We start from the raw sequence: 72,089 nt of genomic DNA, 5'->3' as shown, positions 1-72,089 counted from the left end.
TTGTTTAAAGATATAGTCATACACGTGAGTGTGTATTAAAAAAAGTAGAGGTATAAATTAATTTGTAGAATATATAGATACTCTTATAGAAGTAATCTAAAATGTAATTACCTTGAATTCGTCAAAATAAAAAGTAGAATAAATTATAATAAATAAAATTGCACTAATTAAAAAGACTAAAAAATGAAGATTTTCTTTTTAGTTATACCATAATTATTATTGATTCTACAAGCATGAATAATGGGTCAATGAAAAATTGTGAAGTATGAAAAAATAAATAAATAATTGAGATCTTAGTTGTTAAAATCACATGGTTTTCCATCAACTATAATGGAAATTTATATCTTCTTTTAAAGGAAATTCATTCAATTATAATATTGTAATAGCAGTTGAAAGTCTACCATATACTAGAACACATGAGTAGACCCCCAAATTGGGATATATCTAGAGCATTTTTTGCAATTAGCTTTTGGCCAGGTGTTGCGCTCTTAGGCAGCCATGTGTCACTCTCGGATTGGCTGTTGAAGATTCAGATGGGCTTTTGAGGAACCAATAGAAGCTTGAAAGAGGGAAAAGAAAAAGGGATGAAATGAGTCGTTCCTCAGGCAGCCAAAGGAGGCTGGCAGCCAAAGAGGATGATGGGTGAGCTGTTCTTAAGCAGCCCAAAGAGCTTGAGGTGACGGTCTAAAGGAACAGAGGAGCTGGGGCTGCAGGGGTGACAGAGGAGATATTTCAGTGACCTGCTGAGGTGGAAAGGAAGGTGGGCTCGTGGAGGAAAAGAAAAAGAAAGGCTTGAGGAAGAATAGAGGAGCTCGCTTGAGTGGCCGGGGTTGCAAACAAGCCGTGGGATGTTTGGCTTGCTGGTTCTGGTGAGTTTTTTTTTGAAAGAAAAAGCTTGCTGGTAAAGAAGGAGAAGCTAAAGGAGGTTGCTTTGTGAATTCCCAGACAGCCCTCGGGTTAGGTACGTCCTTGTTTCTCAATATACTGTCCCATTGTCTACTGATTCATGAACATGGTTTTGGTTATTTGTCGTGGATGTCAAGGGCCACGGGATTGTTTTGATTGAACATGTTTATTCATATATGATGCTCTGCTTTGTCTCTCTCATACTCTTGATCTTTTCTTCTGTAAATGGTTGGATTTCCCTTGAGCTTGGTTTGGTTTTGATTTGTTGTATTGAGGGTCTCCCGATCATCCCCTCTTGTATTAGTTTTTAGCTATCATATGGAACGTGAGGCTATGGTTATTTTGTTATAATGGTTCCGTTATGCTTCCTGTATCTATACCCTGTTTATTTGTTGTATTTTCTTCCTTTTTCCCTGCTTTGATGCCCATCCATGGAGAGTTAAATATGATGAATACAGAGCATCGGGAGGTCTTGGTTGTTTGAGGGACTGTCGAGTCAACTAGCACCAAGCAGTAGCCGCATGTCTTCCATGCCCACCTCTAATCCGTTTCTCTCTCTACAAATATCTCCATACCCTGCACTTGTACCCTGTACACCCATTAAACCCACATATATGTCACCACCTTTCTCTCTCTAAGCCACACCGGGTGCCCATTTTCTTTAATGCCAATGCATGTCACCACCCCCCTTATGCCCACTTACCCATTTTCGTTTCTTTGCTTGATTCCTACGTGCCTAAGGTTCCATGTATGTACCCACTTTCAAGCCCTCATCCTCTCACCTTTCATACTCATGCCCACCATATTTCCTTCATGCTTCATGCATACCCACTCTTCACTCATACCCCCTAAACCCATTCCTCTCTCTAAGCCTTCATATTTTTTTTCTCATCACCTTTTCTCTCTCTACACCATATGCTCTTCATGCATACCCACTCTTCACTCATACCCCTTAAACCCATTCCTCTCTCTAAGCCTTAATATTTTTCTCATCACCTTTTCTCTCTTTACACCACATGCTCTTCATGCATACCCACTCTTCACTCATACCCCCTAAACCCATTCCTCTCTCTAAGCCTTCATATTTTTCTCATCACCTTTTCTCTCTCCACACCACATGCTCTTCATGCATACCAGCCCCTCACTAACCTCCACTATCTACCCACTTTCCTCTCTCTAAGTTCCCCCCTACTCATCATCCACACGTTCATCACCCAAACATGGCCTTATATTGAAGAGAAGCAAAGGCTATGCCTTCAAGGTTGTGGGCTTCAAGGGCTGCTCTATGCTTCAAACCGGCGGCGATGAGATGGATGACAGGACGGCATTGTCGTTGGGCACCGTGGCTTGAAGCCTCTCATGGCAATCTTTGGGGGGAGAGGCCACGGGTGGTAACGCCTACACAGGAGGTGTCTCTTGCTGCCAATGGGATTGAGGACTTTGGGTTGCTATGCTAGTGGACGTGGGCTTAAGTTGGAGCCCAGCCCGTATGTGAAGATAAAAAGCTCCAAGTTGTTTTGCTCACCCTTCTTAAGTTGGCCTAGTTGGAGATGTGGGCTTAAGTTGGAGCCCAGGCCCGTATGCGTTGATGAAAGGCCCTTTGCTTGGTTCTCTCATTTTAAGTTGGCCCATGTCCATTCCAAGCCCATGCTCACTTCAAGTTACTTTGCTCTCTCATTTTAAGTTGGCCCATGTCCATTCCAAGCCCATGCTCACTTCAAGTTGATTTGTTCACCCACTTTAAGTTAGTTCATGCCCATGCCAAGCCCATACCCACCTCAAATTAGCCCTTTTGTTTTCAATTTGCATGATTTATCTCCCTAAAAACATTAATTCCTCAATAAATTTTAATTCCAATTTTTGAAATTTTAATTCTCACATCAATTTATTTAATCATCATTATTTTATTTATTTACTTATTTGTTTATTTCCAAAATTCAACCTTTAAATAATCTCTCAAAATTCCGATTTCTAAATTTAAATTCCAATTTCCGAAATTTTAATTCTCACATCAATTTATTTAAATCATCATTATTTTATTTATTTATTTAAAATTCCATCATTAAGTAATTCTTCAAAATCCCGATTTCTAAATTCAATTTCTAATTTCCGGAATTCCAATTTCCACATTTATTTATTTAATCCTTATTATTTTCATTATTATTATTATTTCATTCGTTTATTCTAAAATTCAATTTTAAACAATTCATCTAAATTTCCGACTTCCGGTTTTAATTTCTAATTCCAAAATTTCCCATACTCACATTAATTTATTTAATCACTAATATTTCATTCATTTATTTCAAAATTCCATTTTAAATCAATTCTTTAAAAATTCTGATTTCCGAATTAAATTCTTAATCCCGAAAATTCTCGTACTCCCATTAATTTATTTAATCATTAGAATTTTATTCATTTATTTTAAAACTCCATTTAAAATCAATTCTTTAAAACTTCTTATTTCCAAATTAAATTCCTAATCTCGAAAAATTCTCATATTCACATTAATTTATCACTAATAGTTTATTTATTCATTATAAAATTCTATTTTAAACATTTCTTTAAAATTCCAATTTCCGAACTTAATTTCCAATTTCCAAAATTCTAATTTCTTTCTAATTTAATCCCCAAAATTCCAACTCTTAAATTTAATTCCCAAGACCCCCGATTTTCAAACAAATTCTAAGAATCCAGTTTTCACTCAAATAGTTTTAATTTCATTTCAGCTCCTAAATAATCTTATGATTTTCTTGATTTTACATAAGCAATGATGAATCCTTCATGATCCCGAAACACGGAATTTGTGAGACTAGTCCATGAACAATAAATTGGGCTTTGGCGAGGGCCCTATATTTTGATCCCTATTGATTGTCAACTGTTGTGCTTAATATATTTTGCTTGATCTTCATTTTGCACTCCGATATGCATGAACTATAATTTGTATTCGTTAATTGTGTACTAATCCCGTTTCTTGATTGCGCATTGTGGCTCGTGGCCGAGGTACGCATCCACTCCCTTTCTAGTCAATCTCTATTGCGTGTTTTGATTCTCATATTGTGCATGATTTAGGTGAATATCCATTGACTTTCTCGTTGATTGTCACGTCAGTTTCATTGTATTAGTAGAGACCCGACTTTAGGGGCTTAGAGGGGTGCTACGGTCTTTACCGTACCTTCCCGATGAGTAACCTGACCCCCGAACCCGATCCGGTTTTTCATAGACCACCTTTTCCAAAACAAGGAGTCACACTTAGGGTTTTTCTTTCTTATTTTATTTACCCTTTAAAAATAAAACAAAAATAAGTGGCGACTCCAAGTCATTTTCAAATAATCGATAAAAAATCAATTTTTCAAATAAAAATCGAGCTCACCATCGAGTAGGAAACGCATGAGCCGAAATGCGGGGTCCACAACATGATCTATATATATATATATATATATTAAATGCATTTTCATAATTAAGACTTTAAACTTTAACAATCTAATATAAAATTGAATAAATTTGGAATTTGTATGGAAGTATATGGAGGGGGAGAGGTGGTGGCATTGGATTGGGGGGGGGGGGGTTGTAATTTTAATTTAAGGTAGAACTCATGTCTTTTGAATAGATGAGTTTAGCATAAAAGTGAACTTGTTTTAACAAAAAACGATTTCTATATAAAAAAATGTGAACTCATCTTTTGAAAAGGCGAGTTCAGTATAAAAAATTTTAAAGTAAAAAATGAAACTCATCTTTTCAAAAGACAAATTCAATATAAAAAGTAAACTCTCTTTTCAAAAGATGAGTTCAATGGAAAAATTGAATTCGTCTTTTCGAAAAACGAGTTTAGTGCAAAAATAAAAGAAATTATGAAAAATGTCGTATTTTTGTATTTATTTTTTAAACAATGTTATTTTAATAATATTATTTTTTAAAAAAAAATATGTGGATAGGGAGTAGGAATAGCAATGGGGCAACTTTGGGATGGGGCACCTCTATCCCATTCCTATCTCAAAATATATAATTATTTCTCATCCCCGTCCCAAACCCGAGGTGGGTCAGGGTAATGCACTCTCATTACCATTTTGAAACACCAATTAAAATCTCATCCCCACCTCGTCCTGACCTAGGTATATGTTTTTGGAGCGGGGTGGGGTAGGGCGAGGTGATGCAAGGCGGGGTGGAGTGAAGTGGGCGAGGTTGCTTTACTCTATAAGAAAAGGATATCCAGAGACAAGCACCACTCCAATTCTAATAATTCTATTAAATTTATCTCTCACATAGTGATTATAATATATATTCTAGTTAGCTCCAAATTTATAATACACCAAAAAAAACACCAAATAGCATGAACAATTGCAAAAATAATTTTAAAAAATAAGGAATAAAAAATTGCCATCTTTTGAAAGCTTCAAAGGTCTTTAATGGGGATGAATGGGTCGTTGTTTGCATCATCCATCCCTGCAAAAACCATTCAAAGGAGTAAGATTTAGCTTGTGGGTTCTCTTGAATAAAAAAAAAAAAAAACTTAAGAAATGGAATCTCTCAATTCTTTCCAACACTAACCATTTTCAATGATAATGGCAAGAGGGAAGTAACCAAATTGATCTATAAGTTTGTTTTTCTATGCTTCTCTTGACCAGTGATAAAACAAAGTTGAAGTAACCATTGTAGCCACTATGTCATATAACAAAAGTAGGATTAAATTGTTCTAGAGCTTACAAAAGCTTCAAGTTTCTTGGGAGCTAAACAAAGCCCACTAAAATATAAAAAATGAAAAAAAAAAGTGATTAATTACTTCATGGTTAAGGCTTTGTTTGGTTTAGTGAAAAAAGAACAACAATGTTGATGATAGCCTACAAAATATATTTCTAAAAAAAACAAAGCCTAAAAACAAAAATGAAGGTGATTACCACTTTCTCTCCCATTTGAAGGAAGACGAAAAATATTAAGCACAAAGAATTTGAATAGAATCTAACAAAGAAATAAAAATAAAAAGAAGAAAAAGGACATTGAATCGAAATGAAAAAAAAAAACCCTGTAGAAAGAAGAATGGCTCAAAAAACTTAGAGAGAGAAAGAGGAGCTTATAGTGAGAGATGAGTGGCACACTGTGAAACATAGAAACAAAGAGATAAATTCTAAAACAAAACCTAGAAATTTAAGGTCTCTTTAAAATCTTTACTTGAAGCTAGAAAGGTCATCTTCTCTACAAGCTATGAACTCTAAAGATGATAAAATTTGTCCAAGAAGAGGAAATTTCTGCCGCGGAGTGGTAGAAACAAGAACCTTAAAATGAGACAGGAAACAAATATTTATAGGTGGGAGGTAAACTTGTAATTTTATATTCAAGGCAGGGCAGAGCAGATTATTACAAAACTCAACCCGCTTGGAACCCAATTCGGGTTTTAAATAGTAAACCCAAACTTGTCCCATTCCCTATTACTATGCTCCCATAGTTGTTCTAATAGGGATGAGGCGGAGCGGGTGACTTGAAAAACCTGTGAAATTATCATCCCTAATAGGGAGGGGAGAGTTAGGTGGGTCAAAACACGTCCTACTAACTAATGTGCACTTGCAACACATAAAGCACATGGGGGCTTTTGAGCTTTGATAATTGCATGCATTACCCCAAAGGTAGACAGTGATGATAAAGCCTCCATTCAACTTTCAAAAACAAAATATGTAGAAAAAAATAATAAGATAAATATAAATGAAATACAAAGTAATAATTTCAAGTGCTTGACCCAATAGGATGCTTTCTAGAACCGAAAATATGTAAAAAAGAATAAGGTAAATATACATGAAATACAAAATAATAATTTCAAGTGCTTTGCCCACTAGACATGCTTTCTAGAACCCTAAGAAATTAAATTGTGGTCCATAAATTAATAACCTTTAATACTTAGAGTACGTTTGATAGTGATTCTAAAAAGTGTTTCTAGTATTTTTTATACTTAAAAGATAAAAAATTTTAAGAGTTAAAAGGACTAAAAACACTTCCTAAAATCACTATCAAATGCACTCTTAAAAAATATTTAAGGAACCAACCTGTTTTAACAATCCAAATTAAAAAATTAATAACCTCTAATGCTTAATATTTATTTAAAGAACCAACCTATTTTAATAATGCAAATTAAAACATTCTACTACTCAAACATAATAATACTTTATAAATTCTTTTGTATAATTAATCTTCAAGCATACACACGAAATAAAATCTATTTATTACACAAAAAAAAAAAAAGACAAATGCACATATAGGAAAATGTATAAACTGAAATTTCGCATGTACTAGCTAATTAAATTCGTAAGCAGTCCTACCCATTAGTTAAATAGTCATCAAACATTCAAAACAAATAACTACTTATAGGTTACACAAGCATCACTTTTGCCTTTTTCACTAATGATCTAATGGACCTTAATCCATGATAAGGAACCGCATAGCCTAAAATAATGTGAACCTAATGACATGTGAAGTTGAAGAATAGCCTTTCAATCAACGACATTCAACTTTGCATTTAGAGTTCCTTCTCTCAAGACTTGGGTCCATGGATCCAAAACGACACCGTAATCACCCTCCACAACCACTAGTAAAAGAGAAAAAATTCAATTAATCATGAATATTATATCTACCGCTCAACTAGGAGACAACACAATCTGCAGATTATTATACCAAAAAGTTTTTTTTTTTTTTCATCAACATAAAGGGCAAGAAAAATGTTATAGGTTTTGCTATAAATATGGGCAATGATCATGAATCCCCAACACTCTACCTTTTTTTTTTTTTTTTTTTTTCCAAGTGGTTCATACGCAGAATCACAACTCTAGTAAACAAGAAATAAAAAACCTTATAAAAAAAATAAATATAGGAACTCAAGTAAAGGAAAACAATTTTACCTTTTTCAGAATCACAAGACTATTTTTAAAAGATGAGTCCTTGATTTTGAATTAGAGAGCCATGTGTGATGCCTATAAATAAACACAAGTTAAAAATCGGTCCTTCCCAATTAAATGAAATAAACAAGGAGAAATAAAAAAGGAAATTATGAGAGATGCCATTGAAATGGCTTGATAGGTGCTTAGAGCAAAGCATTGTTTCTCTCCTCTTTGTTCCAGGAACAGGGCACCTCTTCTCTTTACAAACTTCCAGTGCACAATGTGAGTCATTTTCTTATATATTCTCTTAATAATAATAATTGTTCAGAAACATACTTCTCATTTGAGAGACAATTAAAGATATGGTTTTTTTTTTTTCTCCAAAACAAATCCAAAACCTTTTCAAGTTCAACATCCGATCCATTCAAATAAAAAATAATAATGATAGTAACAAATAACCAAAAAATAAAAAATAAACTATAAATAAAACAAAAATTTATTATGTTTCTTGAAAAAATTCAAATTTGCCAAAACCTACGTACATATTTGAAATTCAAATCCTTGGGAACGAAGATAATTTTTTTTTTTTTTTTTTTTTTTAGGGATAGAGCATTGAGATATGTTTAAAATGAATGAATAAGGTAAGATCTATATGAACAAATATACATATCCAAAAAAATGAGACTTTTTTGTTAGGCATTTTCTTTAAATTAGGAAAACTAGTAAAAAAAGAAAAAAAAAAAAAAGGCAAATAAAAACTTATCTAGACTGAAGACATTTTTGCTAAGAAGGCTTAAAATCTCACAATTCAATTTTACAACTTTACTGAGACCAAGCTTGTTGAATATATGTAGTCCCGCATTTTCACATGTGTTCCCATTCGATGGCAAGACTCGCTTTTTGTTTGTAAAAAACTGATTTTATAAATATTGGAGTTGACACTTATTTTACTATTAGTTTTTTAAAAAAAAAAGAAAAACAAAATAAGAAATAAAAACCCTAAAAAAAAATTCTCCTTATTTTGAAAAAAACATGTCTTTGAAAACTCGGGTTTGAGTAGACACTTCTTTTATTATTAGTTTTGTTAAAATAAATGAAATTCAATTCGTGTATATCATTTTTAAAACATGTTTTTTAAACATGCTTACCAAATGAAATTAAGTAGCATTCATTTTCAGAAAATAGAAGTTTAATGGCCTAAGGGAACTAGATTATTTTTTTAATGGAAAACTAAATAATTATAAAATGATTCAAAACTGATTTTAAAACAATAGATTATTTAACATGTATGAAACGTCATTTTGAAGTTCATTGATTTAAGAAAACAAGGGTAAGAGAGTTTGTAAAACATTGAGGGACACTTTATGTCTTAAAAGAAAATGGGAAATCAGGTTTTTCTAAAATAAAGAGTTTTATTCCAAAGCCCAATGTCATGCAACTTATCCAAGGACTCTAAAAAAAACATCAAGATTATGATGATCGAAAGCTATACACTGATATTTTATTTCTTTCCTATGTCCATATAAAATGGTAATCTACTAGTTATCTAGATGAATCGCTTACAATCACTTGCATTAAAAATATTGATTTATAGTATTATATAATCAATTAATTAAAATTGTTCTTGTTTATTTCCTTTTCTTGCATAAACTATAAAATTTGGATACCCTAACCTTCCTCAACCTTTTCCGCATCCATCCTTACTTCCTAGAATTATTGTTCATTCATTTGTTTCTCATCTATTCAACCATTTTCGTAATAGTCCAAAAGTCTATCTCAATATCACCAAATCCATCACATAAAATTACAAGTGAATAGGATAATAACCTGCATGCAAACATTTAAAGGAATAGAATTCAATCATTATTAACATTCCAAGATACAATTAGAAAAAGGAAAGAATTACATTATAAACAAGAATTCTAAATATGAAATTCAGTCACTTTTAGAGTACATGGTTCACATTAAATCATTAATTCAATTTCACATAATTGATGAAATCTAAAATCGATCCAACCAATTCCCACAATGTCTAGGAGGATTTCAAATTTGAATAATAAAAAAATAGACAATTTACATTCTCAAGATAAATTAATCTGTATCAATCAATGGATATTTGTGGAATGTCATCAGTCAAGTTCTCAATCAAAGCATACTAGAACAAGGTCAGTGAACTTGAAGCATCATTACCCAGATTTTAAATCTCATCATGTTAACTCAAAATCAATGTAAATCAAGAAGAGATTATTTCAAGTGTTTCACTAAATCAAATTAATAATGAAGATTTGATTTCCCCTGTACAAACTCCTAAAATATGCAAATATGAACAAATCAATATATATTAACTTTGTCTATTACTTGATTGTTAATTAAATTGCCAAAATTAAAAAATACAAATTAAGATTTTTGAACAAACAAGATTAAACCAAATCATTAATAAAACCCATCATACTTTTAAGTGAGATCAAACTATTATAAATTTGTGGAAAATGGAGAATAATTCATTTAAAATCATAGAAAAGTCAACCTGATTATATTTTAGTCAACATGAAGTCATTGATGTCCTAAGCAAATGGTAAATTTAATTGCATGAAATAACCTAATTAACAATGATTTATCAATATTGTTCTAATCCATTTGTAATAGTTGAGATTTTAAAGAGAACGAATCATTAATTACACAATGATTTGATGAATTTATATTAAACAAAGATTTAAAGAAAACAATAGTTCAGGGATTTTAGAAAGATTTATAAGATTCATGATAACTTGATGAAGATTTGAAATATATATATATATATATATATATATATATATATATATATGAAAAGACTTTAGAGTGACTAATTTATTTTAATCCCCTAGAACTACAAAACTAGATTCTAAATGTTTTGAATCAGTATAGAAATTGTAAGTGAGTTACTAATTACACATATAATAATCAAATTAACATAATATTGTAAAACAGAGTAATCCAGATTCTAAATTCTCTAAAATATTTGGACCAACCTATAACAATTAAAATTAAAGAAAATATGAATTTTTACTTATGCAATAATTCACTTAGAGTGTTATTTAAACAAAGATTAAAACAATAACAATTTTAAATTCAAAAAGAAAAAAAAAATCTTTCTATATCATCATAATTAATAAAGACTTGAGGAAAGTTGTAAAATAAGGATTTAGATTAACTAAGTTCATTTAAATTCATAGAATTAAAAATCTCAGTATATTGAATTAAATTAGATTCACAGAAATGCTAAATAAATCATGAATTAAATACATAAAATGATAAAAACTAATATTAAGTTAACAGTTCTTAAATGAAAAGCCTAGATCTAAATTTTTTTAAAACAATTACATCATTCCTAAAATAATAAATCCCTAATCATGTGATAACCTACTCTGAATTTGTTAAACAAAAATCCACAAGAAACATTAATTTATGATTGCAACAAAACAAATCAAACATCTATAGAAAAAACAGAGGAAAAGTCTAGATCCAAGATTTCAAAAGCGTTTATATCAACTTTTAATAATCGACACCTAAAACAATGAATCTCTAATCATGTGATAACATATTCAGAATTTATTAAATAGAGACCTTCATGAAACATCAATTTATGATTATAATCAAAACAAACTAAACATCTACAAAGAAAAACATAGGAAAAGTATAGATCCAAAATTTTGAAAGCTATTATATAAATTTTAAATAATTGGCACCTTAAACAACAAATCTATAATATTCATGTGATAACCTATTTAGGATTTCTTAAACAGAGACCTTCATGAAACATCAATTTACAATTGTAGTAAACAAATCAAATATCTATAGAGAAAACAGATGAAGCAGGAAATCATCTCAATTTTTTAAGACAATCGAATCCATAGGAATAAAAAACAAAAACAGATGAACAAACTATAATAAAAGACCTCTAAAGAAATTTGATATAAATCAATACATAATTAAAACAGATAAACAAAATAAAAAAATTATTTTCAAACAAATTTGATATAAATCACTAAGGAATTAAGAAACAAATGAACAAACTATAATCAAAAGACCTTCAAACAAATTTGATATAAATTAATAAAAATTTGCCAGAAGTAATGACCTAGGGTTTTATATATATATATATACATAAATGATCCAAATCAAGGTATAAGATGCAAAGACCGTAGAAATTTATTCCAAAATTCCGAGATAACCAAACACAAGTCAACAACAAGAAAACGAATTATAATTATTAATTAGTTCTAAAATAATTTTATTCAAATCCAAGAAAACACAAAACCAAAGAATTAGTCTTGATTTTTACAAATACACAAAATAATTAGAGAAAAATGGAACCTAAAAGGAAGACGAAATGTATAAAATCAAATAGTCGGAAGCTTTATTGCTCTCTAATTCCTACCGAAACACTTTTCCCAAAGATCTCTCTCAACCCTAGCTTTTCCTCTTTTGAAACTCTCTCTCTCTCTCTCTCTCTCTCTCTCTCTCTCTCTCTCTCTCTCTCTCTTTCTCTTTCTCTCTCTCTCAAGCCTTTTCTCAACAGAGAATCAAAGAAAAGCCAAAAGATCTCTAATCCCTTAATTCACTACTACAAAAATAATTTATGGTGTCACTTTTAAAATAATGACACCATATGACTTAAAATCCACAAAGGTGACACATCATATAAAAAAATTTCAATTAGGATCAATGATATTAATTTTAGGTTTATAGTGTCAGTTTTGGAAAAGTGACACCATATAAAATATTTTTTTTTTTTTAAATATTATAACTTAATGAGCCCACTTTGAGAATAATGATAGTATATAAAAAGCTCATTGTTTCCACATACCCACAATCCAAAAAAATCTCATTCCATAACCCTAATCAAAATTTTCTTCTACCTCTTCTCACACCCATAGTTAACACATAACTACTCTTCTTTGCTTCGTGGACTCTTAGGTAACCCAAAATCTCTTAGATCTATCATTTTCATTTTTTTTATTAATGTCAAAATCTTTTTAGCACAATTGATTTATATTCATTGATTTGGTATATCTGTAATGTGGATTGTGTCGATAGTGTTTTTTTATTGAGTTGTAGGAAAGTAAAAACTAGGTTTAACAATGAAACAAAAGATAACATTTCACCATATCTTTTGTTTCATTGTTAAACCTATGAACCCCAAAATGAATTAAAATAAGAAAAATGAATTAATTTTTAATATCTTTCATACTCAGAACAAGAGATAAACATTTTACAACATGAAATTTTCTTTTGATCTTATAGGAAATTTCCTTTGATGGGACTTTCTATTTTTTTTCTAGGAATATTATAGTATATTGTGATGAGGATATTGATTGGTAATATTTGAAAAATAATTTTTTAGAAAATTATTCTCAATATTGTCATCTCCCACAAAAAGAAAAATGAAATAGTTTCCATATCATGTTGGAGTTGGTTTGGAATATTGGAATTAACAATGATAAATTAATTTTATTTTTTATTTATTATTGTAAATGAATTGTGTTTTTTTTTAAAAAAAATTTTAATAGGAATGAAAATTTTCATAATTATAAAAATGATCAAATCTTATATTTTGATTTTTTTTTTCCTATTCTTTTACATGATATTGTGGTTAATATCTCATTTTAATTTGTTCTATTCATATTTTTTCTATTCTTACAATATGTTTTTTATTTTTTGTTTTTACCTTCTTTTCTTATTGTTTTTATATGTGTTGACCAAAATTTAGAGTAATTTGAGATTGATGATGAAATTTCCCTTTCAAGGTTAGAAAATTTCTATAAAATCTTTTTATTACATAATTTTTCAATTCCTTCCATGAAACTCTTCCTTTTTCCTTTTTCTTTCTTTTTTTTTTTTTTTTGAAGAAGATGTTTGCTAATTTTCTTTTGATTTTCTATGAAATTTTGTTTATTTTCTCATAATATTATAGTATGTTGTGATGAGGATATTGGTTGGTGATATTTGGAAAATAATTTTTGAGAAAATTATTCTTAATATTGTCATTTCCCGCAAAAGGATTCTAAAAATATGTTTTATTTTTGTCTTCTTTTCTTATTGTTTTTATATGCATTGACCAAACTTTGGAGTAATTTGAGATTGATGATGAAATTTTCCTTTCAAGGTTAGGAAATTTCTATAAAATCCTTTTATTACAATTTTTTTTTTTTAATTCCTTCCATAAAACTCTTAATTTTCTTCCTTTTTCTTTTTATTTTTTTATTTTTGTTGAAAAAGATGTTTGATAATTTATTGATCTAAAGAATATTAAAATTAAAAAATTAAAAATATTGAACATTTTTTCCTTTGATGTTTTTATTTTTATTTGAACATATTTTTCATATCCAATTTTTTTTTATTAATTATTTTACTTAGAAAAAAAGAAATATCAATTGGAGTTATGATTGAAAATTCAATAATTTTTATGAAAGGTTCTTTAATTCTTTCTTACACTAATTTTTTCTCTTAACATTTTATAATAATGAATTAGGTTTTTTGTCTTATATATACAATTTTCATGCTTGTCATTTTTTAATAATGAATTAGGTTTTTTGTCTTATATACACAATTTTCATGCTTGTTATAATATCATGTCCTATCATATTAGTAGTTGAAAATATTTTTATATTTTATTGCTAAAATTTTATTTTCTATAATTGAGAAGAAATTTAATGGACATTGTTATTTCACAAAATGAACATTAAAAAAATATTGAAATTAAAAAAATCCTTCCAAGAAATAAAAAAAATATATAAAAAGAATTAGATGTTAAAAATGATTTTTAAAAGCATGATGAATTATAAAAAATAAATTTTAAAAATACAGATTTTAAGTAGAAGATTAGTATTTTATTTGAGTTCAAATGTAATTATTTTGTTATGAAATTCATTAAAGAGATAATTGTTGATTCTATAGTAATTGCATTAAAGGTTTTACTCATTTAATGAATTATACATAGTTTCATACTTCCAAATATTGTGATATTAATGTCATTCTCATTTGATTTTAGTTTGATGACAAAAAACATATTCTCAAGTAGAATTTGATGAAATTAGAGGAGAATATATTACTTTTGTGTTATAACTAATCATGACTCATGTTGATGTATAGTGATCATTCATGGTGAGTCCCTTAATTGTTATATGATTGAATTTTTCATTGGTATTGTATAACATTACTTATTCTTTACGAACTATTTTTATATCAAAATGGGAAAAAGAAAAAGAAAAACATTAGTACTTAGATTTGTTTATTTTTTATAACATCACATTTTTATTTTCAATAAGAACTCTAAAACTCATTAAACTATGAAATGTAGGTATACACTCTTGGGAGGATAGTATGAAGAATAAAAAGAAAGGAGAAAGAGGCAACAAGATTTGGGTTTTTAGATGTGACTCTTATGCCATACATTATAGGACATAAACGTTGCTCTATTTGGAATTGAGAATTTTGGGTTTTATTGGATGAACTCTTATGTCATTTTATGGTTAGCCGGTTTTATGCACATGAAATGCAGATATACATAAATGTTGGGATGCTTGACATTTCTAAATCATATTTTAATGTAACTTTCCTTTTTTAGTTTTGGTGGGTTTGATGTGTTTGATGTACTATCATTTTGTGAACATTTGATATACAAATATTACTAGATGATGTAATGTATTACAGGTTAATCCATAAGCATTATGAAAATATAAGTTAAATGTAATATGATTATTATATTTATAGACAAAATTTACACAAGTTGATCTTTTTTATTAATAAGCATTACAAAAATCTACAAACTAATCAACAAAAAACAATCATATATTCCATAATCATTTACAATGATGTGACACCATAACTCAAAGGTGATGCATTTAACGTGATACCATAACTCAAAGGTGATCCATTTAACGTGACACCATAACTCAAAGATGATGCATTTAATTTGATACCTTATATATCTCACACAACTCTATATCAAATTAAGCATCACTAAAAATATATGGTGTTGCTTCTGAATGCATCACCATTTATCTGCTTTGGTGTCGCTTCCAAATACGTCACCAATTGGTACCCTTTATGGTGTCAGTGGATAAGGTGACGCTATGTTGTAGCGACACCTTATGTTTATAACAGAGATGATTTATCGGCTTTTTTACCACCTCTAGAAATCTCCAAAAAATAGATCAGTGATCACTTCCCACATTACCTCACTCTTTCAACCCAATGCTCTCATCATGATCCTCAAAACTGTTTCATGTTTTTTCGGCCAAATAGGCCTTAGATGAAACCAACTTTCCCGTCCCTTAGTTGTCTAAAAAAATTAAAATGCAAGCTCCAAAATACAAAGAGAATAAACACCAAAATAATAATAATAATAATAATAATAATAATAATAATAATAATAATAATAATAACAATACAAAAGAACAAATAAATAAACAAAATAAAATAAAATAGATGCAGAAAACACAACATGCATGGCCTACAAGATCAACTAGGGGGCACTACATCAACAGGTCGAGGAAGAAACCTAGCACCAAAGTGTTCCAGCTACACTAAGAGTTGTAGAACCGAGAATAGAGCCTTTTAAGGTGGGAATGCAAGTTTTGGTCCAAATTGCCCACAAACAAGAAAGTTGATGATCAAGTTGGAACTCTTACTAATGATGTCATCGATCACTTTGCGAGAAAGGTCGAGATAATGGTGTGCTTGCTATCATCAACAGTGTAAAGAGAGGCGCTCAAGATTGGAACAACAGCTTCAAACCTGAAAGCAACTCCGACAAGGTACATGAGGGGTAAATGGAATTGAATGCAACTCCAATGGTTATTTTCTCGAGACAAACTGACAGCATGTCAAACCTTCATTGATCAACGCTCAACGTAGGTAAGAATGAAGATGATATAGTACTCGGTTTAGGGAAGAAAGAAAATAGAGTTTTAGGGCAAGTGGTTTTCAGTTTGGAGAAGAATAAGATAAAACTCTAATGGAAGTGTGGTGATTGGTTTGAGAGAAAAAAAAAAAAAAAAGATAAAGCTGTAGTAGAGGTGTCATGCTTGGTATGGGGGAAAATAAAGTGGATATGAGTGCTAGAAAAGTGAAAGGATGGGTGGACTTTGGTCATTTGCAGGCATGACAGCTTTGAAATGAAGCTTTAACGAAAAAGAGAACCATAAAAGCAGTTGGTCCAAAGCTCTATGCAGTGTAGCTTAGAGGTAGAGTTTAGATTGGAATTGATGAATCAAAGACGCAATAGGAGTAGGGAAAATATCCAAAGTACGTTCACCAGTCACCAGATAGAGGGAACTTTTCTATTCATCCAATCCAGGTTAAGTCCAAAATGATCCGTTTGTAGAAAAAAAATGGTAAGAATAGAACCTATCTCAAAATATTTTTCAAAGCAGTATTTTCTATCCACATGATCATCCATGTGACTTTTTTTTTTAGTGTAAAAAACCACCGTTGGTGATTGTGGTTTTAAAAGTTTTAGAAATAGCCTTAAAACCACAGTCAGATACCATGGTTTTACAATTTTCCTTAGAACCATGGTTTGTAACTGTGGTTTCAAAAATATTTTTAAACCACCCCTGTTTCAATAGTATTGTGATTTGAAAATTATTTTTAAAATATTCTTTATCATAATAACCATAAAACCACATTTAGTAACTATGGTTTTAAAAATATCCTGTGACTGTGGTTTTGCAATTTTCTTTAGAACTACAGTTACTAATTGTGGTTTCACAAATATCTTTAAAGGGAAATCGTGTAAAATCATACATCAACTAAAAAAAAAAAAAATAGATTTTAGGACTTTGCTTTTTTTTTTTTTTAATTTTAGTGTAAAATGGGAAAAATTATTCATTAATTCCAATAGTGCTTTCAAATTGTTTCACAATTACCCTCAAAAGTGATATGAGATTTTAGAACTTTGTCTTTTTTTTTTTTTTTTTTAAATTTTAGTGTAAAATGGGAAAAATATTGTTTATTCATGCATTCCAATAGTGTTTTCAAATTGATTGTGGATCTAACTTTTTGTTTGGTTAAAATTTTTAATTTTTAATTAAAATAAAATATATTTTTCATAAAAAAATTGTATTTAACCTTTTATATTAATTTCATAAAAAATAGGCATATCCTTAAGAAGAAAAAAAAAGGTAAATTCATGCTTAGAGGAACTAGAACCACTATCATACTTATCATGGTGTATATATTCCTTTGGGACCCTCGATAAGTAATTAGAGGTCCTCACCCACCCCAAAACGAACTTTGGAATCCTAGTTATATCCATTCTTAGAGGAATCAAGACCCCTATCTCCATTCTCATGGTTCATATATTCCTTTAAAGACCCTGAAGAAGGAATTGGAGGTTGTTCCCCATCCTGGAACGAACATTGGAACCTAAGGTACAACCTAAAGATAATTTGGTACATCTTTTACAAAATTTGGTACATTTTTCACAAAATTTGGCAGATCCATAAAACAATTTGGTACATCTGATCCATGAACTACCAAGACCTCTATACTATTACCTATGGTTCGTTTATTTCTTTAAGGATCTTTAGGAAGTAATTAAAGGTTGTTCCCTACTCCGAAACGAACTTTGGAACCCTAGGTACATTGTTAAGGAAATTTGGTACATCATTAAAAAAAATTTGATACATCCAATTCTTAAGCTAATGGGACACCTATCTTCTTTCCCATGGTTTATATTCCTTTGGAAAACCTTAGGAAGTGATTGGAGGTCGTTCCCCACTTCGAAATGGACTTTAGCCCCCTTGGTACATCATTTACAAAATTTGGTACATCATTAAAAATATTTGGTACATCCAATCCTTTAGCTACTAGGACCCCTATCTTATTACCTATGGTCCGTTTATTCCTTTAGGGATCTTTGGAAAGTGATTGGAGGTCGTTTCCTACTCCGAAACAAACTTTGGAACCCTAGGTACATCCTTGAGAAAAATTGATACATCCAATCCTTGAGCTAATGAGACACCTATCTTCCTTCCTATGGTACATTTCTTCATTTGGAGACTCTCGAGAAGTGATTGGAGGTCGTTCCCCACCTCGAAACCAATTTTGGCAACCTTGGTACATCCTTTATAAAATTCGGTACATCATTTACAAAATTTGGTACATCCTTCATAAAATTTGGTACATCCATAAAAAAAAATTGGCACATCCAATCCTTGAGCTACTAGGATCCCTATCTTATTACCCATAGTCCGTTTATTCCTTTAGGGGTCTTTGGAAGGTGATTGGAGGTTGTTCCCTACTCTAAAACGGACTTTGGAACCCTAGGTACATTCTTGAGAAAATTTGGTACATCCTTAAAAAATTTGATACATCTAATCCTTGAACTATCGAGACCCCTATCTTATTACCCATGATCCATTTATTCCTATAGGGATTTTTAGGAAGTGATTGGATGTACCAAAATTTCTTACGATGTACGAAATTTCCTTAAGGATGTACCTAGGGTTCCAAAGTTCATTTCGGAGTAGGGAAAATTTCTTACAATTTTTCATTGTCAATTTAAATTTTTTTTTTTTTACAAACTATCTTTAACAAATTTTTTCGTTACGGTTGTTTTAAAATTATTATTTTTTGCTTTATCCTTTTTTTTCCATATTTTCCTTGAAATTTTGAGAAAATAATTTCACTTACATGCATTCCCATAAAATTTTATATATTTATGGTAAATAAAATATTTATTTGTTTTATGAATTTTATCACATATGAATTAAAGAAAATTATTTTTTCATATTATTTTTAAATTTTAAAATAACTAAACAAATTGTTTATATTATTTTAAAATTTTATATTTTCATATGAAAATTAATGCCAATGATTATGATTTTAGGTTATTCCTTATTAAGTATGATTTGAACTTATGTCTTGGTTAAAATGTATAATTTTTTAATTATATGAAAGAAAAATAGGTTATGGTTGTAACAATTTGTTTAGTTAAAATTTCTTTCATTCGGGCCTTAGGATGCATTTGAGTCTTATTTGTTTGAATTATCAAGGAAACATATGAATAACATAACATCACTACTTTGAATTGACATTTTATATAAACTTAAATGTATGAACCAAACTATTATATTTCTACAAACATGAAAAAAGCTCTCAACACCACATGATGGAGTCTTTCTCTTTTGTTGTGAACATCTATGGTAGATGGCCATACTTGTTGGATCCATCTGTGCTATCTAAAAAGTCTCCATCTTTATAGATTGTGATGTGCCATCTATAGGAGCTTTCGAGTCATATGTGACTGAGGGAGGTAGAACCCGATGTACACATGGAGACTGATGTCCTTTAGGTACCTATACATGTGAGGGTTGTACCAAAGTAGATTCTAGAGGTACATGTTGCTAACCAGCTCGATGACCACTTCTCCCTCGACTTTTAATGGGTGGTACCCTAACAAGCGTAATCAATGATGGTGGTCTCATGGATGGCCCTGAAGATATGGATGGCTCTTGTGTTGAGTGTATGCGATGACCCTCTCTTATAAGGCGTAAAACATCAATAGTAATTCAGCGAGTTTCCTCTAAATCATCTGAAATAGCCATCTACGATACGACAATGATCTGTATAAGAAAATGAAACATGAGGCATTTGCACATAGTTTAAGTTTAACATTCATTAAAAAATGGTTTTTACATCAATACCATTGCATATATGGATCATAAAAATCAATGGTAGTAATAGCAAGTGGTGTTGTCATAATACACTCATAATGAGTAGCCCAAAGAGAACTATACTGGGCATGGAATGTCGCCCAATCATATTAATGTCGTCCTCTCCTATCCACTAAATGTAGCTCCATATCTATCAAACAAGGTGGAGGTATCCTTTGTTGCATACGAAACTGGCATAAATCTCGTATTGGTCTATGCCACTCGATAACATCAAAGTAAATAAAAGATGACATAGTTCACCAAATGTCTTCGTTAGCCTGACATATAACCGAAAGATGTGCAATCAAATCTGTTGTATATGGATCCCATAATACTTGTAATTAAAAAAAAATTAATTAGTCACATTGGTGCAAAATGTTGCAAATGTAATCTTATGCATCATCAACACTAACTGATGATGGTCTTGGTTCATGTAAGGATTGACACATGTGTGCAGGCCACTATATTTGTTGATTTCAAATAAAGATGTCCCTTTAACAACCATAGCATGAAGTCTCCAAGGCAATTGAGACTGTTCAGCTTTTTTGCATCTTAGGACCAACAATTTCTTTGTGGATGACAAAACGATATACTCTTGGTGCGAATTAATAAAGTACATCTTTACAGCATATTGCAAATCTCCTTTGGAATTAAATATTTGGCCAATTGTGAACTCTTTGATTGGATATCCTGTAAGAGTGTTTCCCCATGGGGTTCAATCACTTGACACAACATGACCAATGTTTTCAACATTTTCAAACTATGGTGATGGTGCCAAATGATATTGCATTGGAGATAATTCAATTGGGTCATCTAGATCATTTGGATTTAGATTGTTTGACAAGTTATATCCTCTCTCATCCACAATCACATATCTCATTTTTTTCTCTTTCAATTGCCTCACGAACAGCTAAAAAAGACGAACTACCTTCCCTATCCTGATTATCATCATTATGAACATCCTTGGCTCCTACACTGTCATCATCACATTGTCTTCCTTCTTCATTTTCCTCATCTTCTTCTGCTCTATGCTCAAAAGTAAATGGATTTTGAACATTGCTAGTACCATCATTTTCACCAAGTAACAAAGGTGTGCAATTACCAATTGGTGAATTCATTTGTAAGTCAATCGGTGTTTGTTCAACAAATAACTCAACTTCATCCATCCCAAATCTGTTATGCATTTCTAACATTCAAGCTACACCACTATCATTCTTTACCAGGCAAGGTTGGAATTTATTCCCTCTTTTCATAGGATACTTACAACTAAGAATTAATTAAAAATGTTCTCTATTGATATTAGTGACCGAGTATATTATTTCTAGCAGTTGTTCATATGTTGTCCTAAGAGGCACATCAGTAGGTTCAACCACAACTCTATCCCCAACATAATCAACATCGGTTTGTGTTCTCACCATTTTCCCATTACAAAAACAACCTATTGCCATCGATAAATTAGACATAGTTTACCTATAGAAGAAGCCAAAAAAAAAAAAATCAAATCAATTTCATTTCTAACCATAAAATTACACAATAGAAAACATTAGTAATAACATCAATTTTTAATGAAATAACAAATAACAACAATAGGGTATGCTATTCACAACCGTCAAATAACAAATAACACTTTAATATCCAAATAATTCAATGTTTTTTTATTAATAATATTTTTTTGTTATTTATTACCATTAAAATTGAATAAAATGTTGTTATTTTTCCATTAACAATTAAAATGTCGTTGTTTAAGCTATCCATATTCAGTGGAAATTTTTTTAAATTTGTTCAAAATTTGATTTTATATTAGTTTAAAAAATGGATGTAAAGTGTACATATTCAACATAATTAATAGTTACTACTAAAAATATTTTAATATTTTTCCATTTCTTTTTTCATTAAAATAATCGAAAAAGAGAAAATAAACATATTAATACACTTTTTCTTATATTTTGTTAATTTTAAAATTTTTCTAATTTAATTCAATTTTTATATTTTATAATTTAATAAGTTAAATTTTAAGTAAAAACTAATATTTTCTATATATTAAATTTATTTTTAGTATTATTTCTTATTTTTTATTTTTTATTTTGTTAATAATATAACATTTTGGTAATGGTTTTACATGTAATTAATGAAAGTTTTATAAAATGTAACATTAATAATATGTTTAAAATATAATTTTGATTTGTTTAAAAGGGAAGACTAAGTGTTTTTTTTTAGAATTTTTTGCAAATATTTTACATTTTCATACAATATCATTCCAAAGTCCATTTTTAAGACTTATTACCAATTTAATAAATTTAAAATACTTGAAAACAAAATTAAAATATACCCAGTAAGGCCATTTTTATCATTTACATCCTTGACTCTCCCAACTTTTATACATTTTAATAATTCCAAAAATAGTAATTAATTTCTTTTTTTCTATTAAATATTATAAGATTTGTGGGATCTATGTACAAATATATTATCCATTCATACGTAGTAATTTAACTAATTTAATTTTTTTAATTATCTAGTTGGCCAAAATGAGAAATCTAAAATAAATATTAATGGAATATAAATATTAAATATTAGGTGTGCTAAAAGAATATATATATGTATGTCATAGCAATAACATTTATAGATTGAAAATAAATGAAATTTATTTTTATTTTTTTTAATTTCAAATAGAAGTGGGCATAAAACATTAGTTGTTGTTTTTAATTTGATTCTTTATTTATTTTTAGTCTTTTTAATGTTTCGTTTTCCTCCGTTTGGTTAGTGAGAAAACTAAGGAAAATAAGGGCAAACAAACTCATGAACCACTTGTTCGATTTGATTCTTTGTTTATTTTCGGTGTTTTTAATGTTTCATTTTCCTCTGTTTGGTTAGTGAGAAAGATGAGAAAACCAAGAAGAAAAAACCCATTAACCACTTCTGTCCTCATACCCACTTACCCAAATATTTAGATACTATTTTACCCAAAATTAAATTGCTTCAAAAACTTACCTAGCATTGCAAGACGTTGCTAATGGGAGCTGTTGGTGGGAGCCGTAGATGGTGGGAGTCGCAGACGGTGAGAAGAGAAAATGATAGTTAGGATTTCAGATAAGAATACAGGGGCTTTGGGATAATATAAAATAAAAAAAATAAAAAAAACACCGAAAATATAAGTGTGCTACTAGGAAAGAAAAGTGTGCTAAATAGGAAAGAAAAGTCAAAGACAACTTGATGATGTGGGCTCAAAAGAGTAGTTTAGCAATTAATTTGAAAGATACACTACTTTGGTTTTTTTTTTTTTAAAAAAAAAAGATTACTTTGGTTGCAAACTCTTGGAGGTAGGAGGTGAAGTTATGGAGATGGGTCTTGGGTAGTTGCAGGGAGATGGGACGGCTGGTTGCAGCTACAAGGAACTAGGTTATGGGTTGGTATGGGTTATAAAGTTTAAGTGTATAGCTGGTAATGGATAGGTTGACATGGTGACCGGTTATAATGTGTTTGAGTTATGAAGAGAGCGCACTTTAAACCATGTAAATATTAATATATATATTATGAAAGCATATAGACTGTATAATTGTTATTAATTGAAAGACCAATTCATTTCATGTTTTAAGTTGCGTTTCAATAGTTGTAATGTCTTAAATATTCTATTTTTAATTTGTGGTTCATTAGATATTAAAAAAAAGAACATTGATTTAGCAAGTCCATTATTAAAAGAACTAACTCATTCTATTTTATATTTCAAAACATGAATTAGGTAGTTGTAATAAACTTCAAATTTTAATTTTGCTTTTGGTTCATGAGGTATTAGAAGGATAATTATTGACATATTAATAAACTCATATTTTTATTTCAATTTATGGTTCATGAAATATTAGAAAGAAAGAAAGAAAATATTTTAGCATAAAAGAAAACCTTAAAATATATATTTGGTAACCTTAACATATTAGTTTTCAATTTAAACATTTAACAATCTTAATTAATACTTCGATTTCTATAATTTATAAGATAATGCTAACAAAATGCTTGAATCATATTAAATCATTCTATATTTAAAAAAAAAATCTTATCCCAATTCATTATCAAACTCTTATTGTATTTCATATTTTTAAAGAAAATGGAATCAATTATTGTTTAATTTAAATCATGAATTTGTCTTCTGAAAACAAATTTCCTTTTTGCAATTCAAATTATATTTAAAAGAAATAATAAGTTCAAGCAACAAAGATTTCTAAACTAAAAAAAAAAAAACCAGAAGTTTATATGATCACATTAAAGTTCCATAATTGTCCTCCATGAAGCTCTTGAGAAAGAATAAAAAATTACCAGTCAATGAATTACGATAATTTACTAGGGTAGTAACCTATATGGGTTAAGGGCAAAATCAAGGGTTTATAGTATAGAACCATAGAGATCTTGTAATTTTTTTGGCAATCAAAGGGGGAACATGACCAATAGAGGATTGGAGAGAAAAGAAAGCAACACATAGGGTAGAGAGGGCAAAGACATCAAAAGGGAAGTCACTTTCTATGGTAGTGGTGATAGGTTAAGGTTGCTAGTGTGGGTACATGCTCTAGGTTTTTTATGTTTTATCGGGTTTGAAGGTTTCGGGTATGAGAATGAGAAACATGGGCTTTATATAGTAAGAGATAAAATAGTGCTTGTAAGAATCATCAAGGTAGTTAATAACATAAAATCCTACCATGACACTCTTAAAAAACGCCAAGAAATATAAGCATTTCTTATAATGACACTCTTAAAAAATGGCAAGGAATAAAAATGTTGTTGTTCCTAAAGCACAAATATAAATCTTTTTTTTTTTCCAAAATATTGACACTTTTAACAATTGTCAAGGTATGAAACATCATTATATTAGTTTTTTATAGTAGTGATTGTATATGACTTTGGTGCATTAGGAGTTGCATGGAGGATTCAAATCATGGGTTTCTTACGAGTTGATGAGTTGTTCACAGTTGGTTTATGAACTTTGGAAATTCATTTGAGGTTGTAATTCACTATCTTTTAATTTTAGGAATGACTAGTTTTGGTTATCAGGATGAGTTTTATATGGTAAACGTACTAGTGTATATGGTTACACATTGAATAAGACCAATAGTGAATCATGAAATTGGGTATCAAGTAGTCATAATTTTACTAAGCTAGTATGTTGTATGACTCTCAACCTTGAGAAAACATTAAGATAGTGTTGAGATCTTCAAAAGTTTTGACCTATAGGTGAGACCTTAAAGTGTTCATCTATTCCTTATGAATTGGATCATTATTAATTAAAGTATGTACCAATAGGTATTCTCAAGAAGGTATGGTGATATCTCATGGATTTGGGAAAATGTGTCCCATTGGGTGATTCTAAGGACTTTTAATTATGAAAGTTGTGGTCATATTATTTCATTTAGTTGAATTTGACATATTCTCTTTGTGAACTAGAGTATGTCAGTTAGTCACATAATATGAGTGTGAAATCAAGGTTTGGTTCGGTTTTGATGATAACAAAACAAGGTTTAGAACTAATGATTATATTTCAAGTGTGACTAGGCAAGATGATTTCCAAAGTGGAAATCACAAAGACAAATCAAGCCAAGGAGAAATCATGAAAAAGAAGACCACCTCAAAAAGAAGTGTTTTTCAAGACCCAAGCTTCATAAGATCTATTTGTAAGGTTGTTGGTGCACTAGGATTTTCATGCATTACATTCTTTACTTATGCACCAAAATCATCCAAGAGTTATTTTGTTTTAAAATTTTTAAAATTAGATGATTTCATGTTTTCAACTAAAACCTTGTGTTAAATGTTTTCCAAGCTTGTTGAAAAAGTTGGTTGTTGAGCCAAAAATGGCTCATCCGGTTCAACCAAATGAGGAATTGATCGACTCCCCAGCTCAACCAGTCGAGAAGTGCAAAGAACTTTCTCTCTATTTAGAACGATTGTTCAACCGGTCAAGGTATGAACAGTAACCGGTCGACCCCCACCTCAACCGGTCAAGGTGTGAACAGTAACCGGTTGAGGTCCAACAATCACCTGCCAAGCATTAAATGTTAACGGCTAGTCAACCGGTCGACCCCTAGCTCAATCGATTGAACCCCCAACGACTAGTTTGCCTTTTTTTCTCTATAAAAAGGCTCCAAATTTTCATTGTTTATAAGTTTAACCTTCTCAAACATTTCTTGAATATATTTGAGCCTTGGAAGAGTGTTTTTTAGTGTATCATTGTTCTAAAACTTGCATATCTTTAGTGCACCATTCAATCCTAGTTTTCTTGTATCATTTGAGCCTAAAGTTTTGTATTAAGATTTTGTGAAATCATTCGTAAATCTTTTAGAAGAAAAGTCTAAGTGTGAGGCATCACTTAGGGATTTTCAAGTGTGGGGTATCACTTGAGAGGTTGTTCAATAATGGGGTATCTCTTGAGGATTGTAAAGGGTGCTTGGAGCCAAAAATCCAAGAGGGTGGATTGAAACCATAATCCAATTGTATTGCTTGAAGGCTTGGTTTGGAAGCCTTGAATTAGTGGAACCTCAAGCTTGGGATTGAAGCTAGAGGAGAGTGGATGTAGGTCGGGATGCGTCAAACCACTATAAAATCTTGTGTTTGCATTCTCTCTTCCCTACTCTTTTACTTTATATGCAATTGTCTTTATATTGTTTTATTATATACTTGCATATATTTGTCTCTTACATTCACATAGTTTGAATTTGCCAAAAGAGACCATCACCCTTTTCACCCCCCCTCTAAGGTGATTACCTTATATTGGATTAGCCTAATTTTTCTAACAATGAGGATTAAGATTCAAGGATAGTATAAGTAATCTTAAAAGATTAATAGCTTTCACCTTATTAGATTATGAACATCAATTCATAGGGAGCTTGCATATAGTAGATAATAATTCATAACATCTAAAAAATTTATTCAATTATATTTAATGTCAAAGGATACAAAAGTGCAATTGACTCATGCTACTGGAATTTTAAGCCAACTTTAGAATTTGATTTTGAATGAGCAAATATTTTCATATAGGTCCTAGTAGTTCTTGTTTGAGCTAACAATCTTTTGTTGGCACAAGTTTTTAGGTTTTATAGACCAGTAATCATTTATATGTATAAGGTTGCTTTAGTAAAAATGCAAGATTGCACATGAATTTATGATTAGTTGTTTTGATTTTTTGCATTAGGCTAAGTAATTAATTGGAGTCTATTAGGTAATTAAGACCTAGTGACCTAGATAAAATGACTCAAGCCCAAGTTAGGCCAAAGTCACTAAAGCCTATTAAAGAGTCTCTATGAACCCCTTGGGTTTTAAGGTTAAGACTCAAAACTTTCAAACTAGTAGCCTTCTAGAAACCATAGCCTCTTTCTTTCTTTTCTCTCTCTCTCTCTCTCTCTCTTTCTCTCTTCTCATGGTGTGTAGTCACTCTACATAAGTACCAAGGATCAAAGACCAAGCCATCAAGTGGAAGATCACAAGGTTTTTTAGATTCCTACATTAATTGGAATAGGATTTAGGAAAATCTAAATTCAAAGGTATGATTTTTATAACATCTAAATCGAAGTTTCCTTGCTTCTATTGTTAATCAGATCTAGTAGCCTTGAGATCTAGAAAGCATGCACCCCTCTGATCCTAGTATTCCAACATACTACAACATCATCATCAACCAAAATCATAACAACATTCTTTATTCATTAATCAAATCACAATAATATGACCCTTATTTCTACAATGGTACCCATAGGTTACTATTATTTTTTAGGCACAATCTACTTTCCTAAGCCACATCTAAGGCATTATTCTAACTTGAGGATGCTTTTGGATAGAGCTTTTGAGAAGTTTCTAGCTACAAGATTATTGACAACATGGCACCTCGATCGTTCCAAACCATTTACCCTTATATTTTCAAGTAAATGAGTTTTGTAGTTATCACTAGGTATCAAGCCATGATTTTGTTCATTTTCTTTCTTTGCATAATGCCATTCAAGATCTCATTAAATTTGGGATGATTCTCCTTTCTCAATCAAATGTGATTATTGATCCATCTTAACTCACACCATGAATGCAACATCCTTTCACGAACCATTTGACGACCTCATTGAATTGATGATTGACTTAAGATGGCACACTTGTGGTGCTATGCAACTTAGATTTTGGATTCCTTAGGCAGAAATGGGTGTCATAATGGGTTGTTATTTAGAGTAATGTTTTAATCTAGTGTTAGAATTTGCAACTCGAATTTCAAGTTTTGTTTTTGTTTATCATTCAATTTGCATGATGTATGGCTCCTTTAGTGATGCTAGTTTTCTTTTTTATGAGCATGCACTTGATGAGGCTATCTTCATTAGTATATCATGATTATGAGGTCTAACCCATCATGAAGGATATTGAATTTATTGACCTTAAATTAGAGGATCGGCCTAGAGAGCTTAAGACCCTGGCTCATTTAGGGCCATTTTGGCTATGTTTTTTAAATTTTGTTTTTAAAAATTGTTTTCAAAATAGAGCAAAAAACAATTTTTAATTTTTTTTTTTTAAATAAAAGTGTTTGACAAGATGTTTTTAAAAAAGGTTTTTTAAAACAAAAAACAAAAAACTTGTTTAGATGAAGGAATTTGTATTGTTTTTAAAAGCAATGTCTTACTTTTATTTTATAAAAATTTATAAATTTAATTTATAATAATATGAAATTAAATTCAAATTAAATTTTATTAAAAAAAATAAAAATTAAATCTACAATTATGTATGAGTTATAGATAAATAATTTTTTTTAATTATGAAACAATTTTTTTATTATAGTAAAACAAAAATTACTATAAGATAAAAATAATTTTAATATTTATTTTTAATACAAGTCAAATAAGCACTTTAATTTTTATTTTTTTATTTTTTTTATTTCTTGTTTGATCATGACTTCTTGTGCTTTTTTTTTTTTTTTTTTGAGAAATTGTCTTTAAGTTAAAAAACCAGAAAAAAAAAAAAGTTTTTTAATGTTTTCTAAAATAAGGATATTTGGCAAGTTGTTTTTATAAAAAGATTTTAAAAATTAAAAACAAAAAGACTTGTTTGGATAAATTGTTTTTTTTAATTTGTTTTGATTTTGCAATAACATTTTAAATTCAATTTATATAACATTAATTAATTAAATTTAATTGAAGTGTTCTTAAAAATGAAAATAATTTTTAAATTACAAACAAATTAATATATATATATATATATATATATATATATATATATATATATATATAGTTTTTAGTAAAATATAAATAGTAATATTATAATAAAATCATCAATTATATTTTTAATAGAAAATATACTATTTTATTATATATAGAAAAAAAATGATATTTTATTATATTCATAAATTTATGGTATTAATGATTTTATTATTTAAGTTTTAAATTATTTTTAAAAATTAATGGACTTGTTAACAAATTCAATGCATTAAGTCTTGTTTAATTTGAAGTTAATTTGCCTAACGAAAAAAAATTGAAAAATAATAATTCTATATAGAAGATAAATAATAGTGTATGTTTTTCTATTATTTTTTAAAATTTGGTGAAAACAACTTTTACTTGTTTTCTAAAAATTGTTCTCTATTTCACCTTATTTTTAAAAACTGTAAATAGAGAACAATAACCAAATAATATTATGAATTTTTAAAAATTGTTTTCTGTTTTTAAAAAAACTGTGTCAAACAGGCTCTTTATCTTGTGACCAAAGCAACATCTTGTCTATTGGATATGAGCCAATTAGACTCAGGTCCGTCTAAGTTCATAGGGGTTAGACAACCTTCCTCCTTACGTTGTGCCTCTCAGAGCTCCTTCCCAACGATAGGGAGACTGGATGAGCTTCTTTCCTGCAAAAAAAATGTCTGCATAGGTGGTTCGGGCACTCCCCTCCGAAACTTAAATTAGGCAAAGATAGCTAAGGTTCCTCAAAGGAGAGAGTGAGTAGGTCAGCTTATGCGTGCGTACCTTGTTTATGCTTTAGGAGGGCTTTTATGGCGCTGAAGAGAATGTCACTATAGTGCTGACTGAGCACTTTAACCTTCTTTGTAATGATAATTGCCTTACAGGTGGCAGGACAATCATTACAGCTTTGGACGGCTAGCAGGGGGTGTAAGATGATGTGTCATGATGTTTGATCACACGACAATCTATCCTTTCAACTTACTAGTGGCGTGGGATTGCGTGTAGTAATTAATTGACATGGACTTAAGGGTTAGAAGAGATCCCATCAGCCATTCTCATGTCACATATGAATGATGACACATACTAGTGGATCTTGTAATCTTGATCGGGCAGTGCCTTTAGTTTGGGGAGCTCGGTCTCCTTATGCTGCCTAGCCCTACAGGACAAGGGCTTTTTTATGCAGGACGCTGGGCGGAATTGATAGTGGTCCGGATGGTCGCCATGCCCCCATGCCCGACCAAGGTGTACCCCAGCCTCAAAAAGAGGGACACGTGGAGGGGAGCCTCCACATTGTCTACTACACCTTGATCCTATTTTTTAACACCTGTCTAATTATGGGCCTTATAGTACCATCAACCTTGACACCCCTCCATAGCCTATTGATTTGTGTCATGTATAGTAGTATCACATACCTTCTTGTTATTTCGTAGGGTATTTTAGCCTTGTAGAATATATCAACATCTGCTCTTTCAATCCTTTTCCGATCTCACCAGCTAGAGTTTGAGAGGGTTGAACCAAAGAAAATAATTTCTAATAATTTGTCAAATGCCTGATCTTAATAAAGAGACTGTTTTCAAGCTCCTAGAGCATTTCTAAGTATACTGGAATGATCTTTGAACGAAGTCTAAAAAACATTTTTAGTGATGTCCAATGTTTTTTAAGTGAAGTTTGAAATTTTGTAAATCTTTTTTATGATGAAAGCATGTCAACTATCAGAAAATCCGTACATTAAGGACAAAGCATCTGACATACAGACATGTTTGATACTCCACACTTGTCACCAAATGTACTATGAAAATGGTAAGTGACCCATTCACAAGCACATCTGCCCTTAGGTAAGACAGGCTTGAGGAAGAAGACACAAAATATACAGCCCACCATGCAATGCCAGGGAGAAGACCTATCAACATATCAACCACAGCAGTTGGAAGAAATCACCATAAACATACGTGGCAAATACTGGAGTTCAAAATGACACATGTCCTGAAACAGTGCTGTGTGCATATGAAGATGCCAAGTGGAACTGTTCACAGGCAAATATCATTTGTATAGATGGGAGCAAGAAACAACCGCCCTTTGCAGCCCCCTAAGATTTAACATATGAATGGGTTCATGTCCTTACATCACAAATATAGAAAGATTTGTAAAGTGATAACTCCAATGCTGAAGCATATATATATATATATATATATATATATATATATATATATATATATATATATGGTTGAATAGGGTCCTTACAAATATAGAAAGATTCGTAAAGTGATAACTCCAATGCTGAAGCATATATATATGTATATATATATGGTTGAATAGGCTCAAGTTGATGAGGATGAATATTCAAGATATATATATCAAGAAAGGGAATTAGTATTAGTTGTAATTAAAGTAGAATTATTATTACTTGGAATTAAATTAGGATTGGTATTTGTTGGAGTCTAATTAGGATTAGCTAGTTGAGTTATAATATAATTAGAATTTGAGTCATGATAGGTTATTAGAGTCCTAGTAGAATAGGTTATTAGAGTCTTAGTAGACTTTGGATTTCTTAGAGAAGCCTATAAATAGGCTAATCAATGTAAATCAAAGGAATGGAATTTGATGAATAATATTATACTTTCTTTGATTGCAAGGTTGCAACCCTCAATGGTGAGACTCCATTGATTTTCTTCTAGGTGAGACTCCTAGAAGGCCTTAGTGAGACTCTAAGGTTTTCCATCTTTTCTTCATTGTTTCTTCTTTCTCTCTATTTCTTATCTTATAATTTTCTCTACCATAAAGTTTATTCCTTTTTCCTCTCCTTACACCCTAAAAATAAAACCCTAGCCCACCTACCCTTGAGTGTAGACAACCATCCTAGGGTTGTCCTACATCAATTTTGGTATCAGAGCCAAAATTCTTGGCTTGAAGGCATATGTAATTGAGGAGTAGAGCAACGTATGCAAACATGGTTGAAGGCTACAACTTTTTTATGCAGCCATTGGTGAACATACCAAGGCTAAATGAAGAGGAGGATTGGCGACGTACTAGCATCTTCCAAACTCGTGTTGCTTGTCAAGGGAGACTATGTACTTTGATTATTGATGGAGGTAGTTGTTCCAATCTAGCTTCAGAGGAGCTTGTTGAGAAGCTTAATCTAAAGACAGAAGATCATCCAAATCCCTATCAAATAGCATGGGTAAATGACACATCTATTTTGGTGAGTTCTCGTTGTCTAGTGACGTTTAATTTCAGTAATAATTTTGAGTTATCAGCATGGTGTGATGTTTTGCCGATGAAAGTTGCCCATATTATGCTTGGAAGACCATGGCTTTTTGATGAAAGGGTCCAACATGATGGCTATGAGAACACTTACACACTTGTGCGCAATGGGCGAAAGAAGATCCTTCGTCCAATGAAGGAAATTCCACCACATAAGCAACCAGAGGAAAAAGTAGCACCCTTGAAACTAGAAGAGCCATCAAATATTCTTATTAAAAAGCAAGTCAAAGTTACTAGAAAGGACGAAGAAATCATCAATGATGAATCTAGAAAGCAAGAGGTGATGAAACTAATCTTAGATCAACCAATAGAAGAGCTCAAAGAAGTTGAAGAAGTTTCAGAAGAATCGATGTTTGACTTCCCAAGGCCAAACATTATCGTGAGTGGTGGCAAACATGAAGAATCTACTGAAATTTCTTTTGAATATAGGGAATTCAAGAATCTTATTCTTCCACAAAACAATTTACAAGAAGAGTGTGGGAAACAACTTCCCACAAGTTTGTTGAAGACACATAATTATTTCAAGAATTATCAACTTGTTGTACAACATCAAAAAGTTTTTCGAAGTCCAGTATTTGTCTTGCATGAAATTGAACAAGTTCAAGAGATCTTGAGATCTTGTCTTACCATGGGAAAGAGACGACGAAGAAAGAAAGGGTGGAAGGCATTGCTCGAAATTTCAATTGATCGTGGAAAATCACTAAAACTCGAGGTCGAGTTTTTTTCAAGTCAGGGGGAATTGATGAGGATGAATATTCAAGATATATATATCAAGAAAGGGAATTAGTATTAGTTGTAATTAAAGTAGAATTATTATTACTTGGAATTAAATTAGGATTGGTATTTGTTGGAGTCTAATTAGGATTAGCTAGTTGAGTTATAATATAATTAGAATTTGAGTCATGATAGGTTATTAGAGTCCTAGTAGAATAGGTTATTAGAGTCCTAGTAGACTTTGGATTTCTTAGAGAAGCCTATAAATAGGCTAATCAATGTAAATCAAAGGAATGGAATTTGATGAATAATATTATACTTTCTTTGATTGCAAGGTTGCAACCCTCAATGGTGAGACTCCATTGATTTTCTTCTAGGTGAGACTCCTAGAAGGCCTTAGTGAGACTCTAAGGTTTTCCATCTTTTCTTCATTGTTTCTTCTTTCTCTCTATTTCTTATCTTATAATTTTCTCTACCATAAAGTTTATTCCTTTTTCCTCTCCTTACACCCTAAAAATAAAACCCTAGCCCACCTACCCTTGAGTGTAGACAACCATCCTAGGGTTGTCCTACATCACAAGTCCTTACAAATATAGAAAGATTTGTAAAGTGATAACTCCAATGCTGAAGTGCAAAGGTAGCTTTTGTCCTTTTAACATATATATATATATATATGGTTCAATCGGCTGGTTTATTTCTTGCTTCCATGTGTGTGTATGTGTTTTGTATAATAAACTCGATATCCAGGCCTAAATTCACAGAGATGGGTTGCTTTACACTAACAGTTTTTCTGCTTATGCTTTCGGTTTCATCTTCAACTTCTGCAACAGTCAATGATCACTTTCTCCAGTGCATGTCTATTCATTCTACACCCCATGCTAAGTCCGCCCAAATCATCCATCAACCAAACTCCTCTTTGTATTCATATTTCTTGCAATCTTCTCAACAAAATCCCAGATGGCTAAACGCCTCAACCTCAAAGCCTCTTCTCATCCTCACACCTTTTCACGAGTCTGAAATCCAAGCAGCCATTCTCTGCAGCAGGAAGCAGGGTTTGCAAATCAGGACTCGAAGTGGTGGCCATGACTATGAAGGGCTGTCCTACCTCAGCGAAGCCCCTTTCATCATTGTTGACCTCATCTATCTAGGGACAGTCAGTGTTGATATTGAAGATGAAACAGCATGGGTTCAGGCCGGAGCAACCCTTGGTGAGCTCTACTATAGTATTTCCATGAAAAGCCATATCCATGGATTCCCTGCCGGGATATGTCCAACTGTAGGGGTTGGTGGGCACTTCAGTGGAGGAGGGTTTGGCACCTTGTTAAGGAAGTACGGCCTGGCTGCGGATAATATTCTCGATGCTTACCTGATAGATGTTAATGGAAGAATCCTCAATAGAGAATCCATGGGAGAGTCTTTGTTTTGGGCGATAAGAGGGGGTGGAGGAGCAAGCTTTGGAATCTTAGTTTCATGGAAAATAAAGCTGGTTCGAGTTCCACCAACCGTGACTGTTTTCACCATTCATAAGACCTTGGAACAAGGCGCCACCAAGCTTGTCCACAGGTGGCAATATGTTGCAGACCAATTACATGAAGATATCTTTATCAGAATCATCATTCAAGATGTGGGTGGACAGAGCAGTGGTAAGAAGATGACAATCCAAGCTTCCTTCAACTCTCTATTTCTGGGAGGAGTTGACAAGCTAATCCCATTGATGGGCAAGAGCTTCCCTGAGCTGGGTTTGCAGGCAGGAGACTGCACCGAAATGACTTGGATTGAATCTGTCCTCTACTTTGCAGGCTTCCCAAGAGGAAATTCCTTAGACGTTTTACTAAACAGAACTCATCCTGACAGGAGCTATTTCAAGGCAAAATCAGATTATGTTAAGGAGCCCATACCAGAAGTTGGCCTAGAAGGTGTGTGGGAGAGATTTTTGAAAGAACAGATAGTATTCATGATAATGGATCCTTATGGAGGAAGAATGAATAAGATTTCAGAATCTGAGCTCCCTTTTCCCCACAGAAAAGGAAACTTGTACAACATACAGTACCTGGTGAAATGGGAAGTCAATGAGGCCAAGATATCAAACAAGCATGTACACTGGATCAGGATGCTGTTCCAATACATGAGGCCTTTTGTTTCCAAATCTCCCAGGGCTGCCTATCTCAACTACAGGGATCTTGACTTGGGGATCAACAATCAGGACAATGCAAGCTACTCACAAGCCTGGGTTTGGGGTACAAAGTACTTCAAGGGTAACTTCTTCAGACTGGCATGGGTGAAGGCCAAGGTTGATCCAGATAACTTTTTCAGGAACGAACAAAGCATTCCACCACTTCCCCACATGGAGAACAAGAAGAAGGTGGTATGATTAGACAGACCCCTATTGGAATATGTATAATCAAAGAAAGTTTTGAATCAAGCGCCTTGCATAACAAGAAGCAGGCATGTCTTCTTATAGACATGCTTATTTCACAGATTCAAACACAGATATATGAGGTTTTAGGCTTATAAAAGACTCTCTAGACCATCTTTCAAGTTCTGGCTACCCAGGTTTGAGGATGGTTCTGTACCGTTGGGATTGGCTTCTTGTAAGACCAAAGAATTGGTCCCAAACTAGGCCTTTTAGAGTAATTTTAGACCATATTTCAAGTTTCTAATTTAAAATCTTCTTAAGGGTTTTGTTTATGAGGTGTGGTAAAAAGATCCCATTTGAGTTTCTGGTGGACTCTTTCCAAACAATGCTTTAAAGCTCTCCAAATCATCCTACCAAAAAGCCAATCCCCCCTCCAAAATGAGGCCCATTTACAAACAAGGTTAATAGAGAAGATTCCTCTGGATTGAGGAGAAATTCCTTTACACGATAAACATGGAACTAACCCACCACTAACTGGTTCTTGAACAAGATTGGAGATGTGTCCTAAGCTGATTCACTCAGGACATGAAACTAGACAAGAAAGATTGTCATTGGGTCGTTACATATTTTAGGCACAATCGAACCCGAGTTTTCTAGATGTACTTTGCACTACTCAATCGTGGCAGTCATACAAAATCTTCTTCAATTGTAGGCTCCAGATATTCCAGGACTACATACACGAAATAAAAGATAATAAAATAATAAAATAAAAATAATCCCAAAGCAGAAAACAGGCCCAGAGTAAAAACGCTCACCATTTGCATGTTCACCTACACAATTATTTCAGAGAGAGAGAGAGAGAGAGAGAGAGAGGAAGAGAGAGCCTCCTCTACAGTTTTACTAGAGGGTTTTATAGTAATCATATAAAATGAGATTGCATGTGCAGCACAGGCTTGAAATTAGTCTAAAATTATTGTAGTTATTGCACTCACACTTGAAATCTAAATATTACAAGATATTTACCTTTAGCATTTAGCCATTTAGTCACATAAGGGCCAAAACAGCTTGGCAAAACCCCAATCAGGTTCCTTCACAATTGCCACCCTATATTAGAAACACTTCCGAGTAATAAAACAGACGGAATACGATACATTTTATAATAAATAATCAAATAAAGAATCTGCAACCATCAATTCCCTTTACACAGTATTTTTCATTGCAGAGAAAAGAGCACCAAACAATTGATAGTCCAAACTAAAACCTGTAAGACGCTGCCTAGACTAATATACACCACTGAATCAGTGGCAGCAGAAGAATGTGTAGGGGGTAGAATAAGTTAAACCGGATGAAACCTGTTATTCTACAGTCTACCCTGAACAGGTGCAATCCTTTCAATTAAATTATCTACTTTTTCCTGGTGCTTTTGATGGAGGAAGTGTTCCAAACACTCTGTCCCATAGTGATGAAGTGATGCCAAAGCCCATATCCTGGATTCGGAAGTGATGGTTCAGGTGATATTTCTGCACAACAAAAGCAAACAAGCCTATTTGTTAGCACCAGCATACAGGAGAAAGTATCTTGATATATATATATATTTGGATAGAAACCATAAAGTAGAAAGTTCGGGTTTGGCATACTTGAAGGGCATCACAAAAGAAAGAGAGAATAATCATCAATATATAGATCCATTCTTGGCCCATAAAAGCATGGTGAAAAATTTAAATATGAAATTTTTCCTTCTGCCAAGTTGATAGCATATTTTCAAACAATCATGAAAGAAGATTAATTAAATTCATTTTCCTAGTCCACGTACAGTTTTCTAAAACTTGAGAGAGCTGCAAAATTTATATTACAATCACATTAAGAAATGTCCATAGAAACATTTCTTACCTTAAGATTTCGAGGTACTTTACTTGATGGCTGTCCATGGTGCAGATAGTAATGAGTGACGTCATACATTACATAGCCAAGTAAACCACCTCCAAACAGAGCAGGAGCAGTAGTAGGAGTTGACAAGAATTTAATCAAGTTCCATAACTGACAGTGAAATACCATGATGAGTCAGAAGCAGTACTCAACTATCAGCAGATTCCATGCATGTTTGACAAGTAATTATATAGCTTTATGCAAATTCATCATGGGATTCACAATCCTTCATTGGCTTAAACCTGAATTGCCAAAAACTTTTAAGGATATTGCTAGACCCTCTTCACTCTATCCAAAATGCATAATGAAATATTAAAAAACTGTCTGCCACACAGGTCAACTCAACCCAGTTCAGTTGTAAATGGTAGAGGGGTCATGAATGGCACATGGAAAGAGTATCAAGAAGACCAAAACCATCATCCCAAGTGAAAAAAGAAAAAAAAAAGGAAAGGCTGACTCAAAGTCAGGTTGATTCTGAAAGCTGAACAGGTCAGAAATCACAAGAAAATTTTGCTACACGCCATTGAGCTAATGTTACAAGATCACAGAATAAACGAACATAAGAAATACCATGTCCAATCCAGCTGATAATGTCTTGCATTGACACATCTAAATAAGTTATCTCTTATTAAAACCAAAAATTGGATTCAACATTCTCTGGATTTTGGTACATGACTCCTACATTACTTGTTGCTTACATGGTCATTGTTGACCAAGATTTATCCATGTTCTATGAAATACATACATAATCTTCATAAGTCAATAACACAGAAGTATTACCAATGTTTTTAAAACCGGACCGGTGATCGAACCGGAAAAGTTACCGGTTCACGGTTCACCGGTCGGACCGGCGGTCGAACCGCTATCGAACCGGTGACGTCATAAATATATAATTTATATATTATTAAAATTAAAAATAATTATAAAAATTTTAAAATATATATGAATAAATTAAACATCAATAATATTATTTTATATCTTTGATATTATCAAATTAAATCATATTAATATTTTAAATTTTATTAAATGAAATATGTATAATATTTAAATGTGAATATATAAAAAATGAAAATTTAAACTAATTTCATAATTTTTAAAAATATTATATTATTTTTATTTAATATTATAAAAAAATTTAAAATCTAATATATATTGTTTTGTTTGGCATATGAGATAATAAAACACATGTAGCCGAGTGGTGTCTTAGGTGGATTATAGTTAAGGATTGGTCCAAGGTTCAAATCCTCTTGTGGAGTTTTGTTATGTTTTTTTTCATTGATTAAAGCAATCCCACATCGGAAAATGAGAGAAACAAGGGGTCAAATGACTCCTATAAAAGCCATCCTCAGCTAAGGCTTGGCATGGTCTTGTGGGCTCAAAAAAAAGCCCACAATAATTGGAGTGGGCATGTGGGCTGTGTCATAAGACAGGCCCAACATGGAATCCTTCCTTTCATGCAATGAGAGGGTAATAGTTTTATTTTGTAATTTTTTTTTCAAAAAATTAAAATTATTTGAATCAGCCGGTTCCCTTGGAACCGGCCGGTTCGTCCGGTTCACCGGTTGAACCGCCGGTTTGAGCGGTTCAACTCCGGTTCGATCTCAATCCGGTCCAAATGACCGGACCGAACCGGAATGATGGCCGGTCGACGGTTGGACCGGTCAGACCGGCCGGTCCGGTCCGGTTTTTAAAACATTAAGTATTACCCTTTAAAGCATTCTACACACTTTGGATAACCTTTCAGAGAGAATAGCATTAGTCATATGCAATTCATAAGGCTCTATTACTGTTTATTGATACCCATTTTGCAAATTTGAGTGTGCAATAAATGATGGCATTGAATAAAATCAAATTATCTGAATTTGTGTAAGATTAGCATCTTAGGTTCTATACTTCTATCCACAGCGATGCAACATAAGCCAAAAGCTGAAAAAAATCAAGCATAAGATAGTTAATGGAAATGCTCTACCATTCCGAACATTAGGACTTCAGATGAAATATGTTAAAAGTAGACTGTCAAAAGTAGGCCTTAGATCAGCAGCAAAATGTTCCAATGCACCACTTTCAAGGCCAGATATAGCAGTATGAATGTTAATCTGGACAATCCAGGACCATTGGTAGAGTTGATAGTGGCAGGACTGAGAGAGTAACAGGGACATTCTATTTACCTGACAAAACCAACAGGGAAAGGTTTTGCCTGAAACACAAGCTTTTAGGGGCATTAAGAATGGCCAGGGACACAATGGGCTAAGGGATTGTTATGTGCAGCGGGATAAGGCAGACGCAGTCATTATTCCCTTACAGAGACCAGACGCAGTCATTATTCCCTTACAGAGACAGAATTAGGTTCTTGGTGTTATGGGTAAAATATGCAGGAGATTACAGATTACATTGCTAGAAGTGGAGCAATCGTTGGGTGGTTGGGTAGGAACAAAAAGCATGCAGCAGATCCTTGGCTAGAGGGGAACCTGAATGCCAGATTTCCTCATAGGGGACCTGCTAGCCTCTAAGGCCTGGCCCAAGAGGCAAGAATTTGTGGACTGGCCATGCAGGGGTTGTATTCTGTCTTTGCATTTCAGTGTGCCAGGTTTGTACAGTTGTTTTATATATTTTTGGCTTTATGTTTAAGGATTTCTCACCCTTTAAACCTCTGATTGTACAAATCTTTTATTATTTTCTGTTAATGACTTTTTCTTTCTAACAAAAGATAATTAGCAAGCAGGACAACATTAAAAAGGAAGATTTAAAACAAACATTTCAAGAATTAAAATTTTCAGCAACAAATCAAAATTTTCATTAATGATATGAGGTGAAATCAAGAGATCAGGCAGAGTGGAACATACTGGCACACATATAACAGCTGCTCCAGCAGGAGGAAAAACAAGACGGAGCCCATCCATAGGGTGTTTATGATGGCAACCATGAAGCAGATAATGAATGGTGTTTCCCCTACAAGTTGCAAACACTATTTACATGTAAAGTTTGGAAATAAAGCAGCTACACAAATACGCATACACAAACATGTGCACACACACACACATACATACAGAGAGAGAGAGAGAGAAAGAGAGAGAGAGAGCAAACCAATAGGTCTTTGTTTTGATGTGAAAAAGGAAGCGATGCAAAGAGTATTCCATCAATGTCCAAACAAAAATGCCAATGGCCATCATTAGCACTAACCGAGGGAGTTCAAGACCCATCCGCACAGACCTGGAGATGGACCAGGTTACCACTGGCAACCAAATGAGCGGGATTGCCCACCATTTCGTGCGTGTCAAGGCCTAGTTTGAGTATAGATGAGTCAAAAATGGAGCCAGATTATTCTCATAGCTTCAATACTCAAGCTAATGGCTAGCTTTAGAACTTAGATATGCATAACACGAACTAAGAAATGGTCTTACCTCCCAAAAATCACTGTCAAAAAACCGAGGGCCTTCCTTGCTAACAATAGGCTGGTGAACCCACTCTTGATAATCTTCTCCAAGATGACCAACCTGTTAAAGATCCTTAACAAGTCAAACAAGAAGGCAAGCTGGGAACAATCATAATAACATTGAAGTTAAATTAAACCTCTTTGGAAAAGCTGATAATAAACAAAAAGATCAAAACAAAATAGAAAAACAAGAGAGAAAATAAACAGCATCATTGAAAAAAAAAACCCAACAATAACAACAACAAAGGCTAGACTAAAGGGCATAAATTCAGAGCAAACAATTAACATTTCTAAGTTGAATTATAAAGTTAAATGTGAAACCAAACTGCTAAGGATTAGAGATTAAAATAAAATAAAAAATACCAAGCAGTCAAATCACAAGAGCTTAAGAGTGGGTTCCACAAAACAATGGATACAACTAATTAGTGCATGCAGAAAACTCAGGATAGCTCAAAATCTGCTTTAACACAAAGATCACAAATGGCATATTTACCAAGTTACAAATAAACCAAACAAAAAAGAAACGGAATCAGAATAAGAATGAAACAGAATGAAAGGAAACAAAATCAGAACTAATAGTGTGTTTACTTCATTCCCTAGGAATGAAATCAATGGATGTGATTCCCATTCACTTCACTTCACTTGGCTTTAGCAATCAAAACATAGAGCAAAGCCCATAAAAATCCTAAGAATCCAAAAATGGAGAATTTGATTCCTTAAGCAAACTAGAGGGACACCATTAAAATTCCTTAAAATGTGGAGTGGGGCCTATATTTATTATATATTCATATTTAAATATTTAAAAGCTTGAAAATAAATAATTATAATTAGATTTAAACATAAATATTTGAACATTTAGATATTTAAAGTCATCAAGCCATTTAATATTAAAATATGTTATTTCAAGTTAAAATTATCTAATAAAGAGAAAGGAATTATTAAAAAATAACCTTGAAATATTATTTAAGAAAATAAAAACAAAGTCATATTAATTTAACATTAAAATAGGAGTTATTTGAAATTATTAATGTTAAATTAATAATAATGATTAAAAAAATATATCTTTTTTTATAAGATCATCATGCATGCATTTCATTCCATTTCCTTATTGTTAGTAAATAGCTCAAAATCGATCATTTTAATTCTCATTTTGATTCTTGACAATTACATAAACACTACAATCTCATTCTTAGGAAATGAAATCGAAAAAAATCAAAATAAGAATGAAACGAAATGAATGGAAACCGAATTAGAATTAAGAATTTGATTGAAGTGTTTAGGTAAGTTTCCTAATAGTTAGTAATATTTCAATTGAACCTATCAAATAAATAAATAAATACTTCAATTGAATTTTTAAGAAACGGAATCTAAAAGAAAAGATAACACAATAAGAACGAAATGAAATAAAAGGAAACATAGTCATAATTAAGAGTTTAGGTAAGTTTCATGATAGTTACATAAGCACTTCAATCGAATTTTTAGGAAATAGAATTGAAAAGAAATGCAAACAAAATGAAAGGAAAGGACACATAATCGAAATTAAGAATTCAATTCAAGTGTTTACATAACTATGGAATCAAAAATCAATCATTTCATCCTCATTCTTTTCTTCTTCTTCTTTTTTTTTTTTTTTTTTTTGATAGGTAAATGGAAATTGTAGTAAAAAAGTATACACGATGTATACAAAGCAACAAAAACCATAAGGGGAAAATACTCAAAAAATAAGCACCAGCACCCTATGGGGAACCTAACCAATCCACAAAATCAAACAATGATAGACTCATCCCCAATGTACAATCTAATCCAATCCCAAAATAGATACAAAAAAGAACTTTTAATTGTTTTGTCCAAACTTTCACAATTCTCAAAAGCTCTCCTATTCCTCTCTCCAAATGGACTAAAACATTCTTATTCTCTTTCTTGACAATTATTTAAACACTTCAATTAAATTCTTGAGAAACAAAATAAAAAAAACAATGAATCAAAACAAGAATGAAATAGAATGCAAGGAAACAGAATTAGAATTGAGAATTCGATTGAAGTGTTTATAACATTTCAAGGTTATTTTCTTAATAATTCCTTTCTTTTTATTTTATAATTTTAATGACTTCAAAAATTTAAATATATTAAATTATTAGATCGTTTTAATGATTTAAAAAAATTCAAATATACTAAATGACTTGCTGACTTTAATATCTAAATATTCAAATATTTATGTTTAAATCTCATTATAATTATTTATTTTTAAACATTTTAAATATATAATATACTTGAACCCCACTCATATTTTGAGGAATCAAAATGTGGTATTCCTCAAGTTCAACCAAGGAATCCAATTCTCCCTTATTGGAGAATGGATTTATCAGTCTTTTATGAGCCCCACTCTATGTTTTGATTCCTAAACCCAAGTAAACAAGTGTAATGAAAGGAATGGGAATTGCTCCCATTGATTTTATTTCCGAGGAATGAAGTAAACATGCCATTATATCATAATACATGCCTTAAACATATATTTTACAAATAAGAAGGAAGACAGAGAAAGGAAATGGGATTTTACCTGAAATACAAGAGGCTTACTCAAATCGACAGTGAAGTCTTGTGCAACCATCTTGGGACCCTATTATGTGATGTAGGCAAATGTAAAATAATAATATTAAATACTTAAATTAAAAAAAAAAAAAAAATTGGAAAAAGATAACAAACTGAAAGTCAAACTCAGAACAGCTTGATAAACATGAGATCAAAACTGAAATGCATGCAAAAAGGAGGTTCTGAATCAAATAACTGAGACTGCAAAATTGTCTTCATAGTCATGATTCTCCCTAAACTTTAGTTATTCATCAGTTATCAAATCCAAAGTTTTGATTCATTTCCTACCTGACTTTTGGAGTGCAAATTTTCCCATCCTTAAAAAGCCTCTTGTTCCTTTGATTTTGCAGTAGATATTTTAGGGCATCACCAAAAGCAAGTAACTAAAATTATTTAGTAGAGGCACATCTCAAACCTTTGAATTATGTACTACAGGCCCAAAGCAAGGGAAGTTATTTGAGACTCTCCCATATAGATGATGCAAATGATCCACATTTAACTTCAAAATTTGCTTACTTCTTTGGTTCTAATCACTAAAATTGCTACACGTATTTTGCCACTTAGTACCTCTGGAGCTCAGGAAACAGATAATAAAAGGAAAGATAATTCCTTTGGAATGACCAACTAATAGTAGACAATCTTTTTAAAAAAAGAAAAAAATGAGAAAACATATGGGACCATTAGGAAGCAAACAATTTACCATTTTTCATTAGATTTTCACTTTTCACATAATGCAAACACTAGTAAATAGAGCAGTAGGTCTTCTTTTCTACTAGCATATACACTCTTTAAAAGCATGATCAAGAGTAAGGCTTTATTCAATGATGAGGTTTTGGATATCCAAATCAACTTGAAAGGAAAAAACTTAAGCTCAATCCTCTTCTTACTTCAAGATTATTCAGTGGCCTCTGTGTCACAAGTACTTTCCTCAAATATTAAAACACAATAGTTGATTCATTCATCTTAGATTTTAAAATTCAAGAACACACACACTAGGCATCCATGACAATTACTTTGAGGAAAATGAACCAAATCCTATCTTCCAAAACTGCTTGGCAACAATCAAATTTTTATTTTCCCACCTTGACTACTTAAGCTTAAAACATGATATATGATATTCTTCATGGTCAAACATTATGCACTTCTACCAGCACTTCCACCTTTGAGTTTGCTCTCTTCTCAAATTCAAAAGATAAAATAAATAAATAATTAAATGAAACCTGGATCTTTAAATGGTCTGTCAAAGATTTTAAAAATCACAAATTATTTAGAACTCAACAGCCCAATTTTGGCCTCAAAAGCAATGTTTAGGTGATCTAAGAACTGGTATGCAACCAGCATATATATTTCAACTTTCCATTAAACCTTTGTCCTTTGGATAACATCAGATTGTACCAAGACCTAATTCTTAACCTTCCACACCCTATATCTTCAGACTGAGGTTAGGCATAAGGGTGCGCAATTCACACCTAAACTTAAACAGCAATGCCCTATAGATTCTACCGATATATTCTTCAAACAGACACATGGCAAAAATTAAATCTTGGAGGCCAGCGTGACCCACAAGCAAACTGGATAAGGATGTTGAATGATGTGAAAATTTTCAAATCGTGAAACTTGTTTGCCTGTTATGCAAGTTCCGTTTTAATATTAGTTAAACTAGCTTTCCACAATGTACTGCCGGCAACAATAGGAACATACAAGAAGATGAAGCAGAGGCACTAAATTAGACATCTCTTCGAGAATTCCTAACTGTTTGGTTGCTGAGAAAATATGGTACATTAAAAATAAATAAATAAAAACAAACAAACAAATTTTGCATCCAAAAAAGAGAGACCTTCCACCTAGCAAAGCCTTTCCAGTCAAACCATTTTTTTCCATTCTTCACAAGAAAACTACGAATTTCCTCATCAACCAAAGCACAAAACTTGTCAGCGATCATTTAAACAGGCAGCCAAACAAAACAATGTACTAGAGAAAACCACTTCCAACAAGAAATCAACAAGAAATACCCGAAAATCCTAAAAAAATAATCATAACTCTCACGAGACAAAACGAAATTGAAAGTAACTCAGATCTAGGAATCTGAAAAACGAATTGACATGAAATAATCAAAAGAATAACAGCGAAATTTACCAACACAGAGAAAATGCTGGTTGGATCTGTGAATGTAGCTAGGGTTTTCTCAGTCCTAGCTTCCCGAGAAACAGTGAAGAGAGACGAAGACGAAGACGAAGACGAAGAAGAAGAAGAAAGAGGAGATATCGATGAGCAGGAAAAGCAGAGATCGTGGCCGTCCATTTAAAAGAGCATCTTGGAATCGCCAGCGGGACCTCACGTTGGATCCTGTGGCTTGCCAGGCTGGCACTCTTGAATACAGCTCGGCGATTGGGGGAACGTCTAGGGTCCATCTGCTCACACCCGTTTTGCATCGAAGAATTGAGACCACCTCCAGCTGTGAAGCGGAAAAAATATTTATCTTTTAAATAATTTTTTTTTTATATATTTAAAAATAATAATAATATCAGTATCTAAAAGTTCCATTCAATATAATTTAAAAAAAATAAAAAAAATTAACTTCGGCAAACTTAAATTTTATTTTAAAAATAAGCAATTTAAGACCGGTAGCGAAATGGAATTATTTTTACCATACAAGATAAGAATGAAATAATTAGCTTTTATGGTAAGTATGGTATATGGTAATGATAGTTGGGGCCATGGATGATTGTACATACTTGGATTGTGGGAATTTTACATTCTAGGAATCTCGGTTACATGTGATTTGATGGAGAAAGAAATTTACACCAACATATTTTTTTAATTCCATGCCCAATCATCAGTAAAAAAATGACAAAGAAAATTATTCCTATGTGATTAGATATAGATTTTTTTATTTTATATTATTTTTAAAAAAAAATTATGCCATATTGATAAATAAAAAGACATAAATAATATTAATTATTATTTAAAAAATAGAGTTAATAAAAAAAAATTATTTTACTATTAAAAAATATAAAATTAAATTAAAATATAATTAAAATTAGTGAAAACTCATATGTTTATAAATTATTTAATCTTTATATAATATATAAAAATAATTTATTCACTTCAATTATTATTATTTTTTTGTCATTATTCATGTAAAATATAACATTTAATAATGATGAAAATGAAATATTTATTGATGATATGATATATTTTTATCATGGAGAATTATTTTCAAATATTATTTATTAAAGATAGGAATAATTATAATAGTTTAAAATTTTTAATTAAACAAAAAAAAATGCCAATATTCCGAATACAAGCTGGAGACAATCATTTACCATGAGAACAAGAGAAATGTGATTATAAAAGGGTTTACAAAAATGGTAGAATGACAAGTACGTTTCTAGAAGGCATTAAGGATGGGAGGGAGGAGTGTTTGAAATGGTGAATGAGGTGTTTAGGTATTTAATAAAGCCACGTTACTTATACTTATTTCAAATAAATACATCACCCTCCATCCCCTTTAGTCAAGTCGACGCCTTCTTCTCCTTCTCATGGCTTGCCTCTTTTATTCAAAACAACAATCAGGTGCGTCACTTCCCCATTCGCGTTCAATTTCATTTTCTTGGCAATATAAAATTCTCTATGAATCTTTGTTCAATATTTTATTGTTAAAAAATACATTAAAGAAAATAAAAAAAGAAATGTTGTATTACGTAGAGTTGGTAGAGGCAATCACGATTCGCTTCCGCATATCCCTCCACCTCCATTTCAAAATTTATACGCGAATCTTTTTTTTTTCTTTTTTTCTTTTTTTTTTTTTTAAAAAAAGGATTTTAAAATCAAAAAATCATGGGCTACATTTGAATCCACGATATGCGTAAGTCAAATAATAAATGTAAAAACTTGTTTTAATTATATTGATTGTTTTTATTATTTTTCTCAAAATCAAATATTAAAAAAATAATTTTTTTTATTTCTTCTTTATGAGATTTTATTTATGATAATTTCTTTTTTTCATCTTTTTTGGAAATTAAAATTAAAACTAAAATCAAAATCCTTAAAGTAAAAAAAATTAGTATTATAAAACTTTATTAAAAATATAATAACTCATGAGAGGAGTCCTCAATAGAGGTGTTGGATTTGAGTTTAGGTGTTCAAGTGGATTAACTCAACCTAACCCAATAAATAAGAAAATGAGATCATAATTTCACAGAGTTTTAAAATCATTAAAAAAAAAAATTGTCATTATTTGAAAAAAAAAATATGTTTTTTCCTCATCCCTCTTTGAAAATAAAGAATGAATAAAAATTTTCTTTTTTAAAGAAACAAAAGTCTTTTTTCTTCAATTTTTTTTGTTTATTTTATTTTATTTTTTCGTGAAAAATAAAGGTCAAGATTCTTATACTATGAAAAAAAAAAATGATTCTCATATTCGTAGTTTCTTTTATTACCTAAGACGAGAAAATTGGTTAATGAAACAACTGGAGAACCTCATTTTACATTAAGAGGTTTTACAAGAAATAATATTTTTTTTATTTTCATATTAAATACTTTTTAAAATTTATGAGTTTTTAAAACAAAATTAACTCAAATAAAAAAAAAAAAAAACTCTTATTAAACTTAAAAAACACTTTTGACTTCTTAAAAATCAAATCAAATAGGACTTAAAAAGAGCATAATATTATACAAAACCAAGGTATTTTTTACATTCAAATTATATAAAAGCTAATGACATTATTAAAGAATTTTATATGTACCCTCTCAACCAATATTTCAAATCTTAAATATTTAATTTAGTTGAGTTAATTTAATTATTTTTATTTATAAATTATATGCAATTTTTTATTTTATATATATTGCAAGACAATTGACAATTTTTATGAAATATAAAAACCATGAAAAACAAATGTAAGAACCCTCCTCGAAGGCCAAAGGAAAAACCCTTTTGTTGAAGCTTAATCATGAAAATGTTTGTCATATGTACTTAGAAACAAATACTTGGCTTGTCTTTAATAATTCATATTTATATTTCAAAACACTTGTCATTAAAAAAATAAATAAATAAATAAAAGGTCGATGTCAAACTTTGTGGTCATTCTTTTGATGAACATGTCACGTTATCTTGCGGGGCCTTAGTCATTGTCCAAATTCAAATTTAGCCATGTTGTCTTGTGGGGTTCGTGTCATTGTCCAAATTCAAATTTGGCATGCCCTGCCATTCACGCACATCACGGGACCCCACGTGGCCTCCCTCAATTATTTCAAATATCTTCACTTGGTGGAATAGAATTCAGCAAAAAAATTGTTGGAAATATATTTGATAGCCCAACGAAATTTATGATTTCCTTGGGAGTGATTAACACTCCTTGCATAGCTTGAAGCTTCAATAATCCACAAAAGGGTTTATCTAGTAATTATCTATCAAATATAACTATGTGCTCTAGGAATTGAATAGTCAATATAGAGATTGATTACTCTATGGCCATATTGCTTGACCACCAATGTAGTATCACACTTTCGACCCTTTGGAAGTTATTTTTGTGACAATATATTTTTCCATTTGGTTTGAATATGTTACTTTTATTAAAAAACACTTTTGATAATAAAAAAATAAAAGAAAAATGTTTTGTTGCATTTTTTTTTTGGAAAAAGTCAAACTAAGCATAACTTTCTTTTGTGAATGGAAGAGACAAAAATATGAAAAGGGGATTAGCCAATTAGGTTGACTCATCTATTATAATGAAATTAACCATGAAGAAGCAAAATGGAGGACAATAAACAAAAGATGAAATTTTTTCTTTTTATTATTTTACGCATTGTTCTAAAATTGAGGCCTCCATTTATAACCTTTTTTTTTGGTAGATTACTTATGGGAAGATAATAAGGGCGATTATGCGTGACCTTAAATGACTTTTATCATGTCCATCTTTAAGGCTTTGACTATTATGTAGTAATTATGGAATGACCTTTAAGGCTTTAGTCGTTTGTGGTCAATGTGAAGGTTGTGACCGTTATACAATTAATGTGAGGGTTGTGTATGTGAGCAAGTGGTCGAATTCTACAAGTGGTGGTTGTCCTCACTCTTATTGTTGTGTGATGAAGACAATTCTCTAGTCATATTTATTGAATTTGTTGAGAATCCTTGGATTATTCCATTTCCAACCTTGGATCGAGTAGGATGCATCTAAACTATCCTAGGGTTTTCTAGATTTAACAAAAAAATGCAATATCTATAAACCATAGACATAGAGTTTACGATGATTTACCTTAGATCTAGATATTCTCATATCATTTCCTTTCAATGAAGAATAGCATAGATCTTGCAAACCAATGGATTATTTGTCTAATAACTCTTCTTCCTTTACTCTTGGCACTGAAGGTGGTGGAGGTCACACAAAGAGGTGGTGGCTAAGGCTCTCTTCTCTTTGGAGAATAAAAGAATGAATAAAAGAGTAAAGCTCTAACCCCTAAAGGGAAGTTTATATAGGCTTCACTTAAGTAACTTGAGCTCATATTGGGTTTGGATCACTTAATTTAACCTACTTGGGTTTTAATTAATTAATTAGTCCTATTAGGTTTTAATTAATCAATTAACTTAGTTTAAAGAAACCATTCACAAGCTTTTGTGCAACCTTACATGTTTACTAAAATGCACTTATACACACATGCGTATAATGAACCCAAATATCCCTCAATAAATGTGTTGTTAAGGAATATGAGTTGAAGTAAGGACAAATGAGACCTATAGAAAAATAATTGCCCATTTAGAATTTAATTATGAAATTTACTTAACATCCTACTATAGAGAGTCAACTACACTCTCGTATTTTATGATATTAGAACGAGATACAAGATCTCAAGTCTGTGACTTAATATCCATTGTATGTAAGCTCCTCATGAATTGGTATACATAATCTAACAAGGTGAAGGCTATATATCCATTAAAATTATCTCTACAATTCTTAAGTCTTAGATCCTTTTATTATGTGATCAATAAATATACTTTAGTTCTTCAATAATATATGTTAAATTCAACTTAAGGAATTATTATAACCATAATTTTTTTTTTATCACATATCTTTGGAATCACCTAAGGGGACATGCTGTCTCAAACGCATGAGATATCATAGTATCTATCTTAAGTATACCTATTGTCAACAACCTCCATTAATAGTGTGACCCAATCCATAGTGAATATATGACCACCTTAAAATCTCACCCATAGGCCAAAGTCATTAAAGACTTTAGCATAAACTCAATATCCTTTCAAGGTTGAGAACTCATACAGTATAGTAGGTTGGTCAAATCATGATTATTAAATAACCAATATGATGACTCATCATAGGTCTTATCTAATATGTAACCATACACATTAGTATACTTGATATGGGAAGTCCATCCTGATGACCAAGACTAATCATCTTCTCAATTATGAGGTAGTGTACTATAGTTTCAAATAGATTGTCAAAGTCAATGAACCAATTGTGAACAAATCATTTACTTGCAAGTAAGCTATTACTTAGATCTTTTGTAACTTTTAATGCACCTTTCATATACAATGTAAGAGATTCCAAATTAGAATGCTCAGAAAGTCTAATGCATGGATAAGATAGATAGTATAAGAAAACTAGAATCTTCTTAATCAATAATAAAGCTATTATTATTACGTCATATTATGCTTTTAAGGGTTTTATTCTAACAATCTCTCATTAACCCTCAAAGCATATTGGGAATATATTTGATATCTATGCTATCCTTATGACCATAAAAAACATTACTTGATAAAGTCTTGCTAAAAGTATCCACTAGGTTCTTCGCAAAAGGTATCTTTTTCACTATTATAACACTCATTCGTATCTTAGGAATCAAATGGTATTTTTTCTGAATGTGTTTACCTTTTCAATGGTTTCTTAGTTATTTAGAATATGCCACCATCTCTTTATTATCACAAAATAAGTTCATAGGAGATACAAACAAGGGAACCACCCCGAGTCCCATGAAGAACTTCTTAAGCCAAACGACTTCCTTTGTAGCTTTAAAGGTTGCAACATAATTGACTTCCATAGTAGAGTCAGCAAAGCAAGATTGCTTCACACTTCTCGAACTAATAACTACACTATTTAGAGTGTATACAAAATAAAAGGTAGATCAATGAGAATCCTTATCATACTAAAAGTCTAAATTTGTGTACCCAATGGGTACTAACTTGTTATTATGGAACACAAGCATACGATCTTTTATTCTCTTAAGATACTTAAGTACATGTTTGGTTGTTGTCCAATGTTCTAAGCTTGGATTAGATTGATATCTACCCAACATCCTTATAATGAAGCAAATATCTTATCGAGGCATAAGCTATTGTCTTTATGCACTATTTCTCCTTAGTTGTCTTAGGACATTAATCCTAAGAAAGTAGAAATGCATTCTTAAAGGGTAACAAACCCTTCTTGGAATCCTACATCACATATTTGACCACAAGTTTGTCAATGTAAGTGGCTTAAGATTACATAATTTTCCTATTCTTGCCATCCCTCAAGACCTTAATGTTGGCATCTTAGATCCATGCGATGGAAGTAATATCGATTTTTAAAAATTTGATCTTTAGGGATTAAAAATCTAACCTTTAGGTTTTGATGCTCTCAAAACTAAATTTTAAGTGTTGAAGACGACCTCGAAAACCTAGAGATCTTCCACTCGATGACTCATCCTTGAGCTTTAGAATACAAATGGTGGAAATCTCTAAAGGTTAAGGCTAAAGCTCTATCTAAAACGTGATAAGGGACAATGGAAGAATGAAACCTTAACCCTATAAGGGGTATTTATAGGTTTCTTAGTAGGTTTAAGTGACTAGAATTCATTTTGGGCTTGGGTCACTTAATCTAGCTTAAAAAGAGTCATAATTGATCAATTAACCCAATAAGGCTCTAATTGATCATTAGTCTAATCCATAGATGTTGTTCAATCATTCTTGTGCAACCTTGCATAATTACTAAATTACCCTTACGCATATAAGTGAACTTATAACCGATCTAATCCTCATAAAATGTGCCAACAAGGTATATGAGCTCAAATAAGGACCATTAGGACTCATAGAATAGTACTAGCTCCCTTAAAATTTAATTTTGAAGTTGACTCAACATTCCATTATAAAAAGTTGATTGTATTCCAGTACCCAATGTATAATGAGACATTAAGTGCTCAGGCCTATGAATTGCCATCCATTATATATAATCTCCCTATGAACTAGTAATTGTAATCTAACAAAGTGAAACCTATTAGTTTCTTAAGATTATATTTACCATTCTTGAGTTCCAAATCCTCTTATAGTATGGCCAATTGACATATTTTAGCCTACTATTTATGCAAGGTATTCTAGTATCATAAGGATCGAGTCTACTTTAAGCATGTTATGATATTATTACTAGATAGAGGCCCTCTCTAATTGATTGCCTTGCTTGAAACTTAAAAGGTTTTCGAAGACAATGATTAATATACTCTTTTAAATTTAGCCCTTAGACTATGCAAGTGGGACCACTTTAGGTACATTCTACCACTTTATATCAAAGTTAAACATATAACTAGGATCTTTGACATTAATGTTACCAAGTAAGGAGTTCCATTTTTAGGATTGATCACTCTTACTATTAACATGTAGGTCATGTTTGGTATGCAAGAATGAAGAGTGAGAATGAACATCTCATTCTTTTTCTCATCCATTCTCATGTTTGGATAACTCAAGTGACGATGAAATTGAAATAAAAAAAATGTTTCCAACGAAAATGAAATCTCACTTATAAGTAAGATATTTTTGGATATTTTAATGTAATTTTTTTAGAATAAATAGCCAATAAAGTGTGCCACATGTTTAGGGATTTTATTTACTATTGAAACTCAATTGTTTTAAGGTTTAGGGGAATTAGATTAGATTTGAGTTTTGACACCTTGGATCAAGGTTTTCAAGGAGAAGATATAGAAAATTGTTTTAATTTTTAATTTTTGTTTTGAAATTAATTTTATAATTATTTATAGTTTCTTTTGATTCAATAGTGTTTTTTTTTTCCCTTAACTTTTTCTATAGATTATGTATTTGTACAACACTTCTTTGAAAGGCTCAAAAGTCATCCTAGGATATGAAACATAAAAATCTAGAGTTATAAGTTAGGATAAATGAATAAACGATGGCTTAATAAAGTGTATTAGGCATAAATAATGAGATTACAATACTCTCCATGTTAGTTTGAACTAAAAGGTAGTATGGTAGATCACTACATGATATCAAGGATTCTTGGTACACCTTGATCCCTAATTATCATGGTTCTCTCTCTCTTTACCCATCATTCGACATAACTATAGAAATTATAAGGACTAAAAGCCAAGACTTGAATTTAAATTGATTTCCATTCATAAAATGCTAATTCCAACTTAGGATAGAAATAAAAATTAGGTTTTAAACACAACTCTAAGTTATAGAACTCAGATTGATCATGGTTGACAAAATATATTGAAAACCCTAAGATCAACATAACTTGAGTACCCTTATTCCCTTTGAATTTCTATTCCTAAGGTTGGATTGTGGAGTGTCCAAAATTTAATCAAATGAATTAGATATCAATAATTTTTTTTCTAATTAATAAGGTTTATTTCAATTCATTCAAATATTTGATCAATATTTTTCCTTTAGGAATTTAGGTAAAAGCATTCACTTTAGCTTAGTTTTGGTAATTTTCATAGTCCAATCCCTAAGGATGATACCTAAAGCACTACTATAAGAGTAATAGTGACTTTTTCTTTAGTTTTTTGTAGCCAAAGTTAGTATATATATATTATGAAACCAAGGTTTGGTTAATCTTGATTTTGATGATAATAAAACAAGGTTTAGAACTAATGATCATACTTCAAGTGTGATTAGGCAAGACGACTTCCAAAGTGGCAATCCAAAGACAAATCAAGCCAATGAGAAATCATGAAGAAGAAGACCACCTCAAAGAGAAGAGTTTTTCAAGACCAAAACTTCTTAAGATCTCTTTGTAAGGTTGTTGGTGCACTAGGACTTTCATGCATTTCATTCTTTATTTATGCACCAAAATCATCCAAGAGTAACATTGTTTTAAATATCTTAAGAATTGGATGATTTCATGTTTTCAACTAAAACCTTGTGTTAAATGATTTTCAAACTTGTGTTAAAAGGTTTTAAGTTGAAAAAGGTTGAGTGTTGAGTAAAAAAAATGGTTCAACCGGTTCAACCGGTCGACCGATTGTGCTTGTCCGGTCGAAGATCGGTTGAGGGAGGCAAAAAAGTTTCTCTCTCTCCTAGTGGCCTTCTCCTCCCAGTCAAGGTTGAACCTCAACCGGTTGATGTCCGGTCGAGGTCCGGTTGAGGCCCAACAATCACTTTTCCTAACAGCTAGTCAACCGGTCGACCCCTAGCTCGACCGATCGAACCCCCAACGGTTAGTATGACTTTTTTCTTCTATAAAAAGGCTCCAATCTTCATTGTTTCATAAGCAAAACCTTCCCAAATCTTTCTTGATTATATTTGAGCCTTGGAAGAGTATTTTTTAGTGCACTATTATTTCAAAACTTGCATATCTTTAGTGCACCAGTCAATCCTAGTTTTTCTTGTATCTTTGAACCTAAAGTTCTATTACTAGGATTTTGAGAGATCATTATTTGTATATCTTTGTGAGGAATTTTCTCAAGTAAGGAGTATCACTTGAGAGGTTGTTCAAGAAAGGGATATCTCTTAAAGAAGTATAAAGGGTGCTTGGAGCCAAAAGTCCAATAGGGTGAATTGGAACCATAATCCAATTGTAAAGAGATTGGAAGCTTGGTTGAAGCTTCAAGATAGTGGAACCCTCACTCGGTTAGGAGGTTGAGGAGAGTGGACGTAGGCAAGGAAGTGCCGAACCACTATAAACTCTCGTGTTTGCACTCTCTCTTCCTTAACTCTTTTAAATTATATGCAATTGTGTTTATTTTGTTTATTATATATTTGTATATAATTGTCTCTTATATTTGCATAGTTTAAATTTGTGAAAAAGAGACCATCACCCTATTTACCCCTCCCCTCCCCCCCCCCTCCCCTCTAGGGTGATTACCATAGTTTGGATTAGCCTCAAATTCCTAACATATATATATAACAAACTTGGTATTTTGGACAACAAAGATTCAAGGTCAAGAAAGTGGTGTCGTTGTTGGGGCTTGGCAACCATCATAACTAGGATAAAATGAATTGCTTTGCTTTAATATTTTTACTTTGTTTTTAGGTTTTATCTCCTTTCTATGAACTTAGGATATTATTTTTTCTTCAAGTTACTTCTATCATTCTTAATTATTTATTTTTTAATTTTCTTAGTATAGTTATTTCAATTAATCTAATTTTCTTTCATTATATGCTTGATTAGGAGAAAGATTTTTCAAGTATACTTTAGAGGACAAGACAACAATCTTAACTAGTTATGGAAAATAATGAGGGTGTGAATAGTAACAACCACAATAGGCCATAGGTGGCTTTTCAAGGGTACAAGACTAAGAGAGCATCTAAACCCTTCATGTCTAAGCATACCTAGGGATGGCAACGGGACGGGTTTTTTCGAGTACCCGCCCCACCGCGCCCCTAATGGGACGGGGTTTAAATTTAATAAACGGGTTTGGGACGGGTATGAGATTTTTTTTTTAAACCCAGGGCGGGTTCGGGGTGGGTTCGGCTATTGCCTCATCCTACCCAGTCCCACACCGTTTACATATAAAATTAATTTTAAAATTAAATTTAATTTAAAATTTAAAATTAATTTTAAAATTAAATTTAATTTAAAATTTAAAATTAATTTAATTTAAATTTTTATTTTACTATTTTTAATATATAGATAATAATAAATTTTTTTTAATAAAATAAGTTATAAAAAATATAATGATTTTATTATTTATAAAATATATTTATTTTAATGTAATTAAAAAATTTAAAAGTAATTTAAATATATAAAAAAAAAAAGCTAAATGGGGTGAGGCGGGTACGGGAAATTCCCATACTTGCCCCGCCCCACCCCGTTTAATTTTTTAAATGGGACGGGGATGAGAATTTTTTTTAATAAACGAGACGGGGTTGGGAGGGGGGTGACCCTTCCTGAACCTGCCCCGTTGCCATTCCTAAGCATACCTTCATGTTTCACAATACTATAGAATTAGAATCATGTGACTATCCAACCCTAACTAGTTCCTCTACTATCGATCTTCAATGGGGGACTAGAGTGAGAATCCTTATACCCATATAAAAGATATGGAGCAAATTTACTCAACCAAGAGATAGGGGCGTGAATAAGACAAAGGCTAGTCGAGTGTATGCATTAATTGATGGATTTGATTTTTAAGCAAAAATTGCTACACTTAGTAGAAGATTTGATGAGGTGCATTTTTACCTCACATTTCCCACTATAGAAGACATGTTCTTTGAGCATGCTAATGTTATTGGACCTTTTAGATAACCAATGAATAACTTTCTATTCTCTAATATTTATAATTGAGGTTGGAGAAATTATTCAAATTTGTTATGGAGAAGTAATAATAATGACTAATTCCAACTACATGCCAATTGATATCAAGTTACCAAGGTAGTGGATAATAAAGATTTGCACTTCACAGTTCCCAATAACAAGGACGAATTTTATCATCTATGTCAATCCTCGAGATCATGATGAAACATTTCATCCAATGCCATTATAAGATTAATGTTTAGATATTGCAAGCAATCTAAACATTCAAGCAACTCTAAATCAAATCATTGCAAGTATACCTTAAGAAAAAGACAAGTTCCTTGCTTAGCTATAACAAAACTTAAGGGGAGCATGCAAGGTTTTAGAAGTAAGAAATGAAGAATGTAAGATAGGGATCATACCTAAAATTAGAAACAGATATAAAAGGTCTAAACAACAAATGACAGAAGATAGTGGTGCTAAAAAGAATGGTTCAACCTTGGAAGTAGATATGGAAGTTAAAAAAGAATTTGAGAAGCTTGAAGAAGTCAAAGCGAGCATAAAGAAGGAAAATTTATGAACCATTTACCATTTCCTATAGAAATTCAAAGATAGAGGGTAGGGGATAAGACCTCAGAGATGTTAGAAGTGTTGGAACAAGATAAAATTGCCTTAAAACTATAACATGATGTAACAAATTCAAAGTTTATTATTTTTTAATAAAGTTCCAAATGTACTTTAATCTATCCTTATTTCATGCATTGTACCTCATAAGCATTGATTCATCCCTAGCAGCGGCAGTGGCAACGACACCATTTGATTCGGGGTTCGATCCCCGGCAACGGCGCCATTTGATTCATGCCCAATTGGTGTCTCAGCTGATTCGTGTCCAGCTGGTGCTCCTTGATTGAGGGAGTAATCAACAAAATTTATAACCTATTACACCATTTACTAGGGTAGCAAAGACAAAGCTACTATAGCATAGTGGCTCTAGGATCGTTCACTAGGATGGGTTTTCACTTTGCAAATGATATTAATTCAAAGCTGAATTGGTGCCTTTTCATTTCAAGGTTAGCTTTAAAAGAAAACATAAACTTTGGTTGAAAAGGTTTGGTTTTAAACTAACCAAAAATAGTAACTGATTTTACTTACAAAGAAAAGTGTTTCTTGGAGTTTCAGATCACTAGGCTCAGATTCCTCATACAAAAAGGGAGTTCCAGTCACTTGTTTCTTTTCCTCGCATTAGAGAATTAACATATAGTTAATTCTCTAACCGGTGCTATACAGATGCTTCCCATTAATGGGTTCAAACACTAAATCCCTCTCACGGATGCAACTTGCAATGGCTCATACCTCTCACCTAGCACTTGCCATTCAAGGTGATCTTTAACCTTGGATTTCCCTTCTCAAGCTCGCAAGAGATAACTAATGGATGTCTCCTTAAAGTCCAAAAGCTTACCAAGTGTTGGCAATTCTAGAAAATCCTACCTTCAAGTCACCTCCCAGAGGCTCGCAAGGGGTAAACTAGTGCATCTCCATGGACGGAGATCACTTGCCTTACCAAGTGTTGGCCCAGGTGATTTAAAGGCGTTTTAAGTTAACTAAAAAGATAAAAACCATTAACGGGTCACACTTTCTCTTCATTAAAAACTAAAACAACAACATTTCCAATTTATGCATTCGGAAACTTACCCGGCTTTCTTCACTCCAAGAAACGAAGAGCCTAGCCTCTCATCCTCTGAGGAAAAATCCTCAGAATTTGATTAGCTAGAAAGAAAACTAAAGAGAAAACAAGAATATATATGAAAAACAGAGCAAGTGCTCTGTATTTTACTTCCTTCCAAATTTGTACAAAGGATCCTTGGAACAACCTCCTCCGAGAGAGTCCCTAGAGTCATATATAAAGCAAATTACAAAACAAAATATCTGAGGTTATTCACCCATTTTCCAAACTTAATAACTAAGGAATCCTATAATTGGTGGGTTACAAGGAGAATTTGGGGATTTAGACAATAAAAATCTGAAGAAAAATATCTCCAAGTGTCGGTTACAAATATCGGGAAGCACTAAGGACCATTTCGCAGGTGAAAACGTGGTCTGCGAAATTTCGTAGATGCACAAAAAGGGTTGCGAAATTACTTCGCAGCAAAAGGCTGGTTCCGCACCGCTGCGAAGTTGGCTTTCATCTTGTGGTGTTTGGCTACCATCACGGCGTGAAACTTCAAGGGAAATCCAAAGCACTGTGCAAAAAGGCTGCGAAATCATTCCGCAACAAAAGGGTGATTTCGCAACACTTTGCTGAATCCTTCCTTCAGCTTGGAGCAGTCATCTTCCAAAGGCTGTAACTTCCTCATTTCAGCTTCAAATCGTACACGGTTTGAAGCATTGGATTCTTTACTTCCTGAGCTTTGAAATGGTATATAGCTTGTAGAAAATGGACTTCGGGAAGTGCTCCAAAAGTGCGAAAGAAGACTGCAACTGCTGTCCTCTGTTTTCTTCACTATGTTTTTCCTCTCTCCTTGCTTCTCTCCTTGCATACTTTGAACGACTTTGGCAAAGGGCTATAGAGCTCCAAAGCTTTGTTCTTCATGAATTTGAGCTTCCAAAAGCTTTTCCATGAACTATATACAGCTCTCCCTCATTCTTGGATTGCTTTGGTGATCAAAAAGCTATCAAAACACCAAAACTTAACACAATTTGATTAGAATTGATTGCAAGGGTCCTTAACATGTTAATTGGGTTAAAAGTCAATAACTACTACTCAAAAGTGCTTAAAAGAGTTAATTACAAGCTATCAAATAACACTTTTTGAGTAGTAATCAAGCATTTTGGCCTATATCTCTTGCATTAATGTACATGATTTGGGTGCATTAGGAGTTACATAAATGATCTAAATCATGGGTTTCTTGAAAGTAGATGATTTGTTCACAATTAGTTTGTGGACTTAGGCAATTTATTTGAGGTTATGGTGCATTACCTCGTAATTAGAAGGATGATTGGTCTTAGCCATCAAGATAGGTTTCTCATGGCAAGTGCACTAGTGCATATGGTTACATATTTGACAAGACCTATGGTGAGTCATGACATAAAGCTATCGGGTAGTCATGACTTCACCAAGTTGCTATATAGTGTTATCTCTCAAGCTTGATAAAATTTGAGCTAATGTCAAAGTTAGCAGTGACTTTGACTTACGAGTGAGATCTTAAAATGATCATATATTCTTTATAGATTGAGTCACTATTGAATGAAAGTTAGTAGTAATAGGTATTCTCAATAGAGGCATCATGATATCTCATGAGATTAAGATAGTATGTCATCTTGGATTATCATAAGGAGGTGTGTTTAAGTAAACTATGGTTGTAGTAGTTCCATAAGTGAAACTTGATATAAGCTCTTTATGAGCTAGTATATGTCAATTGATCACACTATAAGAGGATTTGAAATCTTGATAGGTTGGTAGTTTTCACTTTGTTAGATTACAAATACTAGTTCATGGGGAGATTGTATATAAGGGATAATAGGTTACATACTTAAACACTAAGTGCTTCATTGTTATTTACAAATGGTACTGAAGTGTAGTTGACTCTCTCTATAGTGAGATATTGAATTAACTTCAAAATTGGATTATGAGGAAGTTAGTACTATCCTATGGGTCTCAATGGTCCTTGTTTGAGCCCATATACCTTGATGACATGATTTATGATGGTTGAATTGATTTTTGGTTCACTTATGTGCATAAGAGCTTTTTGGTAATTTCGTAAGGTTGCACAAGAGTTAGTAAATGGTATCTCGAGATTAGATTAATTGATTAATTAGACAACCTTATTGGGTAAATTAATTAATTAGGATCATTTTTTAGCTAGATTATGCGATTCAAGCCCAAGGGGGCTCAAGTCACTTAAGCTTGGTAGGAACCCTATAAATGCATCCTTAGAAATTATGGTTTTATTTTTCTTCTCCCACTCACTATTCTTTACATTCTAAAAAAAAAAAAAAGAGCCCTAGTCTCTATCCTCTAAACTCCATATTTTTAAGTGCCAAGATTCGATGTTGAGTCGTTAGGTATAAGATCATGGTCTACAAGACTTCTAGTGGCTTTGAATTTATTCTTTATGGTAAGGAATTGATTTGGGAGCATTCAAATCATTGGTAAGCATTTTAATCTTATTATCTAAATCCTAAAATTGTTTTAAATGCTTGTTTTTCAACAAAAGGGCATTCTTTATTGAGCAAGTGAGTGAGATCATTGAGAACAAAGCTCCAAGTTGCCCTATTATTTCAATGCAAATATAAGTTACATATGTGGAAAAGGCTCTACTTACTTGAGAGCTAGTGTGAATCTCCCACCTTACTCCATCTATATGAAACTAGGATTAAGAGAACTCCAAGCCACTATCATGATCTTATCCTTGGTTGATTGATCTATCCAAGTGCCAAGAAGAGTGATGGTAGATGTGTTACTAAGTTGACAAGTTCTATTATCCTTTAGATTTTGTGATACTAAACATCGAGTCACTAGGAAAGGGAGTGAATTTCATGTCAATCATTCATGAGAGACCTTTTTTGGTAACAACAAATGCCTTCATTAACTATCAAAATAGGGTAATGCAACTCTTTTTTGGTAATATGATATTGGAGTTTAATGTATTCAACTTAAGCAAGTATCATTTAACCATGAGAAGGTAGAGTGAGGAAGTTTATTGAATGGAGACTTAATTTCATCTAGAAGTCGCCTAACTATGCCTTGGAGAACATAGGGCTAGAGATTAATTTAGTCTTTACACCCAAAAAAAAATGCAATGAACAGAGCTATTAAGACCTTCAAAAGAATGTGAAAGACATGGGATGAATGGGAAGTGTAACCTTAGAGTTTTGAAGGAAGAACCCTATTAAAGGTGGAAGATAGCAATAGACAAGTTAAAATTCCATCACGGTAAAGGGAATTAAAGAGGAAGTTCACACTAGCAAGAAGGAAGTCCTTATTTTCAACCATGTTAGCTAGCCTAGTCAATTCCAAAAAAAGCTATAAGTTTAAGATGAAAGATCATTGCCTCAAGCTCCCTCAAAGAACGATTGTGGCCATGGAGGAAACTTTCCATCTCCTAGATGAAGAGATTCCAAATGAATAATGCATGCATTTTCCTTAATTCAATAGGTAAAGTAGGTTTAGGTCATTTTGTTTTTGTTTTTGTTTTTAGTTTAGGTTTTATTTATATTAATTCATTTTGAGTTTGCTTAGGGAATTAGTTAGGTGTAATAACTTTCTAACAAGTATTTGAGTTGTGCCCATCAAACTTGAAGCATTCAGGTGACAATAGGACATATGATGTTTTGAGGTTTCTAATAGGTAAATCTCACGCTTTTCTTTTAGTATGGTAAAACTCCTAACGGTATGCTACATCATGGTAAGATCTTTAGGTTTCCCATTTTTTTTATGACAATGTTGCACCCTTTCGAATTTCATCAAATTTTAAATAAAAGACAAGTTAAAAGTTGGATTTGAACTAAGAATAAGATTCTAATTAGTTTGGAAATTGAATTTGATTTTGTAATGATGAAGATTGAGGTATCAAAATGCAAATTTTGGTATTATTTTGAAGTTGACACCAATTACTAGTTTTAAATCTCTATCGAATTGATGTTCCATGACAAAAAGTGTGTGAATTTCAAGTGACAATGCCGCTATGTCTAAGGTGATACCAGCCTGGCATATTAAAATGATCATGCATCATGACTTCCTCTAGCATTTTGGTATTGATTTTAGCCATCTCCAATGTCAAATTTCTAATATATTAGCATGGGTTTTAATTTCAATTTTGACTTATGTTATCCACATCTTTCTTATCATTATGGCAAGATTTTGAATTTCATTTGTTCATTTATATACTTTAATTATTCTAAAATTTAAGTTTAATTTCTTTAAAATCCAAAGTTTGATATGAATTGTAAAAATAGGTTCCGATGGTGATACATGATTTACATTCATTTGGTTTGTCTACACATTTCACATGTTCAATTTCTTGCTACCTTCCATCATGTTGTTAATTATAGATCTTCGAGTTGGGTGGGGTTCCAACTAATACTGTCTTATCAAGAAATCTAATCCTTGAATCCATTTATGGTCGGTGGACATGCCTTTTTCTTTCTTATTTTTTTTCCTTTAAAATAAATAAAGCAAATGATGATTCCAAAAATAATAAAAAATTAGTTTTCGGAAATAAATTTTAAGAAAGTTTGAGTCTTGTCATTAGGTGGGGATGTTTGTGAAGTTAAGCCTAGGTGAGTGCTAAACCTTGGACATCTTTTAGAAATTAAAGGTATCGGTTTTTACTATGTACACACGTCCATGCAAGCTAAGAGTTTAGACACATCGATATCATATGATGAGAATGATCCTTAACTTTCTTATTACTATCATTTCCTTTGTATTGCTCATAATACTACAACGGTTTATTAGACGGTTGGTTAATACATATAAGTTTATATGATGTATTATTTCAAATAAATAAGGTTATAATATTCATGATTTTCTTTAGCAATCATATGTGTTAGCATCCATACAATGATTTATTACTACCATGACATGAAATGATAATACATTGGGCAATCAATGATAATAGTGAATATAAAAATATTTGTAAAAAAGACGAGAAATAAAAATATCATCCTATACGACAAATGATATACTTAATAATTTAAAATCCTAATAATAATATTCTTGACAATTGAGCATTCAAATTTACAAATTAGGTTTTATTGTTTAGAGGTTAAGGCATGGTAATAACGAATTTTAGCGATTAATACTAAATAAAATATTTATTTATTTTGTGAATCTTATAGCATATAAATAAATAAATAAAAATTGTTATATTATTTTTATGTTTATAATATTTTTATTTCTTTTTTTTTCATTATCTTATAACTTTTTTTTTAATTTAATATTTCATTTCTAACCATTTTAAAGCATGACCATTGGTGATTAAAAAAATAGCAAGTAAAAATTTAATAGTAAAATAAAAAAAATAAAAAAAGATAGTTGCTAGTAAAATCAAGAGAAGTTTAGTACAAAATATTAAATAGAAATTCATGGGATAAATGTATTTTCTCTGCTTGTGGTTCTAAAATGAAAAAAAAATGTGGACTACATGGTATTTAAAAACAACCAAAAAAAACACGTGTACAAATAGGAAAAAGGCATTTTGATGATTATTTTGTGAGAGCATTTAAAATTAATATTAATTTTATTAAGTTGAGGTAAAATTTAATACTTATTATTTAATAATTTAAATTAATTTTAAGTTAAATTATTTCTAAATTATTAACTTAAAACTTATTACTTATTTTTTACTTTTAAATATTAAGGTTGTTTGGTGAAATTTACTTAATAAAATTGACATATTATTCTTATAAATTGTAATTAATAATTATCATCATTAATTTTAATTAATAATTATTTTTATTAATTTTAAATAATAAATAAAGTATTGTAGATATATAAGGTAATCTTAAAATATTTATTATAAAAATGAGTCAAGACAAAGTTGTTAAATATACTATCATTAAATATTGATAAATAAAATAAAAAAGATTCGATATTAATAATTAGTTAACTATTTTAACTTAATATTTAAAAATCATTTTTATATATAAGTTGTGGTATTAAGTTAATTTATCAAATATATCTAATTTGCTTAATAATTTAAATTAAGTTATTTAAGTTATTAAGTGACTTGAAGTCATTAAGTTAATTTCCAAAAGTATTACTTTTTGAAACCAGAACCTAATCCACCAGCTGGCAAAACTGAAAAAGTTTCTGAAAAAAGATATCATGTATAGAAGAACGAAAAGGAGAACCAAAGATAGAAAACATGCTAAAAAAGGCCAAGCTATTACAATGAAACCATGACATCCTTGCCAGCCAGGTTCCTTGATTGATAGAATCAATTCATTACCTTGGGAACCTAATGGAGAATTTTCTACAGCTTTGCAGTAAAATCATCTACTCTTTTCAGCAGCTTTTGCGGGAGGAAGTGTTCCAAACACCCTGTCCCAGAATGTGGAGGTGATCCCAAACCCTTTATCGTCAATTCTGAAGTGATGGTTCATGTGATATCTCTGTCAAACACAAGCACAATGAATTCATAGACCATCCTTCATGAAAACTGACTTTGGCTGAAAAAAGAACAGAAGAAATGTTCTTTATTTTTTTTCCCCTTTTGGCTTAGTTACCTTCATGTTCTGTGTAATCCCTTTCGATGGCTTCCCGTGGTGCAGATAGTAATGGGTGACATCATAAATAACATATCCCAGCAAGCCCCCTCCAAACAAAGTAGGAGCAACCGATGGAGGTGATAGAAGTTTCATCAAGTTCCAGAACTAGATATCACAGACCATTATGAATCAGAAACAGAAGAATGCATGGAAGAGACCAAAAACAAGAAGGCATACTTTGAAAGAGCGAAAGGAACATACTGGCAGACATAGGATAGCTGCAGCAGCAGGAGGGAATACGAGGCGTAGTCCATCCATAGGGTGCTTGTGATGGCAGCCATGAAGAAGATAGTGTATGGTGTTTCCCCTGTGATTAATTTAAACTATGTAATAGAATATAATTTATGAATTGAAAACAGTAAAAATGAGAAGAAAAAAATTCTCCAGCTGAGAGAGAGTGCTAACCAGTAGCTTTTTGTTTTGATGTGGAAAAGAAAGCGGTGCAACGTGTACTCCAGAAATGTCCATATGAAGAGACCACCAGCCACAGCTGCAGCCAACTGAAGAAGGGGAAGGCCCATGCGGACAGACATGGAAACTGCCCAGCACACAACTGGGAGCCAAACAAGTGGAATGACCCACCACACTGTGCGGGTCGTGCTCTGTTTCAAGTTTCAAGTTCCATAGGAGTCAAAAGGAAGCCACCAACATAGACAAGAAAGTTACCAGAAACATAACTTTAATCATTTGTGTCCACAGAGAGCACTTTCAAATCTGAGATTTTCCCATCCTTTTTGCTTTCAATGTCTGAATGGCTTGAACTGAGTTGAAAGAGATGATGTACTTTATAAAGATTTTATTGTATATATTCAGGACAGGTATAAAAGATCCTAATGCAAAAACTAAGACTAAAGAACTCATATGCATTTACTACTCTATTAACAATCCTGTGGATTTATCATCAGAGTAGTACCTCTAAAATATCACTCCCAAAAAACCGAGGCCCTTCCTTGCTAATAATAGGCTGGTGAACCCATTCCTCATAAGCTTCTCCAAGATGGCCAACCTGTGATGAAGGTTTCAGTGGTAAAGGAGTCAAATTAAAATATTGAATGGAACCATATACAAAGATCAGAGAAGGGAGTTGACCTGAAAAACAAGAGGCTTATTCAAATCTACAGTGAAGTCCTTGGAGACCATCTTGGCACCTTCTCCTGCAATTGGAAACCATTCAGAAAACCAGTGAACTACACAGCAATCTTAATAAGCCAACTGAACATATATAAAAGATATTGAAATTAATTCAGGCAAAGGAGAATGGAAAATAAGAGGCTTTGATGGCCAATTAAAAATAATATGGACCATAAGATTTATGATTTTGATTAAAAAAGAACCTTTGGAATGATTGTACAATCTCCTCTGAAATCTTGTTCTCCGTATCTCTTTCCTTTCTCCAATCAGAGCCTGATAGAACCTTACATTTCATAAAGAATAGGATTCTGATACTTTCTGTTGTATTCTTTCATGCATTTTTGTATTGATCTTGACTAAGTAGAATAACTTTCCCTCCTGTTAAATCAAACTTTCTAGCTAGCACCTTAAATCTCAAAATACAGCAATGTATTCCACAGTCGAGAAATCTTGAATCCCCCTACTTGGAATATGAATCCTTCTCTAGCATGCAACTCTATCTAGGGCAATTTGATTCATTCACCAAGTCACACGTCATCATGTTTTCCTTATAATTTCAAACAAGTCTCTTTTTAACCATCTTCTTGTCATTGAATCCACTCGCTCTTTACTGGCATATCCAACGGTCCCATTTCACACATTAGAGAACCATCTTAGATGGTGTTTCCTCCTTTAGTCCTCTTGTCCTCACTACAAATATAGTTTTATCAATCTTTGCATCTATGATCATCATGTTATACTAAGCATAGTTAGAATGATGAGAATGAACTAAACTTCAACTTTTTTTTTTTTTTTGATAAAATATATACATATAATGTAACAATCTACTTAATAAAGGAAACTCCAACTCAGCCAGCATTCAATCCATGCCAAAGCAGAATCTCTACGTGAGAAGTTGATAATGCAATATGCTAGCATGCAATCCATCATACAATCCTGATAATGAAAATCTGCCAACATGCAATCTGCCAATAAGGAAAACTACTCTCCATATTTGTAATGTGGAAAATCAAGGCTGGAAGGAAATTTTCACTTACTAATATTCCCTCTTCTGTGAAGAGAAAGTATGTATTGTTTTTATTTTTTATTTTTTTTCAAAATTGTAACAATATATATAAGAAAATAAAACAATCAGCAAAGAAAGGTGCAAATTCAACCTTTCAAAAATATTTATGTTCTTCACTACTTCCCCCTTTTCACCCCTATTACAACTTCTCACTTTGAATCCCCACAAGATGTACAAATTCTTTGCCTTATTTGCTAGATATATTTTTTTTTTAAACTTTATTTTCCTATGGAGATAAGCTTTTTGTTTTGTTTTGTTTTGTTTTTTAAGATGGATAAGTAAATTTAGAGTTTGTAATGACCTATTGAGTCTAAAGGGGTTCTCACAATAAAACGCATTTACAAAGTTAAGAAGAGTTCAAGCTTATATAGCGCAAAAAACTTTCTCTCCTATCAAATGTGGGATATCACAGTCATATCTCCCCCCTCCCCTCCTCCTCCTCCCTCATATAGATACAATGTCCTCATTGTGTTCCACAGGGTTGTAAGACCATATAAACAAATACCTCTCACAAGGCCAAACAAACCTTCCACACTAGGGTTGGGGATATAAGTTTTTACATCATTTATAACGACCCACTTCCAACCGTGTAGATATTACCCGCTCTAAGCCCAATAAGTCCTCATGACTTTAATGTAATGACCCACACCCAATTGTATAGATGTTGTCTACTTTGGGCCCAAAGGAGCCCTCACGACTTTAAAACATGTCTATAAGGTTAAAAAGAGTCTATAGTTATATATTCCCCAAAACTTTTTCCCTTATATAATGTATGGACATTATAATCACCCTCACTTCCATCTTGTGTCCCATGGGATTGCGGGGTCAAATAGACAAACACTCCTTACAAGACCAAATAAACCCCCACACTAGGGTTAAAGGTTGACTCTGATACCATTTGTAACAACATGTCTCCAATCATGTAGATATTGTTTGCTCTAGGCCCAAGAGACTCTTATGACTTTAAAACACGTCTAAAAGGTTAAAAAGAGCTCATATTTATATAACACTAAGAACTTTCTCTCTTATCTAATATAAGATATTACAATCACTCTCATCCCATGCAGATACAATGTCCTTGTTGTGTCCTATAGGATTGTGAGCAAATACAAACATACATCTCTCATAGGGCCAAACAAACCCTTACATTGGGTTGGAGATCGACTCTGATACCATTTATAACAAACTACTTTTAATCATATAGATATTGTTTGCTTTGAGCCTACGAGATGGACAATATATATATGATTAGAAGTGGATCCTTACAATGACCATATGCAAATCATGGATAAGAAAATCTAGGTATGAGCTTGCATAGAAGCTACTGATATGAAATACAAAATAGACACCCAAAAATAAAACTATCCACATCCACATTCATCTTTTAGTTTTAATATTATTCCAAGGGATGGATGTCTATATTATTTCCTCATACAAAAAGAGTCATCACTATAACCCAAAAGAAGATCAATCACTATGAGGGAGTTTTAACTCCATACTATATAGAAGATAATTTGGAAAGTTTCTATAGGAGTGCAAATTTGAATGTCACGTTGAAAATCTAATCCTTAATCCAATCCAAACAGAAACTGTCTCTGATATTAATCCTTAAGATACTTCATTCATTACAAACAATCATCTTACAGCACTAGAAACAATGATATTGAACCTGCTGCTCAGAAACGAGAAAGTCCCTCTACAACTATGACATGCTAATCAACATTTAAACAACTAAGATTTTAGGACATTCCCAGCCATTTGATAAATATCCTGATTTCAAAACTGCATCTCTCTATAATAACTGATCCATATTTTCTTTATATTAACCAAAGGACCACGTTGTTATCCCAAGATTAAACAAAGCATTAATGAATATCAATCAAATAAGCAACTCACAATCTAAAACCAAAGAAGCACACAGTGCATTGCAATGACACATGAAAAGTGCCAAAATTAAGTTTCAGAATCACATTCAATGTTGAAGATTCTCATCCTTTCAATGATTTTTTTCCCGTATCATTCAGTTTGGTTGAAGAGAAAACCAGGGAAGGAAAAGAAAAAACAATTTGAGTCCCAGGTTATTTTTTGAGAGAACTTTGCCGAACAGTTGTACAGGGTGGATTTCTTTCCATTTTATTTTTCTGGTCCTTTGAAATTGGAATTCAAGGTTCATGGCTTGAAAAAAAAAAAAAAGGATGTGTTTGGATTGGCTAGGTCTGTACATAAAGCAAACAACTTCGTTGAAACATGAATACTGACTCATGATCTATATAATTGTTTTTAGTTTAAGAATTATTTACATATCATGCTAGTGTATTTTTCAAATAAGCCTTTTGAAGAGCTTGTTCAATGTATATCATGGATTTTTCAGAAAGGGAATGCAATACAATGCAACAACCTTACTGCAATATTTCAACAAATTAACAAACCTGAGGACAAAGGAGGAGCGGTTCTCCAAAATAAAGTAGAATTGGATCTTTCTCTTTTTCTCTCCTCCTTTGTGGTAAGGTTGGGAGGAAGAAAAGAGAAAGCGACCCAGATGAAAGATGTTCTCAGAAAGAGTAGGTGGGTTTCTCATATTTGTTCAAGTTGATGGACCGATTTCTGTGGACCGCCAAAGTTATAGCTCCACCTCAACCGTTGGATACCGAATTTAGACTATGTATGTTAAATAAATAAGATCTTAGATGAATGGCATATTTTATCTAACGGTTTTATATGTATGTCAATAAATAGAATTAGATGTTTTATTTTATGGGATTAGTGGATACTTTAGTGGTAAAGCCGGATACGAGCCTAACAAATTTTCTAAAATTAAACTGCAGAGGAAGAAAAGATTAGCAAAATCTGTTAATGAAAAAATATCATTATTAATCATAAATTAGTTGTACACTCCAGGTACACATGGTTATGTGATAGCTAGCTAGTTGTATCTTTTGAGTGGCCATGCACACCCTTCTCATAGCATATATATAAATTGTAATCGACGGATGTTTGCAAAAGATATCTTTTGCGATAGCTAGCTCTATAACAAGATTAATATGTTCTAGGGTTGAGAGACAAATGGGAAGATCACAAGAGATCAATATTAAGTGTGTTGCATTCAAATCAATCATTTGAATATTAATTCTGAACAATACAATCTGCAATCATTTGAATAACATATAACAACTTTTTCATATAAATTAACCTCCAAGAGAAATGAAGTCTCCTTCAGGTATTCTACTAAGTAGTAATCTAGAATTGTGCCTGCAGACGAGTAATTACACTCTTGTCTACCTGGAATGCCTTGGCCAAAACATCATCAGCAATGGGCGGGGTTGATCCAAAAACAGCATTTGCAATAGTGATGACACCTGGGTTTTGGCTGCTCAGGGTGGAGAGCGAAGCTGCCTTTCCAGTGCCAATGTTCTGTTGGAAGTGAGGAAGCCCCACTGGAAACACAAACACGTCTCCCGTACCAAGCACCTTCGAAATGAGCCGGTTGTCTGGGTTGGAGGTCACAAACCCAACAAAGAGTTTCCCTTGTAGGACTGTGAGTATCTCGGTTGCACGAGGATGAGTGTGTGGTGGAATAACACCCCATGATGCATAGTCTATACGGGCCAAGGAGATGCCAAGGGTGTTCAGTCCAGGCAGTTGTCCTACAGTGACTGGAGTAACCCTAGAGCCAAGGGGGTTCGATGTGTTCCCAGGCACATGGAGTCCACTGAAAAAGAAATGGTTGGCCTGTACAAGCTTAGAGTCCAAACAAGCGAGGCCATTAACTCGGGCTGCCAAAAGCACAAAAATGAGAAAGAACCAAACTCAGTCTTTAACACATTATCAGTACGAAGAAAACAGATCAAGCAAAAAACTGATTACATTATGAAAATTAAAGAAAGCCCATTATGGTGAAAATTGGGAACCGAGCAATGGTAACAGGCTAATGTCCAAACCTGAGCTAGTAGGATCAGCAACGCAGAAATCTTGCAGAGGACTAGGCTCAAAGGCAATGACCAGAGTAAAAGTGACAGCAAGCAAACTCAATATCATGATATTGTGGCATGCCATCTTTCTGATCTTCTTATATGGTTATCAATAGAAGATATTGATACTAAAAGATTTGAGAAGGTATTAACTAGAGATGTGAAGCAAAAGTGGTAAGATGTCTCTATATATAGAGAAGTAGAAGCAGGTGATCATAGGCATGAAATAAAGAAGAGAAGAAGTCTTTGAAGGGTTGCATTAGCTAGCTGCCGAACT

The 72,089-nt window shown here is 32.0% G+C and overlaps 4 protein-coding genes across 4 annotated transcripts; 1 reads left to right on the top strand and 3 right to left on the bottom strand.

Moving 5' to 3' along the window:
* The first annotated feature begins 34,259 nt into the window (after positions 1-34,259).
* Positions 34,260-36,386, top strand: LOC100266314 (berberine bridge enzyme-like 23). Its single transcript, XM_019222760.2, has one exon. The coding sequence runs from the start codon at positions 34,286-34,288 to the stop codon at positions 35,981-35,983; it is 1,698 nt and encodes a 565-aa protein (XP_019078305.1). The 5' UTR covers positions 34,260-34,285; the 3' UTR covers positions 35,984-36,386.
* Positions 36,387-37,094: 708 nt separating this feature from the next.
* On the bottom strand, positions 37,095-46,324 carry LOC100260984 (dihydroceramide fatty acyl 2-hydroxylase FAH1). The gene is made up of 7 exons (XM_002267995.5): positions 46,053-46,324; positions 43,885-43,944; positions 41,296-41,388; positions 40,979-41,175; positions 40,738-40,843; positions 37,859-38,005; positions 37,095-37,488 (listed from the first exon to the last, which is right to left on the bottom strand). The coding sequence occupies exons 1-7, from the start codon at positions 46,215-46,217 to the stop codon at positions 37,369-37,371; spliced, it is 888 nt and encodes a 295-aa protein (XP_002268031.2). The 5' UTR covers positions 46,218-46,324; the 3' UTR covers positions 37,095-37,368.
* An 18,861-nt stretch (positions 46,325-65,185) lies between these two features.
* LOC100266188 (dihydroceramide fatty acyl 2-hydroxylase FAH1) lies at positions 65,186-66,928 on the bottom strand. Its single transcript, XM_002267955.4, has 6 exons — positions 66,737-66,928; positions 66,561-66,653; positions 66,053-66,249; positions 65,849-65,954; positions 65,606-65,752; positions 65,186-65,491 (listed from the first exon to the last, which is right to left on the bottom strand). The coding sequence occupies exons 1-6, from the start codon at positions 66,785-66,787 to the stop codon at positions 65,372-65,374; spliced, it is 714 nt and encodes a 237-aa protein (XP_002267991.1). The 5' UTR covers positions 66,788-66,928; the 3' UTR covers positions 65,186-65,371.
* A 4,080-nt stretch (positions 66,929-71,008) lies between these two features.
* Positions 71,009-71,897, bottom strand: LOC100243981 (putative germin-like protein 2-1). Its single transcript, XM_002266948.2, has 2 exons — positions 71,783-71,897; positions 71,009-71,617 (listed from the first exon to the last, which is right to left on the bottom strand). Exons 1-2 carry the CDS (start codon positions 71,895-71,897, stop codon positions 71,082-71,084), a joined length of 651 nt encoding a protein of 216 aa, XP_002266984.1. The 3' UTR covers positions 71,009-71,081.
* Between the last annotated feature and the right edge of the window lie 192 nt (positions 71,898-72,089).

The sequence above is a fragment of the Vitis vinifera genome, chromosome 10 (assembly GCF_030704535.1).
Source record: "Vitis vinifera cultivar Pinot Noir 40024 chromosome 10, ASM3070453v1".
Classification (NCBI taxonomy): domain Eukaryota; kingdom Viridiplantae; phylum Streptophyta; class Magnoliopsida; order Vitales; family Vitaceae; genus Vitis; species Vitis vinifera.
The sequence above is the reverse complement of the archived record's forward strand: the minus strand, read 5'-3'. Positions and strand labels throughout refer to the sequence as shown.

What these genes read in the sequence shown, in the direction of transcription:
- LOC100266314 (XM_019222760.2), top strand. Translation starts at nt 34,286, where the DNA reads ATGGTTCAATCGGCTGGTTTATTTCTTGCTTCCATGTGTGTGTATGTG.
- LOC100260984 (XM_002267995.5), bottom strand. Translation starts at nt 46,217, where the DNA reads ATGGACGGCCACGATCTCTGCTTTTCCTGCTCATCGATATCTCCTCTT. An exon ending in GTAAGCCTCTTGTATTTCAG is followed by an intron (nt 41,389 to 43,884) that starts GTAAAATCCCAT and finishes GATCTTTAACAG; the next exon opens with GTTGGTCATCTTGGAGAAGA. An exon ending in ATCAAAACAAAGACCTATTG is followed by an intron (nt 40,844 to 40,978) that starts GTTTGCTCTCTC and finishes TGCAACTTGTAG; the next exon opens with GGGAAACACCATTCATTATC.
- LOC100266188 (XM_002267955.4), bottom strand. Translation starts at nt 66,787, where the DNA reads ATGGTCTCCAAGGACTTCACTGTAGATTTGAATAAGCCTCTTGTTTTT. An exon ending in ATCAAAACAAAAAGCTACTG is followed by an intron (nt 65,955 to 66,052) that starts GTTAGCACTCTC and finishes AATTAATCACAG; the next exon opens with GGGAAACACCATACACTATC. An exon ending in GGATTACACAGAACATGAAG is followed by an intron (nt 65,492 to 65,605) that starts GTAACTAAGCCA and finishes TGTGTTTGACAG; the next exon opens with AGATATCACATGAACCATCA.
- LOC100243981 (XM_002266948.2), bottom strand. Translation starts at nt 71,897, where the DNA reads ATGGCATGCCACAATATCATGATATTGAGTTTGCTTGCTGTCACTTTT. An exon ending in TGCTGATCCTACTAGCTCAG is followed by an intron (nt 71,618 to 71,782) that starts GTTTGGACATTA and finishes TGCTTTTGGCAG; the next exon opens with CCCGAGTTAATGGCCTCGCT.